The 68,592-nt window shown below is 40.1% G+C and overlaps 13 protein-coding genes and 1 pseudogene across 17 annotated transcripts in view; 7 read left to right on the top strand and 7 right to left on the bottom strand.

The window, feature by feature from the left end:
* Positions 1–11,598: 11,598 nt before the first annotated feature.
* BDBG_16783 lies at positions 11,599–11,687 on the bottom strand (annotated as a pseudogene). Its single transcript has one exon. The product of its transcript is annotated as a tRNA-OTHER (tRNA).
* An 11,209-nt stretch (positions 11,688–22,896) lies between these two features.
* Positions 22,897–25,590, bottom strand: BDBG_03281 (uncharacterized protein). The gene is made up of 3 exons (XM_002626071.2): positions 24,887–25,590; positions 24,255–24,799; positions 22,897–24,180 (listed from the first exon to the last, which is right to left on the bottom strand). Exons 1-3 carry the CDS (start codon positions 25,001–25,003, stop codon positions 23,460–23,462), a joined length of 1,383 nt encoding a protein of 460 aa, XP_002626117.1. The 5' UTR covers positions 25,004–25,590; the 3' UTR covers positions 22,897–23,459.
* Positions 25,591–25,744: 154 nt separating this feature from the next.
* Positions 25,745–27,782, bottom strand: BDBG_03283 (mitochondria fission 1 protein). The gene is made up of 4 exons (XM_002626073.2): positions 27,438–27,782; positions 27,344–27,362; positions 27,110–27,203; positions 25,745–26,980 (listed from the first exon to the last, which is right to left on the bottom strand). The coding sequence occupies exons 1-4, from the start codon at positions 27,454–27,456 to the stop codon at positions 26,651–26,653; spliced, it is 462 nt and encodes a 153-aa protein (XP_002626119.1). The 5' UTR covers positions 27,457–27,782; the 3' UTR covers positions 25,745–26,650.
* BDBG_03284 (kinetochore protein spc24) lies at positions 27,724–29,087 on the top strand. The gene is made up of 3 exons (XM_002626074.2): positions 27,724–27,873; positions 27,962–28,359; positions 28,557–29,087. The coding sequence occupies exons 1-3, from the start codon at positions 27,847–27,849 to the stop codon at positions 28,732–28,734; spliced, it is 603 nt and encodes a 200-aa protein (XP_002626120.1). The 5' UTR covers positions 27,724–27,846; the 3' UTR covers positions 28,735–29,087.
* On the bottom strand, positions 29,027–32,299 carry BDBG_03285 (uncharacterized protein). The gene has a single exon (XM_031721179.1). It carries the CDS (start codon positions 30,919–30,921, stop codon positions 29,479–29,481), a length of 1,443 nt encoding a protein of 480 aa, XP_031577636.1. The 5' UTR covers positions 30,922–32,299; the 3' UTR covers positions 29,027–29,478.
* Positions 32,300–32,859: 560 nt separating this feature from the next.
* On the top strand, positions 32,860–34,684 carry BDBG_03286 (uncharacterized protein). Its single transcript, XM_031721180.1, has 2 exons — positions 32,860–34,420; positions 34,664–34,684. Exon 1 carries the CDS (start codon positions 32,890–32,892, stop codon positions 33,364–33,366), a length of 477 nt encoding a protein of 158 aa, XP_031577637.1. The 5' UTR covers positions 32,860–32,889; the 3' UTR covers positions 33,367–34,420; positions 34,664–34,684.
* BDBG_03287 (aminotransferase) lies at positions 32,875–36,097 on the bottom strand. The gene is made up of 4 exons (XM_031721181.1): positions 35,490–36,097; positions 35,231–35,396; positions 34,491–35,082; positions 32,875–34,367 (listed from the first exon to the last, which is right to left on the bottom strand). Exons 2-4 carry the CDS (start codon positions 35,313–35,315, stop codon positions 33,659–33,661), a joined length of 1,386 nt encoding a protein of 461 aa, XP_031577638.1. The 5' UTR covers positions 35,316–35,396; positions 35,490–36,097; the 3' UTR covers positions 32,875–33,658.
* Positions 36,098–36,159: 62 nt separating this feature from the next.
* On the bottom strand, positions 36,160–42,919 carry BDBG_03288 (GYF domain-containing protein). Its single transcript, XM_002626078.2, has 4 exons — positions 42,373–42,919; positions 41,727–42,165; positions 37,762–41,665; positions 36,160–37,665 (listed from the first exon to the last, which is right to left on the bottom strand). The coding sequence occupies exons 1-4, from the start codon at positions 42,465–42,467 to the stop codon at positions 37,343–37,345; spliced, it is 4,761 nt and encodes a 1,586-aa protein (XP_002626124.1). The 5' UTR covers positions 42,468–42,919; the 3' UTR covers positions 36,160–37,342.
* Positions 42,920–42,984: 65 nt separating this feature from the next.
* Positions 42,985–45,457, top strand: BDBG_03290. Of its 2 annotated transcripts, XM_031721182.1 has the most exons (2): positions 42,985–43,783; positions 43,831–45,457. In XM_031721182.1, the coding sequence occupies exon 2, from the start codon at positions 44,354–44,356 to the stop codon at positions 45,158–45,160; it is 807 nt and encodes a 268-aa protein (XP_031577639.1). In that variant the 5' UTR covers positions 42,985–43,783; positions 43,831–44,353; the 3' UTR covers positions 45,161–45,457. The 2 variants fall into 2 exon arrangements, with proteins under 2 accessions (XP_031577639.1, XP_002626126.1); XM_002626080.2 differs by having other exon boundaries at positions 43,582–45,371.
* Positions 45,458–46,679: 1,222 nt separating this feature from the next.
* Positions 46,680–46,862, top strand: BDBG_16784 (uncharacterized protein; the record flags this gene model as incomplete). The annotated part of the gene is made up of 1 exon (XM_031724666.1): positions 46,680–46,862. The coding sequence occupies one exon, from the start codon at positions 46,680–46,682 to the stop codon at positions 46,860–46,862; it is 183 nt and encodes a 60-aa protein (XP_031577640.1).
* Positions 46,863–49,919: 3,057 nt separating this feature from the next.
* Positions 49,920–50,468, top strand: BDBG_03291 (uncharacterized protein; the record flags this gene model as incomplete). The annotated part of the gene is made up of 1 exon (XM_002626081.2): positions 49,920–50,468. The coding sequence occupies exon 1, from the start codon at positions 50,031–50,033 to the stop codon at positions 50,466–50,468; it is 438 nt and encodes a 145-aa protein (XP_002626127.1). The 5' UTR covers positions 49,920–50,030.
* A 404-nt stretch (positions 50,469–50,872) lies between these two features.
* Positions 50,873–53,816, top strand: BDBG_03292 (alcohol dehydrogenase). Of its 3 annotated transcripts, none has more exons than XM_002626082.2 (5): positions 50,873–51,182; positions 51,264–52,237; positions 52,352–52,742; positions 52,856–53,693; positions 53,766–53,816. In XM_002626082.2, the coding sequence occupies exons 2-3, from the start codon at positions 51,431–51,433 to the stop codon at positions 52,643–52,645; spliced, it is 1,101 nt and encodes a 366-aa protein (XP_002626128.1). In that variant the 5' UTR covers positions 50,873–51,182; positions 51,264–51,430; the 3' UTR covers positions 52,646–52,742; positions 52,856–53,693; positions 53,766–53,816. The 3 variants fall into 3 exon arrangements, with proteins under 3 accessions (XP_002626128.1, XP_031577642.1, XP_031577641.1); XM_031721184.1 differs by having other exon boundaries at positions 50,873–51,155; XM_031721183.1 differs by having other exon boundaries at positions 50,873–51,186; positions 52,352–53,693.
* A 1,397-nt stretch (positions 53,817–55,213) lies between these two features.
* BDBG_16785 (uncharacterized protein) lies at positions 55,214–56,376 on the bottom strand. Its single transcript, XM_031724667.1, has one exon. It carries the CDS (start codon positions 55,861–55,863, stop codon positions 55,516–55,518), a length of 348 nt encoding a protein of 115 aa, XP_031577643.1. The 5' UTR covers positions 55,864–56,376; the 3' UTR covers positions 55,214–55,515.
* A 7,632-nt stretch (positions 56,377–64,008) lies between these two features.
* BDBG_03293 (transcriptional regulator Medusa) overlaps positions 64,009–68,592 on the top strand; it is a 7,477-nt gene continuing 2,893 nt past the window's right edge. Inside the window, exons 1-5 of the mRNA XM_002626083.2 lie at positions 64,009–65,603; positions 65,928–66,021; positions 66,099–66,668; positions 66,865–67,030; positions 67,291–68,592. The exon at positions 67,291–68,592 is cut by the window's right edge and continues 209 nt beyond it. Coding sequence (XP_002626129.1) covers positions 66,618–66,668; positions 66,865–67,030; positions 67,291–68,592 — 1,519 coding nt within the window. The 5' untranslated portion in view covers positions 64,009–65,603; positions 65,928–66,021; positions 66,099–66,617. The remainder of the gene's footprint in view (positions 65,604–65,927; positions 66,022–66,098; positions 66,669–66,864; positions 67,031–67,290) is intronic.

A 68,592-nucleotide genomic window follows, 5' to 3' on the forward strand; every position in this document is an offset into this window, starting at 1 on the left:
CAGTAAGATATTATTTATAAAAATATTGAAAATTTAGAAAAGAATTTTAATTCTTGAGAAGTTCTTCAATTAATATATAGATATTATTAGAAATACTCTCTCTCTATTATCTGAGTAAAAATACTTTATGAATAAATGAGAATACTTGCAGTTTATAAAAATAAAAGCTGTTATAAAAAAAGAGAAGAGAAAATAAAGTTCTATAAATAGATTTAAAATATTTATACTATACTAGAGAGATTTATTTATACTATAAATAATCTTATAGAATAGTTAGATTACTCTAGTAAATAAAAAATAATTATAAATTATAAATCTGAATCTTTCTATATAATTATAAAGAGTTATTATAGACTATAAATATCTTAATTCTATAATTTTATAGAGTTAATAAAAGAATGAAAAATTTCTTATAACTTTATAGTATTAAAGAATAATAATTTATAAAAATAAATAAAAAATTAATTTATAAATACTTCTCTTTAATAAGAGTAATCTTATAAAAAGTAATTTATCTATAAAATAAATCTGTATAATAATTATATAAGAATCTTATAAAAAAATAATTAAAGATTAACTGAAACTCTTTAAATTAAAAGATATAGAATAAATCTGTATAATAATTAGACTGGCCGCTGAGACCATGAATTTCACGTTTGATTTCATTTGATCTGGTCCCATACATTTCTTGGCGTGAATCCCGCTGGGACTGGCTATCAAAAAAACATGTAAAGTGACTATATATCAGATCTTAAAATGGAACCATGACTTGAAAAAAATGAGAAAGTGATCTCATTTGGTCCTATTTAGTCCCATTCTTGACATAAAGTTACTATTTTTAGACATTTTAAGGTTTTTTTTAGACTATTTTTAATTTTTTAAAAAGTAACACTTTTTGGTAACACTCAAATGAGATTTAAAGTCATTTAAAGCAATAAAAATAATTTAAATTGAGAAGTGAAAATCATGGTCTCATTTGGAAAATGTGACAAGAGTAGACAGTAAGTCCCACTGGAACAGTATGAGACTACTATCTAATGTTAAAACCGTGTAATGAGATCAGTCGAATTGGTAATGGGACTATCAAAAAATCTGGTCCTGGTCCCAGACACGGTCACACGGTCAGTCTAATAATAATTATATAAGAATTTTATAGAAATAATTAAAAGTTAACTAAAACTCTCTGAAATAAAAGATATAAGATAAATCTGTATAATAGTTAGAGAAAGATTTATAAATTATAAAGAATTTCATAGAATAAGAAATTAAGTAATAGACTCTTTTCTCTTTATAGTAATAAGAGATTTTTTCTCACTGAGATTTTTTATAGATATAAAGAGTTTTTACTAAGTATTACTACAGTACTGAGCCTGATTCTATGAAATTACTCAGTAAAAGACTTTATAAATAAAGTCTTAGAGAGAGAAATATATATAAGAAATCTTACTTCTTACAGATTCTTTATCTCTATTTCTATCTCTTATATAATTAATAGAGTTAGCAGCTCTTGACTATACATAACTATCTAGACTGAAGTTCATAAATACTATTTATAACTCAGCTTAAATACTATTTGTGACAGGCTGCGTCTGATCATTATATAGACTATTTCTTTACACTTCATAGATTCCGCTGAAAGCTCTGATTCTCAGTCATTCTCAATCATCAATTCTCAGCTGAAAAACTCACAGAATTTCTATTCTTCTGCTCTGAAGCTTCACTGTGTACACACTGTATATGTGTATAAATATTCACTCTGATTGCTGATTCTTGCATCTTCTCTTTCTTTTCCTTCTTTAATGTTTTTCACTTTATTATATAAGACCTATTTATTATACTGATCTATTCAGTGTAGATCTCTTACACTTGAAAAATGTTCATCATCTTCTTATTAGAAACAATTATTCATCAAGAAGATATCTGAACATATAACAATGCATAAGAAATAGAGAAACAATCAAACAGCTAAGCAGACACTGAGTTCTCAGATAGAAGCTTGCTTATCAGTTACTCTGACTCTGTAACAAGATCTTACAAAGAGAACAAGATCTTACAAAGAGAACAAGATCTTACAAAGAGAACATCAGTGAAAGACTCAAGGGTTCTGATACAGACATATGAGATATTCATATGATTATACACATCTGATGAACAATACAGCTATGTCTATCAATAATATGAAAGAACTCTTGAACATGAGTATAGATGCAGTGCTACAGTGACTCTGAGCAATGTTGAAATTACAACAGCAATAGATAGCTGATATGCATATGACTCAACAATGTCAATATGAGAAAATTCAACAATTATCTTGACTAGAAACCTCTGCACAAACAATCTCAACACTGACAGAATCAAATATGAACACAATATAAATGCTGAAGAAATACTTAGATATCTCTGTATATTTCAATACTTCTGATCTCACTCTCTACTTATTATAAAGATTGAAAATGCTTGTGAAATTAAGTGTAGATAAAGATGTCATCAGTTTACTAACTAATCAAGATTAATATATCAATGAACAGTTAAGAGATCACATGAAACAGAAGTTTCATTCATGAATAAAAGCATGTGAATCAGTGTTATAAACATCTGATAACATTATTAAACATCTTGATATTCTGTTCTGAGACACTGCTATGTAATAGAAAGTATTAGATTGATTACAGAGTGTCTGACAGAGAAACACTTCTCTCATCACATTCATCTCTGACTTTGATATCAAGATTCTAGAAGCAGATGATCAATCTTGAGAGAACTGAATGAAGATTAGTATACTCAAGAAGATATTAACTTTTGAACTCTTACAGACTCTTATAAGTGTAGACAAAGCCTCAACTTATGAAGACTTCTGCATACAACTTCGGACATTGAATAACTATCTTATTAAGCTTAAGAGTATACAGAACAGTAGCAGAAGATGTTACATCTTAATTACTTATACACTCATACTGAAGAATGTCAATGCAGATATCATGAATTGAATGAACTCAAATGTCTATGTATAAGCAAGAGTCTTCACTGTCTGAACAGACTTTTGAGTTTCTGAGATCACTTCTGAAGAAGTCACTGATTAATGTCAATGAGAAGTATACATTAACTGTAACTGATCAGAACACATTGCTTTCAACTGCTGATCAGTCTATATATCTTCTCACTTAAAGAATAAATTAACACCTGTTTATATCAATTATATTGCATTGAAGAAAGATTCAGAAGATAACTATGAGAATGCTCTGATGAAACAGAGAAAAGATTAACTTCTGTTTAAATTCACAAACAGAAGCTTGAAGAGATTAGATAATAATAATTTAAAGAGAAAATAATAATAAACATAATTCTGATATCTACTGTGATCAATAACATATATAATATAAAAGCCATGATAGACAGCAGTTTATATTATTATATAATAATTAAATCTTCAGTTGTAAGATATTACAATCTTCAGTGTATTCTCTTATCAAAATCCTGACTTCTTGCAGAATTTAATGACTCAAAACATGTTTATACTTATTACATAATGAAGTTGAATATAAATATCAGAGAACATCAATATGAAGATACCTATACATATGAAGTTGATAATCTCAATTATAATCTTATGTTAGAACTTATCTGACTATCTGAATAAGACATCTTATTAAATACTTGAAACAGAAGCTTAATATTCTCTAACAATGATAGAATTTATAAAGATGATATTCATAAGACTATGAATCTGACACAGATCTCTGTCAATATCTATGAAATACTCTGAAAAGAAAGTCACTGAAAAGATCACTGATAGCAGAATCATGTGACAATCTATTTCATCAGTCTGACTGATATTAAGAAAGCTCTAGAAAACTTATCTCATACTACAATAACAGATTCTCATATAAAACTCTCTTAATAATATCATGAATATCTAGATATCTTCTGATAAGATAATATTATGAATATACTCTTCTTACAAGACTCAGAAGTAGATCACAGTATCAAGTTAGAAAAGAAGAATGATAAGAACTCTAAGTCATTATAAGACTCTCTTTATAATATGTCTTAAGATGAACTTCTTCTTCTTCAGAAGACACTCAATGATCTGTTAAATAAGAAATTCATATATATTAGTAACTCTTTCACTACAGCTTCTATTCTCTTTGCAAAGAAATTAGATAAAGAACTCTGATTCTGTGTAAACTATTAAGAATTGAACAGATTAATCAAGAAGAACTGCTATTCTTTATCTCTTATTAATAAAACTCTAGCTCACATTGAACAAGCTCAATGGTTTATAAAACTAGATATTATCACTGTGTTTCATAAAATCTTTATTACTGAAGAAGATGAATGATTTACAGTATTCTAAATATATTATAATCTCTTTGAATAAATAGTTACATTCTTTGAACTGATTAATGCTCTCAGTACATTTCAGAAGTATATCAACTGAGCACTCTGAAATTTTCTTAATAAATTTGTATTTACATATCTTGATAACATTCTCATCTTTACTGATAAGTTTAGAAAAGAATATCAAGAATATATGTGAAGAGTATTATAATAATTATAAGAAGCAGAACTATTAATAGATATTAATAAATATAACTTTGAAATTAAGAGTATTAAATATCTAGATTTTATCATAAAAGCTGGTAAGAAAATTTGAATGAATTCTGAAAAAGTCTCTACTATTCTTGAATAAAAAGCTTCATATACTGTGAAAAATATATAAAGCTTTATCAGATTTACTAACTTCTATCAGTGATTTATATGAAACTTCTCAGATATTATAAGATCACTTATAGAATTCATTAAAAAGAACTTAGTATTTTAATGATTAGTGAATACTGAAGCTGTATTCATACAGATGAAGAAGATATTCATTAATATCTCTCTACTAATGTAAGAATAAGTGCTCGCAGGCGATTATTCGGGTGTTTGCAGCTTGGTGTGATATGTACTGTTAACTACTAGAAGTATTTATAATAGGAAGATAAAATATAGAAATCAAATGTATAATAGCATTCAAGCTGAGTTATGAATAGTATTTGTGAACTTCAGTCTATATAGTTGTGTGTAGTCAAGAGCTGCTAGCTCTATTGATTATATGAGAGATAGAAATAGAGATAAAGAATTCATAAGAAGCAGAATTTCTTACATACTCTTTTCTCTCTAAGACTTCATTCATAAAGCCTTTCACTGAGTGACTTCATAGAATCAGCTCAGCACTGCAGTGATACTCACTAAAAACCCTTTATATCTATAAAAAACCTCAGTGAGGAAAAATCCCTTGTTATCATAAAGAGAAAAGAGTCTGTCACTCAGTTTCTTATTTCATGAGATTCTTTATAATTTACAGATTCTTCTCTGACTATTATACAGATTCATCTTATATCTTTCATACAGAAGAGTTCTGATTGACTCTCAATCATTTTTATAAGATTCTTATGTAATCATTACATAGATTTATCTTACAGATGAATTACTCTTTATAAGATTACTCTTATCAAAGAGAAGTATTTATGAGTTAATCTTTCACTCATTCTTATAAATCATTGTTCTTTAATACTGTAGAATTGTGAGGAATTTTTCATTCTTTTATTAACTTTATAGAATTGTAGAATCAATATGTCTGCAGTCTGTAATCACTCTTTATAGTTATATAGAAAGATTCAGATCTGTAATTTATAATCACTCTTATTTATTAGAGTAATCTGACTGTTCTGTAGAATCACTCACAGTGTAAACAAATCTCTCTAGAGTAGTATAAATATCTCAGATCTATTTATAAAATCTTATCTTCTTTTTTCTTTTTCTATAACAGCTCTTATTCTTACAAACTGTGAGTATTCTCATTCATCTGTGAAGTGTTTTTACTCAGATAATAGAGAGAGAGTGTTTCTGATAATATCTGCATATTGATTCAAGAACTTCTCAAGAATAAAAATTTTTTCAATTTCAATATCTTTATAAACAATGTCTGACTGCTGCTGAGCTTCTTATGAGCATTCTCACAACTTCTCTAATTACTTTTTACTAGTTAATGAAGTAGGAATGCTGCTGTTCATGACTGTGTCTTCATCTCTTTCAGCTCTGTCACTGCACCCGATCTTCAGACCAGCAGTCAACTTCATGCCTTCTTCAGACTAGTCTCTGACTTCAAGTAGTGCAGTCTCTTTCTTTGCTGTAAGTCTTCTTATAAGTAATTTCTTACAGACTTCAGCTGACAGTTCTTACAAAGCTCTCAGTGTTGTCAGTGTCTTCTGTGATTCTGCAGACCTATAATCATCTCTCTTCTATTCACACAATCTCTGACCAGATATATGTGAATATGCCTAGGTTCTCTATCAATGATTCTCACACTGTAGCACATTTTCACAATCTCATTATCAATAAGAGATGAGTCTCTAGATACCTGCAGAATCTGAGTAATTAAGATAATATAAATGTCATGAATTTGTAACAGAAGTTGACCTGAGTAGATGAGTTTTCTCTTCATATCTTAATTATTTCTGAGCTGAATACTTCAGTATAACTGAGAAAGTAGATACAGCTTTATAAGAGATATCTGATCATATACACAGATAGCTAGTTCTTAAGACTCTGCTGCAACTGCATGCACTCTGATGTCTGACTTCTCTGAAGTCTGTGCATTTCTGACAATCTTTATATTAAATATAACAATTATCTGTATCACAGATATAATACTCTCTACTTCTTTAAAGAGAAAAATTGATAGTTATAGAGAGATTGAGTGTTACAGATATTAAGAATATAAGTGTGAGTTTTCTTTATTTTTTCTTTATTAATCTCTAAATTGTGTTTACAGCTCTGTTTGTTTTCTTGTTTTTTAACTTTAATAAGAGTATGATTTCTTCTTTTCTTATATATATCACAGACTGTTCATCTCAGTAGAAACTCATTATCTTATAGACTAGAGCTTGTAAATAACAGTGTTAATATCTTTATCATAATCAGATTCTTAGTGAAGATCATGTTATTCTGACTTATTAGAATTTATAATATAAAAGTCATATCTCAGCTTCTACAGATATCTTATCTGTCTGAATAATTCTTAAATAAACTTATTTATCTTATCAGAATATTCTTATTACTGAATCTTGAATCAGAACTCATAATCTTACTTCTCTGAGTTAATAATCTCTTTAATCTAATATTCTCTTTCACTCTTTAGTACTTTACAGATAGAGTGATAAGTTACAGAATTCTCTTCTAAGAATTTCTTATATTTATAAAATAAAGAGATATGAAAAACATTGTATATCTGTAACTTAGATAACAGTTTCAATCTATAGAACTATAAACTAACTTTCTTTATAATCTTATAAGACTCTGTCTGTAAGAGATTCAGCTTCTTACTAGATCTCTATATAATAATGTTTTCTAGACTCAGTCAGACTCTATCATCTTTCTTAAAACTCTTTATAATATACTTGAAGTTATAGTATCTCTTCTGATACTCTTGAGTCTTTCTCAAGAATTCATGAGCTTTCTTCTGAATATTCTGAATTCTCTCAGCCTGTTCACAGGCATCATCACACTCTATAGTGTACTCTTATAAGTTTATCAAGATTATTCACAGATGAGTCTCAGTAAGTATCTCAAAGAGAGTTTTATCTGTACTGATATACTTTAAGTTATTATATATAAACTCTGTAAGTAATAATCAATACACTCAGTTATTCTGATTATAATTGACAAAGCACTGCAGATACTGTTTTAATATACTTATCAGATATTCTATCTGATTATCTATTTGTTAATAAAAAGTCATACTTAGATCTCATAAGATCTTCAGTATAGTTATTAGATCAGATTAGAACTCTTCTATGAAGATTAATTCTTTATCTGAGATAATATTTACAGATAACTCATACAATCAGATCACATTGCAGATAAAGATATAAATTAAATTCTTTAACTTCAAGTTCTTACAGATAAGTATAAAGTGTATTATCTTAATAAAGTAATTTACTATCATCAGCACACTGTCAAAGCAGGTATTATATATGTTCTTACTTTCAGAGAGACTCACAAGAGTATTCATTTCTAGCTATTTTCAAGATTCTCACAGAATGAGTAGAGGAGTAAGTTCTTTATATAATCTGAATTATACTACTCACAAACTCTGATAAATAGTACAAGAATTTACTATCTTCTTCACAAGTTCTTATATCTTCAGTCAGAAGTATTTTCTTATAAGTAACTTATAAGTTCTAGTATCTATAAAATAATTTGTTAGAGAAGAGTCATGATACCTTTTAATAAGTTCTATATATAGAAACTTATTCATAGATATATAAATTCAGCTCTCTCTTTATAAGAGATTATTTAAGTCTCTTTAATTCTTTATTTCTGCAGAATTAGTCTCTGCTGTGAGCAGTTTCTGAATATACTGAGTATATTCATTCTTTAGTTATAGTTCAGATAATCTGAATAGAAGATCTTATAAAGACTTATACTCTGTTTCTTCTTATATCAGGTCTTTCACAGTACTTCTCAAAGCCTGCAAACTCTTCAGATTATAGATACTCTCTTCAAGAATTCCTCACAGAGATTCTCAGAGTGTTGACTCTCAGTATTGTAGAGAGTAGTTGTACAGACTTCTTCTCTCTCTCTTCTCTCTTCTCTTATAAAGAATTAAGAGACTCTTCAGTCAATCTCTTTATAACACTCAGTTTAAGTATTCTGTGAAGCTTTTCTGTCTTCTCTAGTCTCTCTATATCTGTTATTCTAGTCTTCTTAACATAGTCTGATCTGTAAGAGAGTCTGTCTGCTGAGTTCTTAGTTCTCTTAATATATTCTATCTTGAATCAGAACTCACTCAGTCTCTGAGCTCAGTAAATCTACTGCTATAAGAGTTTCTTAATTAAAGTAAACTATTATAAGCTATTATAATCAGTTCTAATAATAATCACTATTACAAGATTCTCAAAGTAGTGATATTAGTAATAAAAGAATTTCACTATTATAAGAAGCTTCTGATTATAAATGTTATAGTTAATCTCTGTGAGTTGTATCTTCTGTAAGAAAAAGATCACTGAAACTCAGTTCTCATTTAACTGTAGTTATAAGACTATTTCTGAAATTATAAAGAAGAAGATATCTGTCTTTAATCTGATTAAGAGTAAGAAATCAAAGTGAAATAGTATCACTGTGTCTATGAATATCTGTTTTAATCTTATAAAGATCTTATAAGCTTCTAAAATAAGAAAGTTCTTACAGTTCTTTCTTCTTAATAATCTTTTCATTCTCTATTTATAGAATAACTTCTTCTTATTTTCACTCTTCAGCATGTCTATAAGAACTAAGAAGATTCTTATAAATACAAAGATAAATTATCTATAGAAATTCACAAAGCTCAGAAAGATCTGAATCTTATAAATACTAGTTAACTTCAGTTATAATAGAATAGTCTCAATCTGTGAAGATTTCATCTAAATATCATCTGCAGTGATTATATATTCTAGGAAATTAATCTGATAAGTACTGAAGTTATACTTTATAAGCTTAATATACAGTTCTGTCTTATCTAAGATCTTCAACATACTTTGCATATACTCAGTGTGTTCTTTCTTCTTCATAAAGTACATTATCACATTATTCAGATATATTACTATAAAGATATTCAGATATATGTGAAGTATTTTATTAATAAAAGACTGAAATACTATAGAGATATTAATCAGACTAAAAGACATTACTAGATATTCAAATAATCTCAGTGCAGTTCTAAAGACAGTCTTTTATTCATTCTCAGACTGTATTCACAGCTGTGTATATATATTAATTATATTCAGTTATATGAATATGACAGCTTCTGTGAGACAGTTAATCATATTCTTAATCAGAGACAGAGAATAGCAGCTCTTTATTATCTTGAAGTTCAGATCATGATAGTTTACACATAATCTGAGATCTTTATTCTTCTTTTTTATAAATATTGTAGAGACTTCTGCAGAGATCTGTGAAGATTGAATAAAGTTATTCTTTAAATTCTTCTTTACATAGACTCACAAGATCTCTGTCTTATAATGAGAGAGCTTATAGATTGATTCTCAGAAGAGTTTCTACTCTTCTATCAAATCTATTATCAGATTCTTCTTATAATAAGAAGAAAGCTCAGCTGTCTTTACTGAGCTGAACATCTCTGCAAGATCTCAGTATTTATCTGATATCTGAAGCTCAGTTTCTATAACTGTAAGATTCTCAGACACTTGTAAAGTTATTATATAGATGAGCTTGTCTTCTCTAATTAACTCTGCAGTATTAACTGATTCTATCTCTGTGAGTAAGTCTATTAACACTGATCAGAAGTATAAACCTGACTTATAAACAGCTATGTATGAATTATGTCTTTGAAGTTATACAAGTCTCAAATACATGTTATTCATGATGTCTGTGATAATTACAGTTTCTGTAAATCTTCTTCAGATTTCAGAGAGATCTTGTAATTCAAAGATAACTCTTATAAGTCTCTCAGTTCTCAGATCTGAGTTCTTATACTATGCTTATTATAAGAGCAGATTCTCAGTTTTCATCTTTCAGCTCATTTACTCTGCAAGCTTTAGAGACATCACAGTAACCTGAGATTCTGAGTTTATCAATACTTTTTATACTTGTAGAACAGCAGTACTGTGACATAATCTCTCTCTATAAGTAAGCATTTTCATCAGAAGAGCAACAGATTCAGATGTCAGCTTTAAGACTCTTAAGAAGGCTGTTACTGACTCTGTCTGTAACTTCTTAAATTTCTATTTTAATTTATCTGAACAGTTTATCTGAAGATGTTCTGATTTAGAACAGATGAAGCAGAGTTTCTTTTTCTTAATCTTTCTATTATACACTCTGTTTATAGAAGCTTATGAAGCTCTCTCTCTCTACTCAGCAGTCAGATATAAATCTCTCTATATCTTATCATCTTTTTCTGATAAATCTGTTCTCTGTTATTCTGATTCTTATAGAGCTGATCAGTGATTCACTCTCTACAGATCTGTGACTCTCACAGTGATCTGTAAGTAATGAATAAGAGTCATCAGTTTCTTCAGAGTCAAGAGCTTAGAGTCTTACTTAATAAGCTTGTTCTGTATATCTTTATTCAGTCTCTTTATAAATATCATCATTCAGGTCTTGTTTCAGAGCTCTATTGTTACAGAACTTAATTCATATCACAATTTCATAAAGTGCTGTGAGTAGTCTTCATCAGATTTCTCACCTCTTTTTCTAATATTAATAATTACAGCTCAGATATTCTCTGTTCAGCTTATAAAGTCTCTCAACTTATTCTTTAGATAGGTCTTGATTATTATTATTATTATTATTATTCTTTCATTATACTCATATGCAAGTGGAGCTTATGATGAGTTCTTGCGTGATGTTAAATACAGGTCAAGTGTTAATTATACAGGAGGAAATACAGGTGTTGAGACCACGTCAAGATAACAAGAACATAGGAAAATACAAAGGAGTGACAATTAGATACATGCGATAATAACTTCCCAGCCCAGGAACATAGAGCGATTCATTGAAGCGATTTGTACACCTCTGTATTTATTAGGAACCTGAGGTGCTTGAGTTCCGGATTTAATGTATCCCCTGCGGGTTTCGAACCCACGCGCCTTGGTTTCCCACGCCAAGGCGCTACCGGGTGGCCGCATTAACCATTCGGCCACCGGGGCAGATAGGTCTTGAGAACAGATCAGTGAAATCTCTTATAATTATTCTCTAGATAGTTCAGCCAGTTCTTGACTTCAGTGTAATAGAGGCCTGTTATTACATAGATAACAGCTTCTTCATCTTTCATATCACACAGCTGAGCTTGTGAGTCAATTTCAAATACAAACTTGTAAAAGCTTTTATAGATTGTGATTTGATAAGTGATCTTAAGTAATTATAGCTTAAGAAAGTTTCTTTTTGATTTACAGATGTCTCTGAAGATCATGTCTAGAGACTCAGTTTAAAAGTGTTTACAAATAGTAAGTATTTCTTGTAGAAAAATAACTTAGTTCTGCAGAAGATGCTCAAGAATGTTCTTCACTGAGATTGATTTATTTATGAGTTCAGAGAATTCCTCTATCACAGATGCAGAGAATAATGTTTCATGAGTAATTAATAAGTTCTCTGAGACTTCTTTCATGAGAATTATTCATGATTCAGATAGCTACTTCTAAGTGTCTGTAGTAGAGTTTGCAGAGATTAAAGCATGTAAGTTTCTAGTTCTTTCAGTTATAATAGATGATTACTGACTGACTGAGCTTGAAATGTAAGAATAAGTGCTCATAGACAATTATTCAGATGTTTGCAGCTTGATGTAATATGTACTGTTAACTACTAGAAGTATTTACAGTAGAAAGATAAAATATAGAGATTAAATATATAATAGCATTCAAGCTGAGTTATGAATAGTATTCATAAACTCCAGTCTATATAGTTGTGTGTAGTCAAGGGCCGCTAGCCCTATTGGTTACACGAGAGATAGAAATAGAGGTAAAGAATCCGCAAGGAGCGGGATTTCTTACAACTAATAATATTTAACTCTGATTATAAAACAGTTATTAAAGCTGACTTCTCTGACTATATTATAGAAAGAGCTATATTATAATATAATAATGAAGATGTTTTATAATCATATATCTTCATGTCTAAGAAACTGAGTTCTGCTGAATACAACTATAAAATCTATGATAAGAAACTTCTTACAATTATACACTGTCTAGAAGAATAAGACTCTAAACTCTGAAGTATCTCTGAATTTGAGATAATCACAGATTATAAGAATCTCAAGTACTTTACAACTATCTATAAACTCACTGAATAATAGATATAATAATCTGAGTTTTTAAACTGTTTTCATTTTATAATACACTATCATTTCAGCAGTCAGAACTTAATAACAGATGCTCTCTTATAATAAGAGTAAGATATACCTTTTAATATAACAGACATCTGTTAAATAAACTGAGAACATTAGCTTCTAGATCTGAAGATATTAGTTAATTAAGATAAAATAACTCATGACACTATATACACTTCTCTGATTAGAACACTCTCTCTCTGAACTATCACTGACACTGATACTGATACTAACACTGATACTGACACTGATATCTCAACTTCTTCTGAATCTACACTGAATGAATTATAATATATAACAGCTTAAACTGATAAACTTCTTCAAGTACTTACTGAAGCAGTATATTAAGAAGTACTCTGATTCTTCTCAGAACTATATATAAGAATTAACATCTCAGAATGCTTAATTAATAATAATAATACTTTACAGTTCTGTGAATAATATTAGATCTCTTACTCTGAATTCTTATATATTCAAATAATATAAGAAATGCATGATTTATATATAACTGATCACTTAGATTATAAATAATTATATTAAATAATCTCTTGAGAGTTCTATTAATCTGAGATATTAAATAGTATCAGATATTTTATTTGAAACTGTAACTATTATTCTATCATCATCTTATAAAAGAACTGTAGAAAAGATCTACTAAAATTACTTAATATTTCTAATAAAATCTGATAAGATATAGTAATTAACTTCACTGTTAATCTCTCTAAGAGTAAGAATTATAAGAATATTCTGATTATTATAAATCAATTAAGTAAAGATATAATATTAAAATCTTATAATAAGATAAATACTGAATAAGTTACTGAAGCTTTTCTATGAAGTTTATTCTATTAGATATATAAATTACTGAGATCTATAGTATCAGATTAAGACTGTTAATTTATAAGTACTCTCTGAATAAGAATTTATCAAGTTCTCAAGATTATATACTATTTATTAACTATTTATCACTCTGAGATCAATGATATATCAGAATGAATAATTCAGATTATAAAGAATTATCTTTATAAATTCTGTAATCACTTATAAGATAATTAATATAATCTTCTTCTATATACAGAGATTACTATCAACAGCTGAGATACTGTCTTAATAGATATAAGTTTATTCTTTCTTATACACAGTTATTATATAAAAGTATTAAATCTTCTAGAAATTATATATTTCATACTAAATCTCTATAGTTCAATTCAGATCACTGATAATATAGTAATAAAGCTTTAAAATATCTATGACTGAGCAGAGATCTTCATAACAACTGTGAAATAAGACTAAAAGAATTAAATTAATATTCTCTGAGATTCTGCTGAGTAATATAAGATAGAAGACTTAATATAATTGAATCTTAAGAATATACAGATTATATATTTATCTTATACACTGAATTACTGTTATATTAAGTATAAAGTGATAGAAGTTCTAGATAGTTATAACTACTATCTTAACATATTATCAGAGATTTATAATGTCTTTTATATAAGCTTACTTCACTATACTATTACTGATCTGTTCTCTTCTCAACTGATTTCTGACTGACAGCTGTCAGAGATTATAGAAGAAGATAATGAACTTGAATAAGAGATTAAAGATATTCTTGATAAGAGACTCTGTGTCACACCCCCGGCCGCGCCAAGGCCCCGCTGCGGTTTCACACGGCTCATCGCTTCCATGCGGATGATTTCATTCTGTCCGAACCGGTTTCCAACCACTCTATAACATTATTCAGATATATCATAGAAAGATCTGATTAATGAATATAAAAACCTCACTTCTATATGAGGTCAGCAGATTACTCTTCCTTAACAGTGAGACACTGCTGAGATATTACTCTGACTACTCTCAGTTATAGAATGAGAGAAGAGTATTCACTCATTGTCTATATAGAATAGCTAGATGCTGACTTCTCATTAAAGAAGTCAGCAATTCATTTTTCTTCTACTAGAAAATATACAAGAGTTACTGTGTTTCTCATATAATCTTCTTAGTATACTAAGTACTATATCTGTAATATTCTCATAATAACCCTGTAGTCTACAAGCTCACTATTTAAGCAAGATAGTCAAGCTTATTTATACAGCTTCTTAAACAACTATCTCTATATAATATCACTGACTAGTCATCACTTCAGTTCTATTATATTACAATTTAAATTACTTAATCTGATTATAAGTTTGAATCAGTCAAGCTCTAACAGATCAATATGATCTCATATACTCACACTGAGACTGACTCAATCTCACTCTCTGAGAGAAACTCTACATCATTCTCTAGAGTGTGTACATCTTTATCTCAGTAGAAATCTGAGATTTCTGAACCTGCTACATACTTTGACATGAGTTCTTCAACTGTTTTATCACTGCTGCAGTCTCTACACATCTACATCTATTATGAAGATAGAGAGATTAAGATCAGAGATTCTCTGAGATATAAGAAAAATACATTATCTGAATTTCACAGCTTTATTCATACTCTTGAATGAAAATTTCATCTTAATCTAAGCCAGTATAATACTCATGAGATATAAGTAATATATATCATTAACCTTCTTGAAGATATCTCTGTGATTACTTGAATTATTAAGAAAAGAGAGCTTGAGTGTACTGATACTATAATAACTTAAGAAGAATTCAAGAACTTTCTACTGAATTAAATTAAAGATTACTGTAATCACAGCTTCACAGCAGTATAGCAGTTTAACTTATTATATTAATAAGATAATAAGAATTCTTCTGATTTCAATATAAGATTTGAAGAATATTGAGAGAAATTAACTGATGATTTGAATTAATTAAAAATATAGCTTTATCTCACAAAGCTGACTTATAAGATGCAGATAATAATATTATAATATCAGAGTTTATTAATTAATTACACTGAGCTTGTCAATCTGACTTTCTGAATCTATTTAAATAATCAATTCTCTGAGAAAAAGGTCAATAAGATCTCTTCTAAGTAATTAATAACAGAATTTAAATAGCACTGTGATGATTTCAGTGTAGAGAAAGTAAAGAAGAATTTCAAGTATTTTGATTCTTCACTCACTGTGAAGAAATGTTAAAAAAGATTTGACAAAGATCTCTGTTTCAACTGCAGAGCTGATAATCACTATGTCAGTGATTATAAGAAGCTGAAGAAGAGAAGAAACTGAGAAGATATCTTCTCAAAGTTAATTTCTCTTCTGATAAATGTATCTGCAGAAGATAAAGAAGAGAAAGAAATAAAGAATTAATAATTCTTATATCTCTGAGTTCATGTTATAATTATAATATACATCTCAAATGAGAAGATATCAGTGAGATATCTACTTGACTTCAGAGTGAATACTAACTTTATATTCTATTTCTTTTCTTTGATGAAGAATTGAAAGAAGATAGATCTGTTAAATTATATGAAATTTACTGATGAAATAAAATATCACTGTTTTAACATAATTCAAGTGAAGTGTGTGATCACAGACTTAGAAGAAATCTTTAAGAAAAGCAGTCTGCTTCTTCACACAGTGAATATCATAGATAAGAATATCATTCTAGATCTTCTATAATTGAGAGAAAACAATTCTCTCATTAACTGAGTTACTCAGATGTGACAATATCATCTCACTGATGAAGAGACAGTAATAGAGAAATCTGAAAAGTTTCATTGAAAGAATCTTGAGAAAAAGACAGAGTTAATATACTGTATAACAGATAATTGAGACTTGAGAATAGATAAAGAAGTCATTACTCTTACTGTAAGATTAGCAGCAGTATTCATTATTAAAGACAGATGTATATAATATCTCTTTACAGATTTTAAGAATATCTTTTCAGAAAGAGAAGTAGTGAAGTGTTCTGATATCAAGATATAATATAAGATTTGTCTTGAAAATAGTGTAATGACACTGTACAGATCTCTTTATAACTTATCTGTAAAGAAATTGAATGTTCTGTACAAATATCTTAAAGAAGTGCAATCAAAGAACTGAATATATTTATCAAAGAGTTCAGCAGAGATGTCTATACTCTTTATACTTAAGAAGAATAATAGATTACATCTATGTGTAGACTACAGAGATCTTAATAAGATAACAGTTAAGAATTACTATTTATTACTGTTAATTGATGAGATGATTGATTAATTATCTGAAGCAAAGATGTTCTCAAAGATTGATATATAAGATATCTATCATAGAATCAGAGTTAACAAAGATGATGTTTGAAAAACAGCTTTTTATATCAAGTATAATAATTTTGAATATCTTGTTTTATCTTTTAATCTTTGTAACACTTCAGTCATCTTTCAGATCTATATAAATGAGACACTGCAGAGTCTTATTAACATCTTCTGTATAATATATCTGAATAACATTTTAATCTTCTTGAAATCAGAGAAAGAACATGATATCTATGTTTAAGAAGTATTAAGTCACTTGAGACAGCATCAACTCTATATAAACACTGAAAAATACTTGTTCTATATACAGGAGATTGATTTCTTAGATTATATTATTGAGATAAACAGCATTTCAATGAATAGAAGCTGAGTCTCTGTCATTAAGAACTGATCAGTGCTGTGAATGTACTGTGAGATGTAGATATATCTAGAATTTATGAATTTCTACAGATAATTCATCTATATCTATTCACAGATTACTGTTTCTCTTATAGATCTGTTAAAGAGAAGTGTGAAAGACAGAAAAATAAGACTGTTTATTCTCATTTAAGACACTGTACAGATGTTTGTAAAATTGAAACAAGCTTTTATAGATGTCACAATGCTGAATCACTTTAATCTTAACTTATTCAGTCAGTGTGAGACTGATGTATCTGAGAATGAGATCTGTGAAATCTTTTCACAGTTAACACTGAAGATCTTTCAATGTTGAAAGAATCAGAGAATAATCACTTCTGAGAAAACAGATAATGAATTGTCTGTGAGAGAAGACTTTTTCACAAAGTCTATAAAATGCTGTGAATAAAGATTAGTAATCTTCTTCTTCAAGAAGTTATTACTCATGCAGAGAAGATATAATACTTATAATTAGAAGATGTTAGTAATTGTCAAATTCTTTAAGATCTGATGATATTATCTTCAGAGTAGTAAGTACTCAGTGTAAGTTCTCACTGATCATGCAAATCTGTATTACTTCTTGACAATAAAGAGCTTGACAGAATATCAAGTCAGGTGAGCAGAGCTGCTTTCAGAGTATGATTTCTATATCTGATATTATTCAGATTAGCTTAACTCTGCTGACACACTGTTTAGATAATCTGATTATAATATTATTAATATAGAGAAGAATTCTATAAAAGAATCTCTATTATTACTGCAGAAGAAGCTGACTGCAGAGAATTGAGATTCTCTGAAGCTCAGAAATAGTACTAGTAAGACAGCTGTGTGACTCAGTATAGAAGATGAAAGAAAACCTGAATCTCTGCAGAGAACTGACACTGAAGATTATAAGCTTCTTATATTATATCTTACTATCATTGAATTGATAAAGAATGAAACAGTCTACAATCTTTCAACTTAACTACTTTTGAAATTTATTGATAAGTTATAGAAGAAGAATATCTCTACTATAGCTTGAATTCAGAAGTTAAAGAAGAAAGAATCTGATTTAAACTTGAAAGAGACAGACTCTGAGTAGAACAGTACTGCTAAGAAATCAAGTCACTGATAACTAGAAGAATGTGAACTTCTACTACTGAATAATTCAGTCTTCATTTCTTATAGCAGAGTGATGTATCAGAAGTTATTAAGAATTTATTATAATAATTCTCATACAGAGCACTTCAGGCTAGAGAAGACTGAGAAGCTTTTAAAATATAAATATATTTAAGACAAGCTCTGAACAGATGTCAAAGAGTATATCAAGACTTATAATATCTGTTAAAGAATAAAGATTCTGTAGTATAAGTAATACAGTGAGTTAATATCACTGTCTATTTTAAAGAACTTATAATAGAATCTATTAATGAATTTCATAGTTGATCTGCTGAAGTTAATAAGAGTTAAAGAATATGACTCAATTTTAATTATTATTAACTGTTTTATAAAGATAATCAAATATATCTCTACTTATAAAAAGATTAAAGCCTCTGAATTAGCTGACCTGTTTTTAGATATTATTATTTATGATTACAGTACTCTGAAATTATTAATAACAGATTAAGAATGTCTCTTCATCAGTAAATACTGATTAGCTTTTTACTATCATCTTATAATAAGACATCTTCTCAGTACTGTATTTCATTCACAGATAGATGATCAGACTGAATATTAGAATCAGACACTAGAACAGTATCTTTAAACATTCTATTTATATTATCAGAATAATTGACTCAAACATCTTCTAATCACTGAATTTATATATAATAATACAAAGAATGTAATCTTAAAGATATCTCTCTTCTATACTTATTATAAATATAATTCTTTGTTACTCAGTGACATTGCAGATGACATTTTAAAGAAAGAGATAGATAGTTAGAATATTAAACAGATACAGAGAACAGAGTATCTCTCAGTGTCAGAAGTAAAAGTGAGATTGAAACTTTTAAATAAAATTCATGAGAAGATGATGAAAAGCATCTACTATGCTCAGAAGTAACAGATAAAATACTATAATTGAAAACATCTTTCAATGAAGTTCTTGATAGAGGATCAAGTACTACTTTTAGTAAAGAATATTAAGATAATAAGACTGTGTAAGAAGCTCAGTGAGTAGTGACTAGAATCTTTTCTAGTAACAAGAGTGATGAGTAAATAGATATATAAGTTGAAATTACTCACAGAATTAAAATCAATTTATTCTATTTTTCACATTTTCTATTTAAAGTTCTATAAGTAATATCTCAGAGCAGAGCTGTCTCAGCTGAATAATATTAAGATTGAGAGTGATACTGAATATCTTATGAAGAAAATATTGAATAAGTGAATATATTATAGCAAGCTTCAATATCTTATTAAATGAGAAGATTATTCATTATCAGAGAATTTGTAAAAATCACTTAAGTATTTAAAAAATACTGAGAAAGAGATTGTAAGCTATGAGATGACTAGTAGAGACTATTCTATTATATATCAGAGATGTTGAGTAAGAAATACTGCTTGAAACTTCTTATTTTTTCTTAAATAATTTTTTTAGAGATAATCTCATAGTGATGAGCTGATATCTTATAAGCTCTGTAGCACTCTTCTTCTATTTTCTCTTAAAGAGTTTTTTAGAAGTTTAATAAGACTATACAAGTGTAAAATTTCTGAAGCAGTTAGAGAAAAGAGATATTTGAAATTAATAAAAAGATTAATATTATCAACTCACAGACTACTGCTATTCTAATGAGATCACAGTCTGCTGAAAAAGTAAAAAGAGAGAATCTCAGAGTCTACTCATTAACAATTATATTCTTATTAAACTTATTCTTTATCATTGAAGTCTTCAGCACTGATATCTTTGTCTGCTGAGAAGTTAGCACTGCAGCATTATAAAGAAGCATGCTGCAGAAGAGTATACATACTGTAGAAGAGTATAAGAGATACTGAAATTATCAACTTATTAACTTACAAAGTATCTCAGTTATCTATTTCAACTGAAGTGAGATTCTCTTTAATCAGTGATTAATCTTCACAGTACTTTTAACAGCAGTGCTGACTGACTTCTTCTTAAGATTAGCTATTCTAAGATGTTTTTTCATCTCAGAGATTCATGCTTTTATCTTCTTTTATAGATAAGTAAGAGAGATCTTCTCAGTCTTGATAGAATCTGTCAATACTTAAAGCTCTGAGATTCTCACTCTATACTGCTTAAGTATCTGAGCTTTTTATCAGAGTCAATATAACATCTTTCTGTGAGATAATACTTATAGAGAGATAGAAGTCATTATTATAAATATAATAGAAATAACAGAAGTGAGAGAAGAGATAGATATATAAAATCTCTCTCTTCTTCAGCTGTTTAATACAGTGTAGATAAATAATAGTACTGATCAGAGACTGCACTGAAGTCTTCTTACAGAGAGAAGATAAAGAAATCACAGAACTCTGTGAACTTAACTTAGCAGTATTCTAAGCAGGGCTCAGACATATCATAGAAGAGAAACTATAGATTAAGCTTCTTAAAGCTGCTGTCTCTGAAATCAAGCTCTTTCTAAGATTCTCTCTGAATAATTACACAGGGTTATATGTCACTGTGTTGATTGAAGAGAGGAGTGATATTGTAATGATAGTGAAGAGAGCAGAGAACAGACTGAACATAGATAAACTGACTGATAGAAGAGATGACATCTCACTGCAAGGTGCAGCTACTACTGCCACAGCTGTAAGAGATGTAGAAGAGAGAGAAGATGTGATAATAAGAGCAGTGCTTTCACAGCTTATTAATATCACTGTCTCTATCTTCAATCTAACTTTCTTGACAGTTATGAAGGCTGCAGCTGCATTACAAAGATATTTAATTACTAGAAAATGTCAGAATAAGTTCTTTATTATCTTTTAAGAATAATACTCTTATACACTCACTGTTGCAATTGAGAAAGAGAGAAAGAAAAATATGTTATAAAAAGAGAAAATCTTTTTAAAAAATTCTATTACTACTATTAGCTTTGTCTCTAAAATATATCACTTTTACAGAGAATTTTATATATAGAATAAAATATGATGAGAGATCTATAAGCTACTTATTAACTACATTTTTCACATCTTAAATTAATATATAAGAAACTCACTTATCACATGTTTAATTTAAATAAAGATGAGAAAAGAAAGATCTACACAGTTAGCAGAAAAACTCATCTATTTCTTTATATTATATACAGTATATGTACTGTTAATTAGTTAATAACTGTTGTTATATAACAAAGATAACTTTTAATTCAGTAATCTTAAGAGTATCAGAACTATGCTCTTAAAGAGAAGAGTATTATTATACTCTCAGCTATATCAAGACTCTGCTACAGTTTTACACAGCTTATTGCTTTTATACAGATAATTTCATTCTATCTGAACTAGTTTTCAATCACTCTATAATATCATTTGAATATATTATAGAAAGATTTGATTGATGAATATAAGAACTTTACTTCTATATAAGATTAGCAGATTACTCTTTCTTAACAGTGAGATACTGCTAAGATATTACTTCAGCTACTCTTATTTATAAAATGAGAGAAGAGTATTCACTCATTATCTATATAGAATAGCTAGATGCTGACTTCTTATCAAAGAAGTCAGTGATTTATTTTTCTTCTACTAGAATATATACAAGAGTTACTGTGTTTCTCATACAATCTTCTTAGTATACTAAGTATCATATCTGTGATATTCTTGTAATAACTCTGTAGTCTATGAGCTCACTATTCAAGCAAGATAGTCAAGCTCACTTATATAGCTTCTTAAACAACTATCTTTACATAATGCTGCTGACTAGTCACTGCTTCAGTTTTATCATATTACACTCTGCAGCTGCAGCTGATAATATCTTATAAAATAAATTAACTATAATTATCTGATCTAAACTCTGAGTTCTGTATTATCTGAAACTGTGATTCTTAACTGATAAGAACTACACATGATCAGAGAAGAAGAGAATTAAAGTGACAGACTATACTTAATCATTATATAGACTATTTCTTTACACTTCATAGATTCTGCTGAAAGCTTCAATTCTCAGTCATTCTTAATTGCTAATTCTTGACTGAAAAACTCACTGAATTTCTATTCTTCTGCTCTGAAGCTTCATTACATATATACTATATACACATATAAATATTCACTCTGATCACTGATTCTCACATCTTCTCTTTCTTTTCCTTCTTTAACATTTTTCACTTTGTTATATAAGACCTATTTATTATACCGATCTATTCGGCGTAGGCCTCTTACACTATTATATATTTAATCTCTATATTTTATCTTTCTACCGTGAATACTTCTAGTAGTTATCAGTATATATCACACCAAGCTGCAAACACCTGAATAATCGCCTGTGAGCACTTATTCTTACATAACTGTAAAGTTTGATCCTAGTCTCAGACACGGTTACACGGTCAGTCTAAGTATATAACTGTTATTATATTTGATTGTAAACAAGCAAAATAATGAGAAGATGATTAACTCACTTATATGTCTCACTTATAGATGCTAAGAAACTTCTACTTGTATAAGAAGAGAGAGAAGAGAAAAAGTGAGACCTGCACATTCTTTTTATTAACTGTCAAACAAATCAACATAAAAAACAACAATGACAATAAAAATTTATATTCCATTAAAACAGAAAGATGAATACAAAAACAGGTGGACTGAAGAAGAGGGGAAAAAATATGGCAGAGGATGCGTGGGGGTTGATGTTCAAGGTATCATATCATATTCATGATCCCCATCTCAAAACTGAGATATCCACTACTAGGTCACGTGTTACGAAGTGGGTATTAATTCAGTTGGATTCTTTCGGCTGCCACAAGGCCCGGTGTGACAATAGTAGAGCAAGGCCCATGTATAAGTCACCTCCTTGCAATTGTCGTGGCCGAAGAGAGAGGAGTTTTCAATGTGAGAAGGTGGAATTTAAGGGTACGGTAGTAGTAGGAACCGAGGATGGGTGACTTTAATCATCATTATTATAGAGCCAATTCCAAAGCCACCCACCAAAGTTGTTGGGTTCTGGGTGATCATGCCCGGGGCGTGAACGGAGCCTCTCAGTTTCGTGGGACAGTGCATTGGCACCGTCGCGATTCGTAGAGGAACGCGGGGACCGTGACCTATTGCCATTCCCCGAACTTGATCGACGAGGCGGACTGTCTGAAATAATAAACGGGTCCGCCATGCTTCCTATACCACGAGGGGCGGAGGCAGATCGAGGCGGGGGCGTTTGGTCGGACGCTGGGCCGGGCCCTGAGTCCCGATGCTGTTCCCCGTTCGGCGTTGGAGGTGCGCGACGCCCAATCCTGGCTCTACAATGAGGGCAAGTATTATGGTCGTCCAGCCAAGGGGATATGCATGTAGCGTGGAACCAGTGTTTGCATGGCAGCACCGTGACTCTAGAATCTAGATCGACAGTTTCCATGCAGATGCCGCAGGTTTCCGTGCCGTCGAAACGATCAAGGGCCCCGTCCGTTTCTTGTAACGTTTCTTTTAATGTCTGGGTTTTGAGGAGTGCGAGCTGTTCGGGGGTTACCGGTTGGTCTGCATTCTCATCTAGGGTTCCACCGCCGGCGGCAATGTTTTGAAGTAGTGACAGCATCAACGATTGTATCGCTGTTACTTCCCTGTCCGCCCCATCGTCCAACCGGTTTCCATGTTGGTGTCCAGCGAATTGTCCGAGGACTCTAGTTAACAGCCAACTTGGTTAGTTTATAAACCCTGGGCGGTTATTGCTGGGTGGAGATGTTGGGGAACTGACTCTTGTAAATGAGCAAAAGGATCCGTATCCTCTCGGGCGTTGTATGCATTTCGCGGTGTCAGACGCCAACTGACTCTTAGCATGTTTCCGTCTCCGTTGATATTTAAGCCTAGATCATCATGGCCATGACGGGTATGCGGTTCATGGAGGTCAGGCATAGCAAATGGCGAACGCAGGCCAGGGGGACCGGGTGTCCGTGCGACCCGGGCATGGCGGTTTTCTGTAAGGGCGTGCAGTAGAGCCGTGGTGTTGCGAAGAAGCGCGAAGGGGTCGTTGTGGATATCATGTTGGGGTCGTTCGTGAGGGGAAGAACCCCTGGGCGGCCGGAAAGAAGTACTTGCGAAGGAAAATCTCCCATCGCCCGAGCGAAAGCTCCGAAACGTTGTACCACCGCCTGGGATCTCGAGGTGTTCAGTTCGGATGTCTGGTCGCCAACCATGGTCATCTATGGAAGGGAAGGGCGATGTTGAGCGGGAATGGTAGCGGCCAGGAGGGTTGTCTACCCGAGGAAGTTGGAGATCTGGTGGAGGGTTATCGGTTTCCACCTAGCAGAGATAGCTAGTTAGCAGTTTCTATCGACTGATAGGCGTGCTGTAAGGGAATAGACGAAGCTGCATCAGAAGCGTGCTTACGATTTCGACAAAGTCGGACTCGCAGATAGGACACAGTAATGGGCTCTCTGCTTCCCTTGCCCATACACTCTGGCACTGGTAACAGTACAACCTCTCTGGCCTCGGTTCGTCAGCCATGGCTGAGTGGAAGGGACAGAAGTTATCTGCCGGAAAATATCACGTATTTATCGATCAACTCTTCTGTCAAAAGATAAGACGAAGAGGGATTGAAAATAGCATTTACGGCGAGAAGTCGGGTAAAGGGAGTGGCGCAGGCCCCAAGTTTATTGGGCTGCTGGTCGTATATGGCAAAAGGAGTATTTCACTTGCACTTTCGGAGAGAGCGTGATGTAGAAAGCCAGTTATGCGCGGAGTGCGATATAGATACAACCAACGAAGATAGCAAGGAGTTGGCGTGGGTTAGCTGGAACGAAAAGATTATTACTACGTTTGTTGGCTTTGTTGGCCGAACGAGAAGGTGAACGGCCACCTCACCTGAGGAGTAGCCAACTGGATGGAAATCAAAGGCGTAGTCGTAGAATTTGGGTGAATCAGATAGACAAAATGGAACCTGGCGGATTTGAAGGTCTGACAATGGTGGTTGACACGACCAGGCGAAGTGCAGCTGGGTGCCGTGGTGAAGCTGCGAGTTGTTCGTTCTTTGAGTGGTTGAACGTCGGATTTTGGCGATGACGTTGTTTTGCTTAGTGATCATTAACTTAATCTGTGGCGGGGGAGCCTCGGACTTGTATCCAGCTGCTTTTTTGGCAAACCTCCCCTGGCTACCCCATCTATATACCCAGGTATCTTCTCCCTTGTTGCCATAACTGCTACCAACATAGGATCAGTTTGCTCTATATCTACATCCTTATTACTATAGCTAACTTTGACCAATACCAGTTCCTTTGTTCCTCCTCAACCTTGCCGGTTGCAAAAGAGCCTCCCCTGGACCTCATTTCAGATTCTGCTGAATTCTTATTTAGCCGTTATCTCTATCAGACCGGCTGCGTCTAATTTCTATGGCTCGTGAAAGTCGACAGGATAGAGTCAAGAATCCAATATTCATTCTTGCTTAACTCGCTGACCCCGGTCCGAACTGATCATCTAACCGCCGCGCCTTATATTGGTCCAGGGCTGCTCACCTATTTTGTTCTTCAATTTTTATTCTTTTGTTGTCCTTTCAGTTTCTCTTATATTCTTTTTCCTTTCAGACGTTTGCAAGTCTCCGTCAATCTGTCGTACTGTCACGCCCCTTTCTCCCATGCTTACGCATGTGCTAGCACACCCACATAGCGGAGATGGGGATGTATTATATTAATGTGCCGAAACTCAGGAAAAGGGATGTTCGCCATAAATAACAAACGCCTATGCCAAAATTACTATGTATGCATCCTATTTATATAGATATCCGGTCTTGGAGCCACGAGGATATGGTTTAAAATAACACAATACTGTAAAAAAAAGGAAAAACTTCATGGGGGTAAATGAAAAATAGCTTGACCGGGCAGGGAAAAAAAAAAAAAAAAAAAAAAAAAATGATAGGAGTAACGGCAGGTCACGATGACATTTCCGTAGCCCATCAATAGAAAGGATGACTGGAACCACCACCACCACCAACACCCCTTGTTCTAAACGCCTCCCGTATGCTACCGTCCATCATTTCCATCTTGAGTGGGACATCGTAGCAACATAAAACCTTTCCTCCGCCCACGAACCAAACATAAGGAAGAGAGGGGAAAATATATGGATATAATCCCGCACCCTACAATAACCTCCCTCTTCACCTCACCGCCTCTTCGCCCCCTTCATAATAAGTCCCCCGACCACGCCAGCCGCCAGAGCCACACCTCCCAATATCGCAACCCCAACCAACCCTTCCTTCGCAACCTTATCATCAATCAGCGTTCGCAAACTGGCCGCCTGCAGGTTCCCAGGTTCGTGGTCGAGAAGGAGATCGTTGTATCTGCGCGCCTCGCCGTAGTTGCCGAGCTTGTAGTTGCCGAGGGCGAGGTAGTAGAGACATTCGCGCCGTCGTTCGTGAGCAGATTTGAATATTTCAGAGAGGAGGCGCACGCCTTCTTGTTGTTCTTGGCGGACGTTGGATTTTATGAGGCCCTGTAGATTTTGTTTGCGGGGAGGGGGGTGATTGTTAGTCGTTTGTGTCGTTTGCGAGGGGGTTGGGCGTAAGAGATTGATTGGGAAGAGCGAATAATAATAAATAAGAGGAATGAATGTTTTATATACCCAAGCATAATTGAATTTAGTCTGCACGCCGACATATTCTCCTTCCTTTTCGTATTGGGCTCTCAGGACCTGGAGCTCTGCGGGCTTCAGCGGGCTGCGGGATAGGTAAACGTGGTATCAGTTATCTCGCTTCTTTCTCTGAAACAGGCAGCGAAATTATTCTGCAAGTGGAGGTCTTCGTTTATAGAATCTCATAATGTGAGGATGTATAGGCAAAAAAGATATGGAACTGACCTCTCCGCATCCGCCGCATCTAGATTCAGATATACGTATTAGCAACATGCGGAGCGGAAAACTAGGGGATAGGCAGGTGCGGAGCAAACCATACACGGAAGATTCGAACCCATAGAGGTTTACTGATATGTGATATGAAGTTTTTTTCTGCTCTCTGTAGCAAAAGTGTATATTGACAGCAGCTCAGGATACATTAAAGAGCGGTGCAGTGGCGTGGTTCGTGTCTCAAACACAGCGGTCTGGAGTTAGATATCCGGTTTCTCTGCTCTGTTTGCGCGGGCGGAGTTTTGGAGCAAACGACAGCCGCCGACGGTAACTAGCGCCAAGTCAGTCATGTGGCAGTTACTCCCCGCAACAACGGCAGAACGTCAACAAACACAGCCACATCTGACCTCATCACCATTAACTAGTTATCAATCCATCCCTTTCGCCAACCTGCGCATTTACGTATCTCTCAGAAAGACAGCGTCGATTTCAACCTCTACACAGCTCATGCCGCAAAGATGCTCCTCGAAGAAGACCCAGCAACAGTACGTTCCCCTCAGCTCTCAAACCCATCCTGACCAACCCCAATAACTGACGAATGCCAAAAAAAAAAAAAAAAAAAAAAAACCACAGCTAATCCATCACACAATCGGCAACTTTAACATCCAACCCGACAAACTCGCCCTAACCCGCATAACCGACTCCCTCTCCTCCCTCCAACAATCGCGCGACCTGCGCACCCGCGAAGCAGAAATCTCCCTCCGCAAACTCGCCCGCAACCTCAACACCCTCAGCGCCCAGCACGCAGACAATGTCTCCTCGCACGACCCCGCCCGCCACGCTGCGTCCATAGTCGAGCTTGATACGAAGAAGTTTCGCATTGCGAAGGCGGCGTCGGAGCTAGAGATTGAGAGTGAGCGGCTGGAGGGGGAGTTGGAGATGTTGAAGGCGCGGTTGGCGGAGTTGGATGCGCAAGGTCTCGAGGGGGATGAGATAGCGAGGAGGGAGAGGGAGTTGGATGATTCGACGATGTATGTCTTGCTTTTGTTCTTCTTCTTTTTCTTTCTTTCTTTCTTTCTTTCTTTTTTTTCTTCCCCCTTACTCTCTCCCGACTACCTACTCGCCTATTACCCTTGGGATAACCGGCATTGTTCTTATTTTTTTTCTTTTCTTTTTGGGAATAAAAGAAACTAACCCAAATGCCAATCACCCGCTACGCTATATTTAGTCTCCGCCTCAAAATCTACCGCTCACTCGGAATCGATGTCGAGTCCGATGAAGCGGGCAACTACAACAAAGCAATTATCCGAAACAGCCGCAAGGGTGACGTCCACGTGGTTAATATCGATCCGAAATTCTCCCGGTTTTTCTATGCAAATTATTTCTGGCAGACGATGCAGGGGTGATTGATCGGCTCTTGATTTCTTTCCTTTTTTATTTCAAATGTATAACGTGCTTTCTTTCCTTGGGTGTGTTTGATGGCGTTTGGGCTATAACTCATACATAATGTTTTGGTGTTTGGGTTCTCGGTGATTACAGGCGTGGGAAATGGAGAGTGGTTGGTTATGGGTAGTATTGAATATGTTTGGCGTACGCTATCCTTGTTGATGGCCCTTCGGTGATATCTGAAATGATGAGATTCCTTATTCCTTAGCCCAACGCTTATTGCTTCATTTTATCAAAATTCAGTCGTTGAATAAAAATAAAATAAAATAAAATAAAATAAAAAATCGAATATGGTCTCGGACACCTTTTTTCCTAAGGCATCTTTGTCTATGCATTTATTATTGCCATCATAATAATGAAGGATGATTGTGATAGAGGCCTACAGTATGATTCAATGTCCTTGGAAGAGAATGATATTCGCTGGTCAATTAAGGTTTCGGGAGCTAGGGTGCGGCCCAGCCAGTTAGTTACCTATTTAGGTAGTCGCGGTCGGTTAGAAGACGCTCTACATAGAAGTTGATCCAAAATAAGAATATCATTGCGTTCACTAGTTAAAATGAAACGTTGAAATTATTCTATATAGTTGCAGACTGCTGCGATGCAGATGGGAAGCCGTTCAGATCAGGGCAGAGTAGAATCGAGGCAGGGAGGGAGAGAGGGAAGAGGAAAGAGAAAAAAAGAAAAGGAACTCTCGAAGATATCACTCAAAAGCTATTCCTCCTCATCGAACCTGTTGTCTCACTTCTAAACATCCTTATACCTGGTGGCGCATCGCCCTTTTTAAAAACTTCATTACCCCTAGGCGGCGTCACCACCATCTGTTGATCTTCCATGACCCGTACTCGAACCGCTGGAGAAATGCCAAACCTCCTCCAACGGTCGAGCGCCAGCGCCTTCTCTTCGTCTTCGGGGGCCATTCGTTTCTTCTTCTCACCTTCACCTTCACCTTGACCAGGCCCCCAGCGTATTTTCAAATAGCGGTTAAGTGTCTGGGCAAACACGACCAGCGCAATGCTAACCCATGAGATCCACTGGCCGATTTCCTTGGGCTGTTCATTGCTGGGAAGCTTTACCATCCGATACTCGCACATGACAACGTTGACGATGAAGGCGGCGAAATGGGCAAGCATAACAAATAAGTGAAAGTTCGTAAATGCTACGGCCCAGCGAGACCATGGCCTCTGTGGTTGAGGCTGTCCGGATACGGGTAGCCAGGATAGCGATGAGGACGGTGATGATGGCAATGGCTGGATCGATACAGACACATCTTTGGATTTGTCGGTTGTAGTGTTCTGCCGACCGTGAACACATGTGCCCACCCAACGAAGACCGACTATGTCTGATGCTGAGCTGGCTGTTGCAAAGTGGATATTCGTATTTTTATTCCGCCACACTGTGCGAAATAATATCTCAACAACAATCCAGGTAAAGATATATATGATTGTTGCTGGAAGGAAGACCGACGTGATATCCCTCGGACGGTTTATATAGTTCGGCCGGGCCACGACGTCATGTTTTGGACGGAAAATCCGAGCTTCAGGCGGGCAAGCGTACAGACAGTCGGCAGTAGGACTGGGGAATAAAGAACCATCGAATGAAGCCGCATCACTGCGCGAAATGCACTCTGGGGTGATGAATCCCGCCCCATTTACATACATGCACGATGCAGTAAATATCGCACCCAACACCAAAAGCATGCCCCACATTATCACAATCCACCGCTTCCTTTTCTCCGCATATATCAATGTCGACGACCAATTCAATAACGGAGCAGTGAGCATCGCGCCAGATGAGGTTACCGCGAAAATTCCATAGATGTCCAGGTCTATGGCTTTTCGGGCGGGGCTGGCCAGCAAGAGGCCGTGGAGAGCTGCTGCTCCACTATACGACATTGCACTGGCGAGGGCGCCGAAGACCAACCATTTTTGTCGACGGCAGAGGACGGCGAATACCAAAAGCAGATAGAACAGTATTCGTTGCAGGAGGTTATATGGTCCGCTTATGGGGAAAACGCAGAGGACGTCGGGTCCATATCCACCGTATACATTGAGATCCTCCTCGCTAGCTGCGGATACGCGTGTGTTACACAGAATAACTAGGAAGAATAGGCGGGCAGAAGTCATGCTTGCTGGACATAAATATCGCATTCCGCTGAGAACTAAACAAGGGCAAAAGAAATGCAACAAATTAACTTCTATGGGGAGAGGTTCACGAATACACTTCAAAACATCTTAATGTGTATGGAACCCCCCGTCATTATAGATAACTATGGCAGGTTTGTTCCGCAGCAATATTTGATTTGGAACAAGCCAAAGCTCTTGTGCTCTGCGAGAGGAAAATGGCGGCCAGAGATATATCATTGTGGTAGGCCGGCCTTCCAAGGTTGACCACGATCACCCGAAGAAGAAAAGAAGAAAACTTGGTGGTTTAGTCATTAACTATCGGACAAGAAGAAATACGGTCTGCTGCGGAGAGCAGCCGGATTGGTTCAATGAGCTGGGTGGCTGTGGCTGAGTTGAGCGATGTTGCCGTGTTGGATACGATGCTGAGCCAGTGAGGGGAGGGACAAGCGGTGGTTGATGGAAAGGTTAACTAAATAAACTGCGGTTTTCATTCCTCAAATCCTATCGCTTGGATTCTTGCCAATTGTTGATCAAGACGGTGGTTAACTGATTATTAGTTCTTCTATTCGTGAAGCTCAAATAATCCAGGCTGGGGAACGACATAGAATCATCCAACCAACGAAAGACACCAATACAATACTCTATAGAGAACCTCATCTTTGGCACTCCGACGGTTGAAGAACCTTTATTTATCTTCTTTTTGAGGGATTTATGTTTTCATACCAAGTTTGAAACAATAATAAACAATGCAGCCAGAACGGCAACGCCGAATCAACATACGGGGCTTAGCAACCCTGATTGGCGAAGGAAGAGCAGGAATTGCGATCCGCCAGTAGGAGGAACCCATCAGGAAGAAATTTGGTTTCTTCTGTGCCTCTGTCCATACTATTATCGGCTATGGGGGAACTGGCTAAAGCTTTAACAAAACTCGCAGTATATGTCCTATATTTAGATCGGAACTTCAAGCTCAACGAAAGCAGATCTTATACATGCATTATTACTACTGCATCATGGTACATTGTACTGTTACATGGACGGGAGGTCTTGAAGGCGGGAACCTCTGCCAACTTACGGCATAGTTAAACAAATAGTATGGCTTAATTCGGCCTCCTAAATACTTACCTTTGTGTGGGGGGAAGTCAATCAGGGATATGTGTGCCTAAGTCCCACGAGAAGAGATTTTATTTCCCTTGGCGTAAGAGCCGAAAATGCTCGTCGGCGTCCATTCTCTGTCTCGTTCTCTTGCTACAAGAAGCGCATTCCGAAAGTGGCGGATAGCGGAATGAGATGCTACCGAGAGGATGAAAAACCTAGGAGAGGAGGATCCGTCCCGGCCTGCATCTAAATTTCCCTAAGTCTCTCAAGTATTAATGAAAGGAAAAAAGGGATTACTTGAGGCAGGCAGCAGAGATAGATGGAGGCTAGATTGTCGAAGGATGCCTAGACATAAATAAATAAATAGAGACTGTCAGCTATCGACCTGAGTTGGTAAACGAAATCAACAGCCCTGTTTACTCCAAAACAACGTTCAACGAAGAGTAGAGTCGGATTCAGGAGCACGAGATACCATACAGAACCATCCACCTCAATATCCTGACACGCTATTCACCGGCAACAATGGCCGTAATCACGATCGATATAATTTCAGATGTGATATGTCCCTGGGTGAGTGAAAAACCCCTTACAACAAAAGTTACTATAGTGCCTACCGAATAACCAAACAATTTTTGTTTAGTGCTTCATCGGCTACCGCGACCTCCAAAAAGCCATCTCCCTCTACCAAAAAACTTACCCGGGAGGCTCGAAGGATGAATTCCAACTATCATGGAAACCCTACTTCATAGACCAAGAACCACCCAAGGAGAGCGTGCTTATACAAGGTAGAGATGCTCCAATATAGCCCACATTCCTTTCCATCACATTTCTCCCTTGAAAATACCTATACCCAATACTTAACTACGGAAAAAAAAAAAAAAAACAAATCCAGACCGCATGCTCCGCAAAATGGGCCCCCAAATGACCGAGGCAGCCCAAACCCGCCTAAAACGCGTCGGGGCAGCGCTGGGTATCAATTTCAAGTTTGGCGGGTCCATGGGCAGCTCGCGGCTTGCGCATGTACTCCTGCACACCACCGCGGCGGAAAAGGGGCTGGTGATGCAGAGTAAAGTTTCGGAGATGTTGTTTCAGTATCAGTTTGAGAGGGAGGAGGATGTTAGTTGTGTCGATACGCTTGTGAGGGCTGCGGTGGAAGTAGGGTTAGGGGAGGGGGAGGTTAGGGAGTGGTTGGCGGGGGAGGGAGCGGGGAGGGGGGTGGTGGAGGTTATTGAGGAGGAGGGGAGGAGGGTTAGGGAGGAAGGGGTGAAGGGGGTGCCGCATTTTGTTATTGGGGGGAGTTATCATGTTGATGGAGCGGTAGATGTTGGGGAATTTTTCGAGAAGGTGGTGGAGGTTAGGGAGGGGAGAGGATGAGAGGGTGGTGGATCGGGGACAGCGGGTGGTACTTGTAGCTCGTCGAGGGAGGGAGGGGGGATGGATACATGTTGAAGAATATCTATCTCTGTGTGTTTTGAAGGGTTGTGTAACACCATGCAAGAGCGGAACTTTCTACGAAGAATCATGATAGATGAACAGAACACTGTCTCTTACATGCAGAAGCAAACTTCCTCTGCTATTTCGAAAATGCATCAAATACCGTCTTCAGAACAGGATATATATAAACTAAACCCTCCTCACTTCTCACCTCCGTCCAGACGTACCGCATTCAGTCATTCGACACATCCGTAATCCCCAACTCAGCATACGCCTCCCCTCTTCCAACCCTCTCCACCAACGCCTTGAACGCATTCCCAGCCCACCTAAAGTCCTCCAGATCCAGATAAGTCTGCGCACTCAGTCGTGTCCACAACCAGCCACCATGCGGGAATGTCGGCGCGGCAGAGTTATACTCATAAATAAACTTCTCGTGTATCCATTTAGCAACAGCCATTGCATCTCTGCCCTTGATAATGGGATACGGAGATTCCTTCTCGACATGTCGGCCACTCCCATCATCAACCGCGAGGGGTAAACGGACGTTGGCGAATGCACATTGGCGGATCTTACTGGCGCCTACCACCTTGGGATCGACGCCAGGTTCGCTCATGACGTCTGTGCCGAGTATCTCAGCCACGAGATTGCCGCCCTCGTGCGCCAATTGCTGACAATACGACATGATCTTTTCCTCGCCGCCGCAGACCTCTTCGCGGAATTTAACAGCGGCGGGGATACAGTTGTATGGCGAATCATCGTTCGTGGCCACAAACTCAAACTGGAACTCAAAGGCGGATTTGCCGGCTACTCTTGGGATTGGGAGATCTACCTCCATGTTGACGGGGACGAAACCATGCGAGGTGGGGAGCGTTGTGCGAATTAGGTGCTGGTTGCGGATAGGGACATGGAAGACTGCGCAACCGCGGGGGACGTAGAGCCATCTAAAAGAAGTGTTAGAGGTGTGTTGTATAGGGCAATGGGAGAATAGATTTTGGTGAGATTATATCCACTCAAAGAAAACAAACATCCATGCGTGTTGGAATCGGAGGGAAGGTGGTACATACTTATGACAGTTGCTCACAAAAAAGTCAGGCTGCAACGCTCCCAAATCAAGAGGAATTTGGCCAATTCCATGTGCGCCATCCACGCAGCTCATAATACCTTCCTTCCTGCACTCCGCTATGAGGTCCTCGAATGGGAATCGCACGCCCGGGTTGCTAACGATAGTATCGAACAGGGCAACGCGAACATTCAACCCTTCACTCCTCGCCTTCTTAACCACCTCGATAAAACCCTTCATAATCTCCTCGTGGGTAGTGGGAAATGAATAGGTGACCTTGCGCCCTTGCACAGGCGTAGTTTCCATCAACGATGAAATAGTCTTCTCGCATGCAGCGTATGTAGTGGCAAAGTAAACAATGACGTCCCCCGGTGCGTATACCAGGTTCCGAAGGGCGATATTCACTCCCGTCGTGGCATTTTTGGTGAAAACGACTTCGTTCATGGGGACGTTGAGAAGCCTTGCCACCTCCTTTCTAGCCGCATCGACGTATTTCGGTTGCAGGTAACGGATGAACAAGTCCGGCTTGGATTCAAGCTCGTCTTGGAATTTCCGGGCCTCAGCCTGGACTACCGCGGGAAAACTTCCATATGATCCTGTTGGGATTTTTTTGGTTAGTCAACGGCTATCTACTATATGGACTCTCAGCGATATCAAAATGCTAACGTGACGGATTGATTGGCACAGGCAGCGCGCAGTTCCGGATAACACACGACTGAGGTACAGGTATCGCTATTAACTTACCGTGGTTCAAATTCTTATATTTTGGATCGAAGAGGAAATGTTTGAGCATCGGAGGCCCAAAGGGGGTTAATTTGTCAGAGGCCATGGTTGATCCGATGTCGAAATCTCCGTCTTCCTAAAGATATATGTATACCTCTGTAGATATAGGTTTATCTGATCAATGTTCCTTCACGTACACAGTGGCTCCCAGACCGAGCGAAAGTGTTAGCCATGTCCTTCAAGATAAACCATTTAAAACCATACAGATTGATGCCCATACCTGGCGCGAGTGAGAAGTCTTTTCACCAAACAAGGACACGTATGATACGGTGTTTGCTTCCTCGCCTTCTGATTATACTCAACAAGATAGGCTCAATTGACCCTTTTTGTTTTTTTTTTTTTTTTTTTTTTTTAAAAAAAAAAAAAAAAGGAGGAAGATGCTCGTTCCCCAAAACCCTCCTCTCTAATGAATTGACGTTTATTATATATTTCCCGCAACAGCAATGACACACTCAAAAAGGCCCCAAACCCCCCACCACGCGCCCTGTGACTCCGTGACTCCGTGACAATTTAGACTGACAGACTCCCGAGCACCAAAACTCTACTCGGGGAATTGATTCCTAGCGACGATGATGCCTTGGCGGGGTGCCGTACCACCGCTACCTGTCACGATATTGCAGGTCTAGGCTAGGCTAGTTTTTACGCCGAGCACGGGGCTTACTATGCGTAGTGGGCGAATTAGGGTTGGATAAAAAAAGACCTTTCAACCTTGTTGCATCGGAGGACGGGTATAGACGGACATTCTCTTGAAGTTGTGAGCCATGTGCAGTTGGGGAAATTCTGAGTTTTGCCAGACCCCAGATGTTTTTTGGCGGTGCCTTTTTATAACCTTAAACCTTAAATCTGGCCGGGTTTCTGGACCTGGATGAATGTCTCAGACGGACGTCATGCCGAGTTTAGGTTTCGCGCGCATACTAACTTGTAGTGATGTATGTAGGAAGAGAGATATTGCGTGATACCTACCGACATTTGGTGAGCACGGTATTATTGCAATGGTAGAGAAGTTGTTATGTCAATTTCAGCTTCTAACATTACTAGATGTGCTGGTTAGTCCTCTATACTGTGAGATTGAAAATATTTTTCTAATACATGCAACGTTAATTCCTTACAGCTCATTGGTTTCTTATGGATGTAACGAACACCTGCTAAATAAAAACCACTGTTAGAAAAACCCATCATACTCAAGAAGCATTCATCAATACCTCGTAACTCTACTTAAAAATCAAAACAAAGCGACATCCCCCGGAGAGCGCGCGAGGGATTCGATTGCGAGAGCGGCTAGAGAAGGAACATTAGGTAATAGGAACAGCAACTGTTAAAAAAGAAAAAGAACTATCTCACACAACGCCGTGAGGTGTTGTTGCTTGTGGCTGCAGATAACCCTCGTGTGTTACCTACCGCGCAAGGGAGGAGGAACATGAGCAAGGCGAATAGTTTGGATAAAGAAGTGTACGGGAACAGAGTGATTACAAAAGAGAGACATAGTAGCGTGAAGACATTTCAAAACTTCGAAGGAACTCGAAAGGTAAGGAAGACGGTACAGGGGAGTTTAGAGTACTCTGATAGTGGGTGGTGTTGTGAAAAAGAAAAGGGGGAGAAAGGGAGATACATTTAAGGAACCGTTTTGATCGTAACAACCTAGCTGGGAAGTGTATCGGGTTTATTAGTTGTCGCTAGCTGACCGGCGATGAGAATTATCGCAAAAGTTAAGAAGCTTAAAAAAAAATAGAGGAGCTTAAGTATGAGGCTGCAAGGGGAGGAGAGGGCTATAATGCGGATACAGTACGCAAGAGGAACGCTCAGAAAGAACCACTGCACCTAACAAACACACGCAAACACACATCCTCCCCCCCTCCCCCCCTCCCCTCTCCGCTACCCTAAAAGACTCTTGCAAACAAAGCCCAAGCAACTTCCCTTCCAGTTGCTTTATGCATGGCAACACGTTCCCCATCCTATCGTATCCTGTCGTTATCCTATCAATTTCACACCACAACACAAACCCGCTCACATCTTAATAAGTAAAACATCTTAATAAGTAAAAACGCTGTAGCAAACACAAGACACAAACCAAATCTACCGCTTCCCTTTCTTCTTCGCCGCCACAACCTTAAACGGCGCATTACTCGTGTCCTCGCGATGGGCAGCAGATTGGCTTCCCTTCTTCGCAACTTCGTTCCAGCCGTCAGAGCCATTGGAGTCTGGCACGGTGCCGAACCCATTGCTGCCGGCATTCAGGGATGCGGGGTCGACGACGCCCTTATCAGCCAGTTTGCGGCGACGGACGAATTCTTCGGCGAAGCGGCGACCGTCGAGCGTTTGTGAGTTAGCGTAGACTGAGTCGGAGATAATTTCTGTCTCAGGGGGGAGGAGAAGGAGTTGTTGGACGAAATCGTCGACTGGAGAGTTTGAATTTTCTGTTAGTCTGCTTATGGGATATATTTTCGGCGAACAATAAGGTTCTAGTGTGAAAAGGGCAGGAAATATAGACGTACCATTGATAGAGCTATTCAGCCCCTTGCCCAAGGCATTCTTAGCCCATTTCATAAGCTCCTCAACTGGCTTATTTGTATTGGTAACCTGAGCCGAACCCAGCGCGGATGGTCTTGTGAGGACGGTTGGTCTCGGTTTTGCTGCCGCCGCGGGGGCCACAGGAATGGTTCTTAGCCCAGCCGGTGCGGTAGGTGGAGGTTTTGCCTTTCCACCAGCTCCAACTGTTGTCCAAGCTCCTGCGGGCGCTGTTGGTGATGCAACCTTGCTTGCAAGATCGGCATAGCGCTTACCCGCAGAAGCGACTGGTGAGCTTACAGCAGCAGCAGCCTGAGGATTGTTTACTACAGTCAGACGCTGTTTGCGAGCCTCCTCCTCCTTCTGGATTTGGGCTAGCGTCTTCTTGGGCGCAGAAACGGTTGCACTAGGTTGTGGTTTTCCGCCTCCAGGCTGCTTCGCCCATACCGAACCAGCGGCGGATGGAGGTGTGGCGGGAGACCCACTACTCGCCCAGTTCGCAGTTGATGGTAGCCCTGGAGCTGGAGCCGGGGGTTGATTTGCACGTTCCTGTTCTGCAAGTGCACGTCTGGCAGCAGCTGCAGCCTCCTCCAGTTTAGCGGCTTTGCGAGCTTCGGCTTCTTGGATTTCCTTCAAAGAAGGTCCTCTTGGTGCCTCGATGGTTTCCTTTGCCCACGGAGCGATTGACGTGGTTGGGGTCTCAATTGGTGTCTGGTTCTGCGATCTGGAACTTGCTGCTAGAGTATCTGCAACATTTTGTCGATTGCGTTGTGCAGCAGGAGCCGGGAGGGGGGACTGTGATGGTGGTGGCGGGAAAGGTTGAGGCATACCGCTATCTACTTTAACCCACGGGGACTCCGTTTGAACGGTTGGAGTCTGTGTTTGCTGTTGCTGCTGATGCTGTCGCTGTCGCTGAGCAGATGCTGCCTTTTGTACCTGTTGAGAGAGAGAGAGGGGTTCTTGCCCTCGTTGCTGAGTGTGTTCCTGTTTCGGGGGTTGTTGCATTCCTGGTTTGGAAATGTCATCATGGCGCTCAAATTCGTCTCCAGCTGGCATTGTCGGGGGATGTGTCGGCAGCCCTTCAGTCCTTCTAACAATGTCATCATCTGTTTGCCGTCTTAGCGCATGAAACTGCCGCAAACGTTCATCGCGGGCTTGTTGGTCAAACATAGAATCTCCCTTGGCTTTGTCAAATTGCTCTTGTTCCTGCTGTAAACGAGCTCTATCTTGGAGCATGGTTGCAACTTGCTGAGACTGCGCGACATTTTCTTGTTGCCTTGCCCCAAAAGAAGGGCCGGTATTGAAGGGGAACTGAGACTGGCGATTGATGTTCAAACGATCAACCAAACTTGGGAGCTCTTCCTGGCCAGCCATCATATCCTGTGGAAGCATCTGAGGCGGCACGTTGGGCATGTTCGGTTGTCGCATAGCGGGTTCGAAATAACCAGGGACGGCTTGAGGTGGTTGGATGGGCCCTTGGATAGGAGATGGCTGGTACCCTCCTGGTGAGGTGATGCTGCCAAAACTTGGCTGGCTGTGGAGGCTGTGGGCGCTGGAGTGGTGTTGTAGCTGGGGATGCATGGTAGTATGAGGAGTATTCTGCATGGCCATCTGCTTCATAAGGACTTGTTGCTGGGCAAGATGTTCTTTCTGCCTTGCCATCAAATACTGTTCCTCCTGCTTTCTCCTTTCCAGCGCATTTTGCTGGTCAGCGGTAAGAGTTGTGCCAAAACTGGGGAAGCTGGTAGGGAACGGAGGCTGCGCGACACCAGATTGAGATGCCGATGCACCCCAAGGACCAGTTTGATTGGAAGGGGGGCCGTGAGCAACTCCGATCTGGGGTACAAGGAAAGGCTCTCGAGAGTTGCCTATACGCCGAACAAGTTGAGCAAGTGGTTCATACTCCGCATCCTCTAACTTCTTCACTTGAAGTTCTGCGGTAAAGAAACCTGCTTTGAACCAATCGTGCATCTCGAGTCCAGACCACGGCCCTTGGGTGTTGCCTTGGGGGTCGCGATAGATCCAGCGCATGCGATCTGGCATCACCATTTGTCGCTGTTGCGATGTTGGAAGCTGGGTGTTTGATGAACTCGCACTGGAATGGCTTTGACCAGGCTGGGAAGTGCCGTCCGCAGAGGATTGGGAAGGTGGAATTGAACTTTGTGCGGTGGTGGATGGTGCAGGGGGCTGGGAAGATGGAACCGAAATGGGTTGACTTCCCGGGCCAGGTTTATCGCCGGATAAAAAGGCCTCTCTTCCAAGGTCAATGCCACCAAGGGGAGAGAAGAGACCGCCAGAACGAGTAGCTTGGTCAGTGTCTCTCCTCGTAATGCCAGTGTCAAAGGGGCTGGTACTGGAAACATTCCTGTTATCACCCTGCTGCCTCATCGAACTTTCAATTCCAGTGGAATCCGGGCGTGCTTGTTCACCACGCATTTGGTCCTGCATTGCGGGAGGAAATAGAGATCCCATTTTACTTGTGCGACTAGCACTAGGAAGGCTAGTATGTGATCCAAAAAAGCCACCTCCACCAAGAGTCGCCAGGCTAGGGGACTGCAAATCTGCCATTGATCCAAAAATAGGATCGCCGAATCCGGACCCAAAGCCAGTTCGCTCCCGGGTGGGAGTACCAGAAGCTGCGCTAGTAGGCCAGCCGCCAGCAGACCCGAGTGATGACATGCCACCTAGACCGGTCAAATTTGGGAAACCCCGGCCTGCACCGACGCTCGAGGTTTGGCTACGATCACCCGCTGATGCGTCTACCGTCGACCCACCTCGACGGATAGAACCAAACCCACTCATTCCAGGATCTTCAGGGATGTCACTCAGGCCTGGCAGATGGGCATGTTGGATATCAGAACCGTCTGTGTCGATGTCGTCAGTATCGGCCCTCTCGCCATGTGGACTTTGGTAGGGGTTCGTATTGGTTGGGCTCATTGGCTCGTGGGCATGGTGATTGGGAGTCTGAGCTGGTTGGCTTTGCTGGTTTACGATGTCTCGGAAAGTGGGTCCACTCGATGCCATTCCGAAGGAGAGGCCAAACTGATCGATCCCTGGCGCAGAAGTTGAAGTCGCTGGAGCATCAAGGTCCTGGCCACCAAGCGCCGCACTTCCGCTCCGTGGTTCATCACCAAATGGGTTAGTCTCACTGCGAGCCGGACGTGTCTTTATGCCTTCTCCCCACGGTGGTTGCTGCTGTTGTGGTGGTGGCGGACTCGAATCCTCAACTTCAGGGAGGCGATCCAGGGCAGATAAAGACGATTTCTCTTTAATACTCGATCCAATATCTTCTGAGCTATCCTTAGACAACAGACCCTTGAACCGACTTTCCCCCCGCAGGCTACCGAAGCCGGACTTTTTGTCACTAGCTCCGGCACTGCCGCTCATCGGCCCCAGGGAAAAGTTGCCAAATGCGCCCATTGGCGAAAATGCTGAACCGTGGGATGAGGATGGCCATGGGGAAGTTGAGGCATTTGAACTTGTGCCGATAGGGCCCGTGGTGCTACGCTTCAAGGTGCCAAACGGAGAGCTTATACCAAGGTCAGCATCGCGACCACTGTTTTCCTTATCCCTCTCGTCTAGTTTTGCTTCTGCTTCTCGGAAATCGGTCTTTCGGCGAAGCAGCGAGGGTGGTGGGGTTGATATAGTTATATCGTCCCGGAAGAAACGAGAAGTACCCGTGGGGGACATGGGATTTCCTGAAGAATCTCCAGTGCCACGGCGTCGCGGGACAGTTCGCGCAGATCCAGGAGATGACGTGTTGAAGGATCCAAGATGGGACTGGGAATGGGACACGGATCCCTTACGGGCGATATTGACGGCACCGGAGGCATCCTTTGATCCGCTCTGAGGAGGGGGTTTCAGCGGGGAGTTGACAGAGCCAGAAAATAACTAGCAAAGAAAATTCTAGTGAGCATTTGTACAGGCATTCGATCACCGGGTTACAACATACATCTTTTTCTTCATCGTTCATTTCAGTCAATGCCAAGGGCTGAACCTGTCCGCTATGATCCCAGCAAACCTCAGGACCAGTGGTTCCGTCATTCATGTCCTCCCGTTTAGTCCAACTACCATTAACGGACGTGGGGATTTCATCGCGGGGATTCCAGTCGGCCATAAAATAATCGGATATATGTTTCCCCCAGCTCCCTGGGTCCTGTTGACTCTTGTAGAGATTTAGAAGTTGGTCCTTGGAGTACCTGCTATCATTGGGGTTGCTACGCGGGGAGCTGGGCTGATAATTAGAACTAAGGTGGGGGGGAATATAGGCTGCAACGGGAGGGGTAGAGGTAGAGGACGTGGTTTGCGCGGTCTCTCGGGTGTGAGAATTGTTAGTTGCAAGGGACGGACGGCGGAAGGTTTGGGTAGCTCCGTTCATACGGGTGCGAGACCTAGCACGAAAAAAAAAAAAAAGAAAAATATATGAAATTAGCTCCCTTGTCCCCACGACAAGACACACAAACTAGTAGACACGACGGGTGATAATCTATGATGCCAGCTCCTCGAGTAAAAGAGAGAGGGACAACTAGGTGCCAGAATAACAGCTAGGGATCAAACAAATAGAGAAGGAAAAAGCAATGAAAAGGGCAATGTTTTACCATTCCCCACCGCCGATTCCGTCTTTTCTTAAACCAGAATCATGGGCGTTACCAGCTGCCGCAGAGGCAAAACTCGATGGAAGAGGTGAAGGCATGATGTACTAGCTAACTCTGGGATATTGGTTATCCACAGACGTCTACAAAAGACGTGTAGACAGCAATGGAGAATTTGGGATTTTGGGGGTGTGTGTGTCGCGGTTACCGGCGAAGAACAAATTAAAAAAATAAGGCGAGCTGTCAGACGACGAGCACGGGGGGTAAAGAGAAGTTAAAAACGATGGTTCAAGATGTAAGAGGAAGAAGAGCTTGCTGGAGGTAATACGTGGCGTAGCTTCGTGTGTACAAGGCGCTGGAGATGAAGACGGGTGGTTTGGGACGCGGGCGGAAATCGAGCAGAGTGGACGTTGGAAGTTCTTCGTTTCGGGCGATGAGTGAGGCGGTGGTGGTGGAGAGGGAGAAAAAAAGGGCCGGTCAGGCCAATCGCAGGCGGCGCGTGGCAGTATTGCCGAACCTAACTACAGCCACGCCAATTCTGCCCTGCGTAAAAATTCTAAAGGCTAGGAGGCGTTAGTTAAATAACTTAACCCAACCATTATTATTAAACCCCATATTTACATAAGTTACTACGTCGACGAACTTACCACTACAGAGTTGCTAAAAGTTACTGCTTACGGATTGCAACGCTCTTGACTTCAACTGTGCAGAGGATTTATGCTAACAGGCGAAATGAGGAATATACCAGGATAATGCCTCCTCTTTTGACTTGAAATAAATAAGCAGGAAAATCCTTCCGCACAGCACAGATTACTAACTATCCCCATTACATAGTTGCAAACATGAAAAACATTCGAGAAAGTCGTGCCAAAGAAACGAAATGAAATGAAATGAAATGAGACGAATGCAATCTATCCGCTGGTTCATGGACAGAAGAGCCAGCATTTCCAAGCACCAAGGACTGCAGCTTTCAGGAATTCAAAATTCCAGGCCCTTGAGCTTCGGGCGTAGAATGAGAGGGAGCATGTTTTTTTCCATACCTCTTATTACTCGCAACCTTTTCGGGTTTTCTGCTCCATTCCAAGGACAGCATCTCCAAGGCTGCCCATTCTAGGCATTTGAATATCTCGCTTCGAAATTGTCTCTTGAACCTTGTTGGGAGTAGGATATCAGGGTAGTGCGTGGTATGCCGTGTTGCCACGCACCCGCCATCCAAATATTTCTGGCTAATATCAACATCCTCCAGGAGAAATTCATCTCCTCTTCTATGTTTTGCCAGGTACTCCGGCTCTGTATACTGAAAATTAGATGACTACCCCCACCTGTATAGCTGCGAAGGACTGCTATTTTTCAAACTGCCTGTCAGACCATCTCAAGGTTGTTAAACAGTTTTGTTGCGTGGCCCAATTACTCTATAGTCAGTCCCACGCACCCATCCCCCTTGCCTACTCTAACTGTAGATAGACACAGACTCCCGGGTGATATAGGCAGTTATCCCTCCAGAAGGACGATACAGCCTCAATGCCTCCCGCTAAACATGGTCAAACATCATCATCGCAAACCTTCGTGACGTTGCATCGAATCAGCAGCATGTTTGCCTGGTTTCCTGAGCAGCTCCCTAGCTATCCCATATAAAAAACATAGCTATCTGTTGGCATGTTTGCCAATGCTCAACACATATTCTTTTCGATATACTCTCAATATTCTACTATGCTCCATGTTTCCCAATCTTTCTCAGGCTCGGTGTCGAGAAAATGGCGGCAGACAGTTACATGGTATTAAGCAAACACTGTTATGTTTAGCTGTTACTTGAAGGCAAATGTCTCAATGGCTATATATGCTTATAGCTCCCATCTACGCCCTTTCTTGTATGAATTTTCTGATTTGTTTTTCTTTATGCATCCTCATTGTTCAACAATGCCTGCCGTTGCTCCCTAAAACCTCCGACTGTGAATTTAGTCTGTCATCGTGCTGAAAATAACACACCATGCCCTTCCGTTTCGAGCGTGAACACGAAAGACAGTATGGTCGGTTTTCACTACGTCGTCCAAATCCAGCCGATAGGGCGTCTCAATCTAGACATTCTAATCCATCGACTACTAGTCCCACCCGGGACAACGATTCGAGTTGGTTTATCACCGAAGTTGAATCTGATGAATGTGAAACTCATCAAGAAGAACACTTTTCTTGGGTCCTGTCTGCGAGATGCAGTCAGGAGCGCTTCTCCTTTGATTCGCTCACAGAGGATCTTCCAGATTCGAGTTCCTGCACTTGTTTGATATGCTCCCCCATTCGACGCCCAAATTCAGGAAATCATATACGGGGAGACGAATGCATTCAAAACCCACAAGCTCATGATCGTGATCCTCATGGTGGCTCCCGTCGTCGATGCCGACATGAAGATCCCCGCCGAACCATGAACCCACTCCCATCAGACTTCTCTGATAACGATAACCCTGATATCACAACCACCACTGATGACGAAATCCCAGACAGCGACGACGCGATGTTGAACCTCGATAATGCCACTACTAGCCCTTCCCGTAATACCCCGGGCGAAAATACACATCGCAGAAACGATAACTACCTCTCCTTCGTAGATGGTATCTTGCAGCGTGAGTTTGCCGATGAGGCACTGGTCGCTGAATACATGGCTCGGCATCGGCGACAACGAGGACAACCACGACGGGGTCGACAGATGGATCAAAGTCCTAGTGGAAACGGTGATGGTAACTCTCGTGCTAGAGATGGATCTAGCGAGTCTATGAAGAGGCTGTATCAGTATCGAGAATAGGTTTTTTTTTTTTTTCCCCTTGCTCTGCTTTGCTCTCCTTGTCTTTTTGTCAGATTTCCTCTCGTAATCTTGCTATCTCCAGACCACTAGCCACCTGGCCCTTTTCGAAGTCCGACTGCGTTCAGGTAAAATTGTAAGAAAATAATAAAGAAATGGAAAGCAAAGCCCATTCTCTTGCCTACTTAAATACTTCATCCTATCTCAACATAAGCATCTCACCTATCCGTTTTCATTCTAAACAAGGTATACGAGCTCTGCACGTAACTACTAATCCCTCCACCCTTAGGCCAAACAGATTCTCCTTAAAATCTGCACCCTAGTAAAAATTATACGTCTCCATATACTCAACCCGGTGGATAGCAGCAAAAAGAAAACGGAATAACGCACGCAAAGTAGGGGAGGTACAGTAGATAAAGGACCTGAAACTGAAGCCCAGCTTCATTTTATACCATCTAGATTCAACTGCCTCGTCTCCCTGCTAATTCCGTTTGCGATGGGCTTCCGCTAGACGTACGTGGACAGATTATGTATATCTTAGTTTAGGGCACCACAGCTGTATTGGGTCCGCGTCACCGCATAAGAACGTGCTCAGGAAACATCAAAATATTTTCATTCTCTGGATGCAAACGGGCTCCCCCCTCCCTCAACGCGTTGGAAACCGCACACTGTACCTCGTGCCCACATACATGTTAACCATGTCCGGGGGGTGAAATGTCGATAGCAGGAGGCAACTGGGATTCATTGCCTAGGTCTCGAGTGTGTCTACTGCGCAGAGGGAAAAATGGAAGTATGTACGAGAGGGGTTAGTTATGGGAATGTCTGACACTAAATATAACTTTCACTCCTTATCCTCAGATAACTAGAACACCTCTCATCTTTAGCAAGAGTTAAATGACGCGGTATGATGATTTAAACCGGCGGTTCAGGCGTCAATGTCGCTGAGATCCAGCCGCGACAGAGCGAGCATATTGGAGTATTTAGATAACAGATATTTAATGCTTCCCCTGTCCTAGCCTTAACTACCCTTCTAGGGCATTTGTTGAACAACATTGAACCTTCCTGCAGAACATGCAGAACATGCACAAAAAGCAAAAATAGCCATCGCCATCCCGTTTGCCTAAAATATCCCCATGTCAAAATAAACTTTCGACTTCCAACTCGCAGCATTTGCTGATGACAAATCCATCTGCCCGACCTTCCTATGTTATGTATGTGATGTTATGTTATGTTGGCGGCAAATCGGCAGCATCGATGCACCGCAGCCCGGGGATAAAAGGCGGAGTTGAAAGCCGCCGGCCTCAAATATTGTGGCGGACATATTACTTGTGAAAACAGAATTTTCCCAGCCCCCCCTGAAAATTAGTAGCAAAACACCACCAAAAAATCAAAATATCCACATTTCTCTAGAATCATTCAATATCATTCAATACACATCTTTTTCAATCAAATATCATTCAAATACGCGTCTTTCTTATCTTTATCATCAAATTCACATATATCAATCAACTCTTTTTTCAATATGCCTCACAACACCCGTCATTCTGCTGCTTCACAAGCCTGTACAAAGACTTCTACCCTGTGTCTCAGTCTCCTCAAACTACCTGTTCCAGAAGTTCTGGATAATGGAGAGGATTCAGTCAATGATGAGATGAAGAAGCAGGTGAATGAGAAGAATATAGAGACTCAGTCTGAGAATTCTTGATATCTACAAATCTCTACACCTGAGCCTGACATCTCATACAGATTGTATGAATAAGTGATTATCAATAAGATAAAGAATTCTGTCAAGATCAAATACTGAACTGTCTCAGTAAATGATTCAACTATCAGCTTCTTTCATATTCAATATACTGTAGAAAAGATGACTGAGAAGTATATTATAAAACAGATCTGTAAGAAGATGAAAGTTATAGATTATACAGCTGTTATTATATCATATAAATGTGAATTTCAGATTAACAAAATCATCATTGAGAAGAAGAAGAATTGAAAGAAGATAATTGATCTTTTAAAGAAGTTATATAAGAAGAAGATGAGTGATCTTATCATTGAAGTCATCTCTTCTTTCAATCTTCTTAATATCTTAATATTATTTTTAAATACATCTGTAATACACAGTTCTGCAGCTTTTATTAAAGTATCAGATTTATAATTAGCAACTCAGACATTGACATTAAAAAGAGCTCTTGATATCAAAGAAGAAATAATCTTATCATTCTACAATTCTTATCACTGTTCTGTTAAATTCTCTTGAATTCATGAAATATCTGATAATGAAAAGTCATCTACACATTCAAGAATCACAGCTATTAGTCAATAACTGAAGAAGATTTGAAATTGATAATTAAAGAAATAAGATTCTTTGTAGATTGAACATGAGATAACTGCTCAGTAATATTATCAAAAGATGAATTATTATAACTTTGAGCAGAGTACTTGCTGAATAGTATATAATAATACTCATATTCAACTTCTGAGTAGTGAGATTGTAAGTTGAATAGATAATATTAAATGTGATAAAGCAATAGTTGAGACTTCTTTAAGAAAGATGATAAAATGATTAATAAGTAGAAAGAAGAAGAAGAATTAGAAGAATAAATCTATAACTTCTATATTCAATTCTTCTATACAGACTTCTCAATTATCAGTAGTTATATTTTCTTCTTGAGCTTCAGCAGCTTCAACTTCATTAAATATGACATTTTCAAGTGAGATAATCAATGTGATGATGATGAAATATATAATGAAAGAAATAGAAGAACTGAATTCATAACTATATTATTATTCACATTCAGATCTGCTATTAAATCTTTCATTAAATTCTTCATTGAATTCACTGTTGAATTCTTTATCAAATTCTTCATTGAATCTGCTGTTAAATTCTTCATTGAATTTACTATCAAATTCTTTATTAAATCTGCTATTGAACTCTTCATTGATTTCACTGTTAACTTCATCAAATTTATCTTCAATTCAAAGCAGTTCAATATCTCAATTTAATGAATAAGCAGATTTATTCTTTGATGAATACTTTAAATAATTGACAATCTGAAGACCTAATAAAGCTTCTAATTTATTAGATATCAAGTTTATTCTTTAGAAGAAAGAATTTGAATTGAATTATCTACAGATGTTGACAAGAGAACAGTTACTTAATATAAATATTGAGAAGAATATATTTTAAATTATAAGAGATAAATTAAAAAGTTCATTATAGCAGACAAGATTGCAGAAATTTAAATCATCTCTATTAACTGCTTATAGTGATGAGAGTAGATCTCATACTGCTTTAATCTCTAAATCTGTATTATAGTTGAATAAATTGTAATCTGAATCTTTCTGATTATTATAATACTATTCTATATAAGCAGATCTGAAATATTCTTTTATATCTTTTTCTTCTATAAAGTTCTCAACTGTATAATATAAAAAAGCTTTAAAATCTTTATTAAACTGAGTATCTAACTGATCTCTATATCTTCTAATTTATTTCTTCAATGTGTGAAAAGACTTCTCTATAGAATTATAGTCAGATGAATATAATAATAAGAATAATAGTTTAATATCTACATCTCTGCAAAGATTCTTCAATTCTTGAGATTGATGAGTATTATAATTATTCATCACTAAGTAGTGATAATCTTATTAATATTTAAGCAGTATCTGAATATATACAAACTTATTAAACCTCTCTGTATTATAGAATCTCTGATATATATCATAATTAATATATTCACTAACAGTTATTACAGATAAGATTGATTATCTTCAAGATTATTTATAGAGTCTTCTAATATGATAAGAGAATTCTCTGTTTAATTATTTATATTGTTGATTCACTGTATATTTATTTACAGTACTCTTATTCAAAAAGATCAGTTGATCAGAGAGATACTGAGTGAGTTAAATATATTATTCAGCTTGAAGTTCTTTATTATATTAAGTGACTATGAGTTCAATCTATATTATAGAACTAATGAATTAGTAGGTTCTATATATTAAATAATATTTAATTATAATATTAATCATCTTCTTTTATATTAAATTCAGTTTCTTCAATACTCTAGATATTAACTGTGAGTGAATATTAATGTCAAATTCATTCTTCACAAAGCAGACAGTCTTATCATGATATGCAGTTGAATATATCTTGAAAAAATTCTTTAATTCTGACAAGATATCTGATGTGATCTTTGACTTTACACTGTGTATTGAATGAGATCCTCTAGCAGTTTCAAAGCAGTGAAGATTTCATTGAATTCAATATACAGTAGTCAGATAACAATCAATACTTCACATGATCTTAGCAGATATATAATCATTCTTAAGAAGGTGTACAATCTCATTGATGATGAAATCACAGAGTTGAGGTGGCATATTGATGATAAAGGTAAGAAAGACGCGTATTTGGATGATATTTGATTGAAAAAGACATGTATTGAATGATATTGAATGATTCTAGAGAAACATGAATATTTTGATTTTTTGGTGGTGTTTTGCTACTAATTTTCAGGGGGGGCTGGGAAAATTCTGTTTTCGCAAGTAATATGTCCGCCACAATACCTGCCTCACATGTTACTCTAACTTCGTATTTGATATTTAGATGACAGCCCGAGGATTTTTGGTCGCTGCAACCACCATCCTCATATACTGTTCACTTACCCCAGTCTTCCAATTCCGCAATCTTGTGATACATACTGCAGCTTCATCAAGACACTTTGCTGTGAAATATTCAGTCCATTAAACTCAATTGCATAATCGCCGTATCCCTCAGTTCCTCTTCCACCGCTGCAGACTCGAATACTCCTTCCAACCCCTACAAAAAAGACAGACTAAAAAGAAAAGAAAAGAAAAGAAAACACCAATCAAAATGTCCGCGATCAAGGAACCCGGCGTCTTCGGCCCCGTCATCGCCCTCAATCTCTGGACCTTCGTCATGGAAGGCTGGATGTACGCCAAACGCATCCCAGCCATCGCCAAATACAAAATCGCCATGGACCCGAACGCGCCCAAGGAGCAATTCTCCGCCAAATTTCCGCCCTCCGTCCGCTGGGTCGCGGACAACTACAACCACCTCATGGAGCAGCCGACGCAGTTCTACGCCGTCACCCTGGCGATTGCGTTCATGCATGAGCGCAAGGGGAGCAAGATGGACGTCGCCCTGGCGTGGTCTTATGTCGGGCTACGGGTTATTCATAGTTTGGTGCAGGTGTCGAAGAACAATATCACAACGCGGTTCCTGGTCTTTCTTTCGTCGTCGTTTGTGCTGCTGGGGCTGACTGCCAATGCGGCGAAGCTGGTGTTTTAAAATTTCTGAGCGGGTCTGGGCTGTGGAAATTGTATGTTTTTTTTGTGCGAAATTGATATATTTATGTATACAAAGGATAGAGGTAGTTAAATGACAACCAATCACTACAGAGACCTGTTGAGACATGATCTGGTTGTCACAAAAGTGTACAGTAGTAAATCGTCACAGGGAGCTTTTACTCCAAGCCAATGTTAAGATGAAGGGATGCATGATGCTATTACTGAAATCAGCAGCACTCATCAAAAATCACTAAATCTTTTGGATCCCAACAACAGTTTCAATAAGGCTGAGTTTAAACATAGTACAGTGTGCATTTGAGTTCGAGAGAAAAGTTGATGCCGAACTAGCAAACAAAAGTCACTGGGAAAAGTAAATCTACCAACGTAAGCTTTTGGGATGAACTTATGTAAAATTGAAAGGAGGGCGATTTGCGCATGCGAATGAAACCGCACCTCCTCCAACTCTTCAACCATTGAATTCCAAATCGATCGATGTTGAACAATTGGGGAAAATATGCAGTTGGATTCCCCCTGCATTGTGTCATTGCCGAGGGAGCAGGAATGCCCGGTTAAACTCTCGGGTAAACAAACATCTTAAATACCCCCCCAATTCTGTCGGCAAGACATACATGATCATTGATCGGGGCCAACGCCAGCAAACTTGAAGAATAATGAATATCATTATTAGGTATCAACATAACATCTTGCCTTGAGGGTTGGTTTGTACAGACATACGTCTATTCTCTACCCTAATTTATAATACCATACCGCTGTGTCACTGACCCAGTTCTTCCAGGGCAATTGGAATTCGAATCACGAGGAAGGGAATTTAAAATCCTCTTTCGTCCCAAGTAGATAATAGCCCCATTGGATATAATTGATTGCTATATCGAGAAGAAGGACTATCATTCCATCCAAATCTCAACCCCCCTCAAAAACGGCCAATTGACCTTAAAACCAACCATGCAAGCGGTCACCATTGACTTCATCGACGGCAAGCCCGGCAAGCCGGGCCAAGTTTACTACCCCCTCTCACTCAACAAAGTCCCCATCCCAACTCCACAAGGCAGCGAGCTCCTCATAAAGCTGACCGCCGCGGCCCTTAACCACCGAGACCTCTTCATCCGCCAACACCTATACCCAGGCGTAACAGCCGGCGTTCCCCTCCTAGCCGACGGCGTCGGCACCGTCGTCTCCGCAGGCCCAGCCGTAAAGGAGCCACACGCATGGCTCCAAAAGCGCGTGATCCTGAACCCGGGGACCGGGTGGCAGGATTCCGAGGAAGGGCCCGAGTCCCCCACCGGCTACGCGATCATGGGCGGCACGAAACTTAACAGCAGGGGCACCCTGCAGGAATATGTCACCATTGACGTGGGCGAGGTTGAAGAGGCGCCTGCGCACCTGACGGATGTGGAGGCGGCGGCGCTGCCGCTGACGGGTCTGACGGCGTGGCGGGCCCTGGTGACCAAAGCCGGGGCGAAGAATTCGAGTCAGGGCGCTGCGATCCTGATTACGGGGATTGGGGGCGGGGTTGCGCTGATGGCGCTGAGGTTTGCTGTGGCGAGAGGTGTGCATGTGGTTGTGACAAGCTCGAGTGAAGAGAAGTTGAGGCTGGCTGTTGGGCTGGGGGCGAAGGGGGGCGTGAATTATAAGGAGCGGGAGTGGGAGAAGAAGGCGTTGAAATTGTTGCCTGCTGGGAAGAGGAATTATGATGCGATTATTGATGGGGCTGGAGGGGATTCGATTGAGAAAGGGGTGAAGTTGCTCAAGGTACGTGACTGGATGTTATTTTTGTATTTGAATAGATATCTTGATCCCCTGGAGCGCCGTCTGTCTGTTCAATACACTATTTGTCTGGCAAGTTCGCTAATCCACCCATCACAGGCCGGCGGCATCCTCTCCGTATACGGAATGACAGTATCACCCAAAATGCCCTTCACCACGCCCACCTTCCTTAAGAACATCGATGTCAAAGGCTCAACCATGGGCTCCCGGAAAGAGTTCAGTGACATGGTCCGTTTCGTCAACGAGCACAAGATAAAGCCTATTATTTCCCGTGTAGTGCAGGGGATCGATAATATTAAGGCCATTGATGGATTATTCGATGACATGAAGAATGGCACCCAGTTTGGCAAGTTGGTCATTGAGATTGCGAATAGCGGCGATAGTAAGTTGTAACCAATTAAAGATTTACAAAACATTTCTCCTTCAAGAGGGTATATTTCGTTTACTTGATTCATTAATTAGCCCCCTGAATGGCTAGACACGATAGACGGTAAGCCATGAAATTCTTATTTCAATTTCAGCTTCTAAAATTATTTTTCAATTTCCTAAGTTTGTAGATTTGGAATAGTTATATATTCAGCTAGCTAAATTGGTTATGAACAGTATAAATGCTATGTTAGGCAGTGTGATATTGTGAGAGTAGGGTCGCACTTACAGAGAAGATCGTACGGAAGTGGTCGTTCGTTCCGAAACATCAGTATCATTCAAACACAGGCATAACCGCTCGTTATGGTAATGGAGAATCAAATGCATCCATTCCCTGCAGAGCAGACCTGCCTGCCCGGATACTCAGTCTTATCCCAAGAGGCTGCATGGCATGCATGCTGTAGCCAAACAACGGACTGCCTTTGACTGGGTACTCACACACACTCCAAACCCAGTCCATTGAATCCACCATCGATGATTGTCCATTTCGTCCCCTTTACAGCCTTAACACACACGAGAGACTGAATAGGCATCGCGGACCGCAGTGACCTGTTTGGCGATAAGAGGCACCAATAATTTCGTGCTAATAGCTGGATAGTCATCGTCCTCATCGTCCTCATCGGTATACTTCATTTGCTGAAGGAGGAAATGAAGGGGGAAAGCACTTTATATCCAGGAGATAAAACCACCTCCATTTCATGGATTTGTCATTTATCCTTTACGTAACATCATTCCGCAGCGGATGAGAATGTACTTCTATTAATGCATAGAGCTCGCTAAGGAGACGTGGGTATATAGGGAGTTATCTGGAGAGAAGGAGGAGCAGGAAAGCTCACAAATATCACGGGTGTGAAAATATAGAATTGTGCTATTTTAGCGCCTAATATCTATGAGCCTTCCGGCTTAACATATAGCAGTTAGAGGTGATGAATTCCATCCATGCTAGAAAAACGAGCTGTTGTAGCTCCTGCCTGCATAGGGGAGGTAGGAGGCGATACTTTGGCATAACTTTCAGGTAAGGGATTTGGAGCGTATTGTAATAATATCATATATTTGGTATATTTCGCTGATAAAAATGTGAGAGCAGGAGATTTGATTCCCCGTCATGCAAGGGAAAAAAAAGGGGACATTTCACAAGAGTAGTAAGGAAAAGGCGCTTCCCATACAACGGTATGGGATAATCAATTTCATCGCGCTGTCAAAAGAGAAAAAGGTGGAAGATATGAATGGTTTGATTTTGCGCATCATTCATCCATGGAAATTTAATGAAGGTCATGGAAAGTCACTGATTTGAATCGGAAACTGTCCGACGTAGTGTCCGCGTACAATTGAACTGTGCTTGATTTCGAGAAGGAAAGGGAGAGTGTTCGCGAATCTCCTTTGCTTCTAGACCAGCGCAGAAATCGAGTAGTGGCAAAGATTCAAAATGCAGGTCGCCAGGACGAGCAATAATCGAGCCGGGCAGGTTCAATTATTTCCATGACGTTTGCATATGCCAGGTTTAACACGTTTGGAATAGATTTTTCCAGAAGACGGGCTATCAAGCCTTGATCGCCAAAAGAACAAGAACAAAAACTGAAGCAGCTATTATCACATCGTCAGCCCTTTGAGTTCAACCAAGCCGGTATGTAAGCTGCGGAGAAAACCAGCAGACAATCTCCAACCTTAGAGCGTGGTTCTAAGGAAATAAAGACTAGGTATGGATGGCTCTGACTCATTAAGGGCTAGAGACGACAAGGGGTCATACATTGAGGAAGATAGTTATCTCCTCTGGACTGGTAAGAGCCCAATTATGTCAACGACTGTAACCCGGGTTAATAAGAGGTTCCTTGATACCGCACTCTCACTGGCGCAATCACATATTGCTCATGTTGTACATGTACAGTACATACAAGTGATTGTAAACCCGCCCTAGTGCCTCTTGGGAAGATGTTAGAAATGTAACCCCGCAATTTGACAGATTTGGAAACAAAATATACTCGCAGGCCTAGCCCAAAGTAAAATGAAGCTGAGCTCACCGGCCTTCCTTCAGATCTCGCCCGATCTCGTATAACGCCATCTCTCTCACCTATCCGTCTGCATTCACTTCATGACACTAGAGATTGAACAGGGAAATCACGCTTCGAGTCGTTTTAACTTGGGACAAAGTTCGATTCCGCCAGATCGAAGGCCCTGATTGACAAGATAAGGTAGCTAAACCTGCAGCAGTTTGTTTCCTGCTTCTGCCACGTCACAGCAGACCATCTCAACCTTGCCTTAACTACCATAAATCGAGCAATCAATCAATTCCGTCATCACCGATTCGAGCTCTAGCGCTACTGTGCCCTGATGCATCTTCCATGCACGCGCTCATGTCGCCCACGCTGGTGGGGTGGGTTGGTTTGGGATCTGGTGCTATGAATAGAAACATGCCCAGGCGCCAATTTAGCGGCTCTTCTTTGCTCTTTCGCCCAAGCTGCCGGCACTCACCACACAAACAACATGGGGTAGTATTATTCTGACACAATGGGGGATTTTATCCTCTTTCCTTTCTCTATTTCTTCACTCCGTGCTTTAATATCTGTAAATCTTATTGTTGTTTTATGACCTTTTTCTTTTTCTTTTTCTTTTTCTTTCTTTTTGGCTTATTTTCTGTGATACCCGTTGTGGTGAGTCCACAAATTAGAATGCGATAACGAGATGCGCTGCGAGCGGAGTTTGTCTGAGAGTTGTAGGTTCTGTTCAAGCCCTGATTGGCTTACGTTCCATTTTCTATTTCTGTCTCTTCAGCAGACTTTTACTGGAAAAGAACCAATACCCTCGGGACCTCGTGGGGCTCAAACGGTGCTGCAAAACTTCTATAGTGAGACACTGACATGGAACCTGGGCTGCGTAGCTCCCGTCTCAGCCAGGGGGCTCGCGCGTTCCGCACGCCGGCTCTGTCGTCGGCAAAAGCCGAGGAAACCGACGAGTACTTCAGCTTTCCCCAGTCTTACTGACTGTGGGCAGGGATGGTTCTGCCTACTGTTGCCATATATTGGCGCATTAAGCTGAGAGCGGCCATGTCTCACGGAGCATTTGATACGCGGAAGGGAGGGTGACCATTTCTTGGGAACTACCGAGTGAGATAAGAGTAGTCTGTTTCTTATTCCTATCTCCGTCAGCTGGCTCACCAATACAAAATTTTTGGATCTCAGCCAGCACATAAGCCTACCACCTCGGATAGCTTTGGGTGTGTTCTTTCCCCCATTTTCTGGGGTATTCTGTGCCTCTCCGCGCTTGAAAGAATGGCGGATGATGCCAATGATGCCAGGAAACCTCGTTCAAAGGGTTGGTGGTGGGGATCATGGGGTTCATGCATCAGTATCGGGATTCTGGAAGTCTCTTCGGCATCATTCTTTCTCCTTCCTACCTACACTTCCGCTATGGAATATTTTGCGTGAATATCCCGAACCTAGAAACAGTGAAAATAGAGATTCAAAGGCGGTAAATCCTCCTGTTCTCGCATGTGCAAGTTTCCTACATGGAAAAACCTTATCCGGACTGGCATGAATATGAAAATCGCTACACACTGCACGCTACTTGCTTTTAAGCTTTCCCTTCCGCCTGATTCGTCCACGAAGAAGATCCTCACTGAAGGCCCTGACGGTCCAGTTCCAATCCTTCAATGCTTTTGTTTCAGTTTCAGTTTCAGTTTCTATTTATATCTCTATCAGTTGTTGCCGGAGAAATACCGTATCTCAACCATCCCTTCAGAGATAGCTGGAGTTATTGCTAATATGCTCGGTAATTATTAGTTCTCGTCAATCACTCCCATTAGACCCACCATTATTGTGTTTCCTCCTAGCTCAAGGAGCCATAGACAAAAGTCCTTGAGAGATGCCCAAGCCGAAATTTCTATTCTGCGACCCAGCAGCAACTAAGCTAAGTGAAGCTATCCTATCCGATGTAGAGCTGTACTCGGGTGGTTAAGCTCCTTGGCTGTGCTGCGCGTGCATGAGCCGCTCTATGTGTCTCAGAAGATCCTACGGGGATCGGACTGCATCATCACGGACGATTAGACTGACTGGTTTACATGCATGTCCGTCATCGGCAGAAATCCTATACCGGTTTTTCCTTATCCGAGGGGAAAGCTAGCAAAGGACGGCTTTGGTGTGCTGCGAGATCCTTTAATTACCCCTTTTCTCCTCTGGGCTCCTATCAATTGCCTGCCACCTCCAGTCATATTAGTGAATGATTTGTTCTTCCACCACGCTCCCCATCCAGCGGTGAGGAGTATAAGACAAAGCCCCGTCGGGCGCTTGAAGATGATCGCCAGCAACCACCTTGGCTGGACACATAGCTTATCTAAATATAGTTCATGTTGATCTCAGCATGATATTCCCCCCTGTGGCGCTGCGTCCAACAACAATCCTTCTGCCTCCTTTACCGCCAATCTTCCTGGAGAAATCATCCGAGCTATCCTACACCATACTAGGGAGAATCGTATGTCATATGTACTGCCCCCTGGCTTTGCTCAAAAACATCACGGCTCAAACCTTCAAGCCACTAGTTCCAAGGGAGTTCGGCTTGCCCCTTACCCCCTTACCCCTTGTCTCTTCATTCACGTCCCCAGAACAAACCCGTGGAGCTTTGATGCCTATTTCCTACGTGGCAGAGGCTGATGAAACGCCCCTGAGTAACTAACTCCAACTCCTACCCGCTGTGGGTGGATTCCCCCTACAGCAAAGCTTATACACGCCCAATCGCCAATCCGTATATCTGCATATTCATGGGGAAAGCACTTCTCGAGGAAGAAATGGGCGGGTTGGGAGAACACTCAGAGTGTATGAGTGTGGGGGGGGGGGGGGGGGGATGAGCGGTGGCTAACTTAGATTCCCACAGAACCCATGATGATTTCAACGCAAGGGCCAGCATATTCTTCAACTAGCTAAACCACTAACTTACTACTTACTATGCGTACATAACGAGTCTTCTGTACGGAGTATCGTCTGAAAAGTTTATGATAAGAGAGACATCATATGCACAATGGGATAATTTTAGAATCCTCCCTTCTTCCACTTAGGCTACGGCAAGTAAATAATAAATTATTACAAGAGAACGAACGTGCGATAATCTGTACGGAGTACTTGTCTCCCTCTTTGCTGCCTGTGGCGTTCCAGCTTAGTTACTGGTTGTGTTGGAGCCAGCCATTGGGCCATGAGTGAGTTGAGAGCGTGGGGTTTTTGGGTTTGGGTTTGGGCGTTGCGACCTATGCATCATATGATGAGTCTCTCTCATCCGCACGCTGTGCTATTTACATACGGAGTATATATTTGCTCCTTGTTATGGCTTCATGAGGGTCTCGTGCATTGATTGTGGCTTCTGGGCGGTGAGTGGAGGCGTTTACATAGCAAGATGTTTAAAATACATACAAAAATTCTTTTGACTCCATTTCATGATGTCCTCAGGGGTTATTGTATCGAAAACTCTAAACCCTTTTTTTTTTTTTTTTTTTTTAAGAAAAAGAAAAAGAAGAAAAAAACAACTCTTGCCTGAGTTTGATCACAGCTCGTCCTTAGCACATGTAACAGGAAGGTTGAAAGTTCCCCAATCCAATTCGTTCTGGGTAGAAATTGTCTAGAGAAGACATACATCCCGTAACATGCGTACGGTTTAACTAGGAGGTATGATAGGATAGGCCTCCTAATTAGCTCCTTTCTATCGCCCTGGGAAGCTCCGACTGATGATGATGCTCTGACGCGGCTAGGAGAGCTCCGCCACGAATTACAGTACATATTCACCCCCTTTTATCGCTGCATGGAATAATAACAGGGAGGGAAAGATTTGAGTGAGCTCTACGCAGTAGTATGGTATGTACATGTACAGTACATGTACGTACATAGCCCTTCAGCTCTTCTCCGTGTTTACTGTACAGTAGCCCCCTATAAGAATAATTCTACAATGTCATGCAGAGAATACACAGTACGGAGTAGATATGGGGCATTGGACAGGGGGCATTGGCGTTGGCTTCTTTCCAGAAAGCACTTGCATGAAGGTTCCCCACCAAACTATCAAATTCCAACTAGTTACTCCTACATACAAACCCAGGCTAGTTAGCGGGACAAAGCCAGCTAAAGGATGATGGCAAAGACGGCCGGGGGGAAAGGAGGAGGAGGACAAGTCAAAGAGAAGAAAAGAACATGGAAACCAGCATCCCGTCGATTTCCGTCTATTGTGGAGAAGAAGTTCTAGCCGCATGAAAAATAAAAATAAAAATAAAAATAAAAAATAAAAAATATTAGGAAGCCATGGCTGGGGAAGATAACACAGCAGCCATTGCCTGAAGAAATTCTTCCGATGTACAGAGGTAGTGATAGTCGTTGATATCATACCTATATCATATATTCTTTTACCCGTCAGCGCCTTCACACCAGCAATCAAAAAATTAGTCTTCCAGAGCAATTCCTGTTCTGCACCCCTCCCTGCGGGCTAGCCAGAGTATCTAGGTAAGGGCATACATAACATACTTTACACAAACCCAAACCCATAAGTTAACTCAACGACGTATCCCACGAGTTCGGATAGTGGCCCCGGAAAACAGTTAGATTTATGCACCTTTTCTGTGGTCTCTGGTTGGTTGGAGGCTTGAGCGCCGCGGGGGAAAAAAAAAAATAAATAAATAAAAAAAGGAAAGAAAAGAAAAGAAAAGCAAAATAATAAAAAAGAAAAGGGCTAATTAAACTTTGTCTATATTTAGAAACTAGCTAATCCAAAAAAGCCAAAACCAACACACACAAAACAAGCTTTCCACCAGCCGAAGCTTTTTCCCTCGGGTTGGGGTTGGTTGATAAAGGGGTGATTGGGAGATGCTTTCATGTCCACCAGGTTCTCATTATTATTATTAATTATTCTTCCAGCGTACTCCGTAGAGTTGGTTGGTGGCTGCGAACGTGATATGTCGGCCACTTCTTGGTCAGACGGGTCATACATAGATAGTTCTATTATTTATCATTATCAACTACTTAGGAAGCAAGCTCTGCGTCCAGCAGTAACTCGTAAGTTAACAGCCACGGCGTGAGGATGTTGTTTCCTCTTGTTTTTATTTAAATTTTTTTTTTGAAAGTGGATATAATCCCCTTGGATTTGGTATGGTATGGTAATACAGAGCAAGAGAATTTTTTTTTTTTTTTTTTTTTAAATTGAGCCGTTCCATTGTTGAATTCGTTGAGATGGAGATAAAAGTCAAAATATCCATGAGTTGTCATCTTGATGATGGATAATGTATGTATACAGCCATTGGCTTGCTTTGTTCATTCATTCCATGGACGCCCCCTCTGATCAAGAGGGGGGAATTTGATGGAGTAGATAGGTAGATAAAACAGACTGACTCTTCAACTCAACTCTTTTCTGGATTGACTAGGTAGATGTGCATATATTTTGCAGATTGAGGGAGGAGGAGAGAGGAATAACTCCCCTCCTCGTCTGATGGTTGTTGGTTATCCTATCAAAATTTTCGCCATCTGTTTTCTTTTCTTCTTCTTGCTTCTACATTTGAGCCACCAGCCGGCCAGGCAAACTTTGTTGCCGTCGCCAATAATGTCAATGTCAATGCCATTCAAAGTTCTGTAAAACCCTCTCTTTCCCTCGGTTTCCAATAAATATCTCGCATCGTATTCTCATTCTCATTTCTCATTATCATTATCATTAGTTATCCAGATTCTCGGTTCCAACCGGATTCCTCTCTCTCCAACGCCGAAGAATGTCCACTACTCCTCAAAAAGCTAGCAGTTAACCTTTTTGTTGCGAAGATAGTAGGATAGTTGTTAAAGAGCACCGAGGTACAGAATTCTACTTCCCGTTAAAGAGTACAGTTATTAGTGAGTTTCATCATCGTGAGAAAAGGAACCATCCGCGCCCTCCCCCCGGGGCACGCTCGCCCCCTAAGTTCTACTAACTGACTCGCGAAGACAAAAGCTCGCGCGTCTGGACCTATTATTGGCTCACGGTCCATGGATCGATGTTGTCGATCTTGAGGAATATTCTTCTTGCCTTCGCTCGCTTCCCCCCACCGCATCCGTGGTTTGGTTGCGTCTCAACCACCACGCTTATGATCACCACAATGTACTTTGTATCTTTTGTATGAGCTCACCATATAAAAGATACCTTATGAAACGAATTAATATCTTGAACACAAGATCTGATATGAGTAAGATATTATTGAGCAGAGGTTAATAGTAGTTATCAAAGAAGTTACATTTTACTACTAACTTGAAAATCACTAGTAAATTTGCTACTAAATTATGGCTATTATAAAATAATTTATTTCTTTTTGAAATTTTTTTTTTTAGAATAATATATTCTTTGTAGCTATTAGAAAATACTTAATATCTTTAAAATATTCTACTCATTCCTGATGATGTGTTGAAGATGTATGTATTGACAGGTACCTTTTTATGAGATACCCATACAAAAGGTAGGTAACCTACCTATTTTGAACAAGCGATCCCCTATTCACTATTTGCCGATGAAGGTGGGGGGGGATCTAACATCCAAAGAGGAGAGAGATCTTCTTCATTCTTCCCTCTAGAGTCTCTACTGTGTCGTGTGTGCATTGTATGTTAAAAATCAATAAAAATAAATGATATCTTAGGAAAAGAAAGTTTGTTTTGCATACGCTACCCTGTAGCTCGCACGTCGCCTTGTGCTATGTATGTATGCGACTGGCCAGTTGCATGTTCAAATTGTGGCCTGGTTGTGACATTCCTCTCGAGGGGTTCTCTGTTCCCCGATCTGATCTGATACTCGTCAACAAAATTTTGAAAATAAAAATAAAAAAAATTAACAAATAAACCCCCCCAGATTGTATCATGATAGTTTTTCTCCCCGACCAACCGACCGGCCAACCAACCAGTAGGTAGACTTAGTAGTACGGAGTAGTAGTGACCAAGTTCAACCCAGCTCAGATCATGATCCCATCGCCTGACTGATTGGATCAGCCAGGGGGACCAAGCCCGGCCGCCCATGCATTCCGTTTTATTCTTAGCGGTTTTTCTGGCTCCTGTTGTTCCACAGCATGAGGTTTTGACAGTCTATAAATAGAAACCCAAAAAAACCTCTCAATGGTTGGTGGAAAAAGGCGCGCTGGAACTTCTCGTATTTTACGCCGTATTATTCTGTGGGAAAAAGTTTCGAGCCTGTTGTTCCATGGGCTGATTGGTTCGGTTGGAGGTTGCGCCCGTTCGAGTTTAACGAAAAAATGCTCTCTTTTTCCTCCTTTCCCTTTTCCGGGATGGGATATGGGGAATGGGGTTTTGTATCCAAATTGTTTTTTCTTGGTGTCATTCAAAGGTAAAGAAAGGGGGGTTGGTTGGGTAGTTGTTGGAAACACCGAAAATGAAACATCATTCACACCATTTTAAACGCCTAACTAGTTACTGCAAAATTCCTTCTAGCGACTTTTTTTTTTTTTTTTTTCGGCACAGCCTCGCTCACCTTTGCGGGCGGTCAAGCTGTGCGAGATGTGGCAGGAGGGAGGGAATAGTATTTAGCTGGCGGCGGCGGGGATCGGTACGGTACGGAACTAAACAGGAAAAGGTCATTGGCATATATCATTGGTTTTTGGGAAGATGGATTATTCCCTTTTCCTGAAGTTCTTCGCTGCTCGTTTGGAAGAAGAAAATGATGAAAAAGGATGGGGAAGAGTAGGTACACGATGTAATAAGTGGACGGATAAGCAAGGAAGATTCTTAACCATGCGTTCAAGAATGTTACGGTTACAAGACGGAGGTCAATGATGATGACATCTTGCAGGCTTTTTGCTTGAGTATTATTTCCCCTTCCCGCCCTTTCTTCTTCTCCTTCCCTCTCTCTCTCTCTCTCTTATCTTAGAGCAGCTTATGTATGATTGTGGCCACAGCACCATTCCGGAACTTCTTCTTCCAAGTGGGAGTGTGGTGTAGCGGCGGAAAAAAAAAAGAATGGATGACAGGCCAGGAGGAGGATGGTGATTGCAAAGAAACCCGTGGGATACAGACGGTATTGACGTGGTATCTGTATGTATGAATGTACCGCCAAAACGTATAGATTACACCGGATGGACTTGGCGTTAACGCCACTCGTGTGGAGAGGAGACGGAAGTTTATTAGTGGACGACGGACTGCGCAAAATACGATATCATGATCAGAGATCTCATCGTGGGTACGGTATTTCCCCGTGAACTGGTTTTCTGGTTTTGACTTCACTCTGAAAGGGCTCCTTTGTGTGCAAAGTGAATAATAGTAATAATGTTAAGGGTGTATTCGCTGCATTTTATTATTATTGTTTGCAGTTCGAGAACCCATCCGAATACGTGCGTGATGTGTCTGATGAATTCAGTGATTTTTGCCGGACAGGTCAGAGCCATCGGGCACGGTGCTTTTTCCAATATGCCCCAGATAGGAGGCCAGATAGGAGAAGCCCTTTCAACAGGCCTATGATCCCATCAGATAGTTAATAATAGACCAATAATGCGTATGAAGGATGGAAAAGAGCATGTGTGTAGTAGTTTGAGCAATTTTTCAATACTTATGCTTATCATTATTATCAAACTGTATATTTTGTGTTGTGCATACCATACCGAGGAAGAAGGCAGTTTTAACCGTAACGACCCTAGAGTTTAACTGGGATGGCGCCTGAGCACTGCCTAGCCATTAGTTAAAGCGGCGCCTGAGCAACCCCGCTAGTCCATTCCCCGCCTGCAAACCCCTAGCGAGCTACAAAGATAAACCCCCTCCCTAACTTTGATAGAAGACGCCCACCCCGGATCGGAGTGCTCGGCCCAACTAATGATTAATATTGTAAGCTGCATTCGGATAAGTTAGTTTAACTCGACTAAGCTCATTCAGTCATAAGTTATCACCAGGCTGCCCTTCCCAAGGTCTGGTTAAAACTCAATAATAATACAATACTATGCACTACTTGCCGGGACCGACCCTTGTCCTCGAACTGCTCGCTTGGTTTGGGGGGGGGGGGGGGGGGTTCCCCAACCGGGGAAAAAAACAACTGGGATTTCCGGGAAAGGGCCCGCTGCCCAGGGCCCACTCCGGAAAAGGGCCCGCTGCCCAGTGCCCACTCAGCGCCAGTCCGGCTTTAGCGTGAGTGAGTGAGTTGAGTGAGTGATGAGTGTGTACAGCGTATGTAAGTGTGTTGTAGGGGTTTCTTACCCGTGGTGTAGTGGGGGGGGCCCTGGGCGGCGGCGGCGGTGGTGGTGGTGGTGGTGGTGGTGATGGTGGTGGTTGATGGTGATGGTGGTGATGATGATGATGATGATGATGATGAATGCCATGGTATGGTATGGTATGTGGTATGTATGGGTCACAGGTTGGTTGCCATCCCATCCCCTCCCCTCCCCCCCCCCCACTGGGCCACCACTGGCTGGGCCACTGCCACCACTGCCACCACTGATATGGCCATTATTCCCCCACCAACCAACCATCCGTTCTCGTCCGTCTCTCCCTCCAAACTGGCCGGCTTTTTTTAGCCCTTGCGCCGTCCGCCGCTGGTCTGCTTCTGCCGCTTGCTTCTGTTTCTTACTTCTTTCTTTTTCTTCTTCTTATTCTTATTCTTCTTCTTCTTCTTCTTCTACTTTTTACCTCTCTCCTCTCTCTCCTCTCTCTCCTCTTCTTAGCTCTGGTTCTCCTCCTCTGGTCCTTATCTTCCCCTTCCCTCCCCTCTTGTTCCACCCACCATCTAAATGACGACGTGAATTTTATAATAATTATTTTTTCCTTTCCTGTTTTCATTTTCGTTGCACACCCAACGCTCGCTCTGGGTTCAACGGAATTACGCTCGCTACCTTTTCTTGTGTCCTCATTGTTCCTTTTACTTTGTTCGAAATTAATTTTTTTAAAAAAAGAGTGAGAAAAGAAGTTGGAAGACGAAGAGGAAAAAAAAGAGGAAACTCGACCTTATTAAAACGAACTGGATACAACAACTACGACTACATAGCACGACAAAATCAACATCAACCGCAACCGCAACGACAATAACAACAACCCCTCACTGCTCAAGTTTCTTTCGTTCGGACTCGATCGGCTTCGCCTGTCTGACTGCCATCTTGGAGTGTCGTTGGACAACATATCTCTCGCTCTGTGTGCCCGCTGTATCACTGAACGTCGTGTGCGAAAACGCCCCCCCCCCCCCCGGCGGCGGAAGCAATACGGGCCATACCGTCAAACCACTTCTTGCGCCTAGATTATTTACCGGAAGCTGAGGGCAAGAAGGAAGAAGTTAGTGCTGAGACGACCAAAGCAGAAGCAGAAGCAGAAGCGAAAAGAAAAAAAGAAGATCAACAGAGCCCTATCTGACAGCTGCATACGACACCGGAATCTCTAACAGCGCCAAAGCAACAGTTCTTGTCCGTCATCGACTTCCGTCTCACCAAGCCATCAGCTCCTCCTTAGGTTCTATTGGCTCTCATTATCCAGTTCCCTCTTCTTAAGGCTATCATAGAAACTTGCCGTGTCGGTCGTTTGCCTGTGGACTCTAACGGGAAGCAGGAGACGCAATTATCCCCCCCTCCCCACCTCATCCGACGCCAAAGAAGAGAAATTAAATTTAACTATTCTACCCGCCTGGATTCTCTCTCATAGAGGAATAATCGATCGTTCTCCGCCAATCATCCATCAAAAATCTATTACAACCAGGAAAACCTCCCTCTCCCGCGTCGGTTCTGCATCGTTTTCTTCGGCAAGGTCATTCTATCCGTTTTATATATACGCCATTCAAAACTATTGACAATCTCAATCCCCGTACCAAAATCAACTTGCGGTCACATGATACCAGTATTTTAAACGCTGCAGTTTAGTGATATTATTATTATCTCCATCAGTCTCCTCCGGCATATACTGGACGACTAGTTTGCTACTGTCTTGGAAAGAAGGAAGAGCAGGGATCCCTGCTCCCTTTGTTTGTGAATTCTGTTGAGGTTAGTAGTGGTCATATTTTTGGTTTGATGTCTTGATGATTTTATGTGACTATTATGTTTTATTGTTTTTTTTATTTTAATATGAATGGCTCCAGGCGAGCGCTTACGCACTGGTTCCCGCCTGGTGTCATTATCCGCCTAATCTTATGGTTCTTTCTCCGCCTGTCCTTTTGTTTATTCTTTTTTGTGTTCAATTATTTCATTACCATTATCGGTTTACCGTGCAAAGTCATTTCCAGTACCCACGGTTCCACTCCAATGTGTTTGACGGATTTATTTTTTTGTTCCTAAAGAGCTAATTTTTTTTCATTTCCGTGATTCTAGCACCTATATCACCGCCAATTTTGCCGTCTCTTTGAAAATCTGAAAGATTTTACCCTTGTAGCGGCACCGTTTTTATTCGTTCTTTAGTCACTCGGTGAGATTCTTTCTGGCAGGTGCAATAGGGCCGGCGCTTCTGTTTGGGAATGAGTCCCATGCTAATGAATGAAGTAGTTCATCGCGCCAATTGTTCTCTTTCTCAACTATCGTTCAGCTTGCTTCAGCTTCCCGAAACTCGAACCAGCTAAGAGTGTTAAGAAACAGTCGGTAGTCTCCACGGACGGCTACGTTGTTAGCTCAAATCTACCGGACCACCTTATACCAAACGTACCAAAAAGACCATCAATATTCGTTCTGTCTCATCACTCTAGCTCGCCCATTGTCCACATCTCTTGCACTTAAATATCTGAGGAATACAAATTTACAAATTCCTCAAGGTTCTTTCGCTAAAGTTCGTGAGCCTGTGGCAAGCACTGGGCTGCGTCTCACATTTTAGAACCCACGGTTCTATATGCTGACTCGGAGTCTTTGTTTTACTTATTTTTTTGAGGTTGACTAGCACTCCTCATCTCGTCGCTCGTTTTTTGTCTCGGAGAACCGCCTGAGGATCTCCACCATTATTTCTTTTACCGTCCTTTTTTGAGATTTTTGAATCTCGTCCACTCGCTTATTTAAACAGTTTTCCCGCGTTGCATGTATTGCAACACCGTCACCCTGGCGTTCCCAAAGAGTCACTCTGCTCAAGTAAGTCTATGTCTCCCATGTTCTTCGTTTTCCATCTGTGTTTGATTCTTCTTCTATCGTACATTTTACCCACGCATATTCGTCATTCGCTCCGCGCGCGTACCTGCTCCAACGGAACATCTGACACCCGTTCTCACACTCGTTTCCCTCTTGTGTTACCATTTGCTAACTTTTCTCTGTTTCCGCCCATGATTAGCTGGATCTGGATTTCCAGACTCCATTGATCCTAGACGAATCTTTCGACTTTTCCGATCCTGAGGAATCGAGATTCGCTGGAGCCTTTTCAGACGGGCTTCTAGCCAAGTCTGGGGGATTATTTTCCATGTCAGCTTACGAGAAATCACCACAAGCCGATTTCCTTGGTGAGTGCAATGATGTTTTTATGTTACCCCCCGTTTTCATCCTTAGGTGGCCTATGTATGGTCCATCCCCTTGCCAAGACAGATTTTGGCTATGGAAATCATTTTTGCACGGAAAAGAAGACAAAAAACATGAATTTTTATTTCGGCTATGTACCAATCACACTGCGGTATTTTCAGATTAGGAAAAAGGGGGTCACACATGGTATGGATTTATTTTAAACTGACGGCTGTATTGTTTTTTTTTTTTTTCGGTTTGCCAGATTATGATGCCACGCGGGCACTCCATGACACGGCTGGATTCTCCGCTTATGCTCAGCCACCCTACGTAACACATCTGTTTCCCTCCGCCCTGGAAAGCCACACCATCCCGGACGACGATAGTGTACATTACGTGACCAATGAAGGATACTCCGGATCTCATTCCTTTGACTTGCCCCGCTCTCCTGTTTTGGACTTGGGTTCCCGTCAGCTGCCGGAAGTCGCATCGTACACTCCACTTACTGGCCATGAAGGATCAAAGCTCTCTGTCTATCTCCAGTGCCCGTACGACTTCCTCTCACCTGCTGCTCCGACTTCTGTCTCGTTTCTCTTTGGGTCGGAACGGTGCGAATGTGTCGTTACTTCATTAGGCTTCCTTAAATCCAACTTTCAGTATGTGTTGTCTGTTGACGTGCCGCCCTTTGCAGCTACAGGTTGTCCTTCACTCACAGTCCCTCTACAAATGATTATGGAAGAGAGCGAGGGCCAAGGCGCCCAAGCCGTCCATGTTGGTGTTTTTACTTACGACCATAATCCTCAGTCTGCGGTCTCCCCTGCCGGGACATCGCGGAAGAGACGACTCTCTGACGCCTCAGACGAAACATCAAGATCTGCCCGATCAGCGCCCGTGAAGCAGCTGCGGATTAAGGAGCCTACAAATACATTCACATACAGCGAAAGCCTCTCGGGATCCCCATATTCTCCTTATCTTCCAACTCCAACGACAGCAAATGTCTATCCAGCTCAATACCATCCAGTGTCTCCTCGGCCATCTCTGCTACAATACCCTGGAACTACAGGTACATCGCAGCCCATGATCAAAGCTCCGTCTCCTCTAGCATCATCATGGAGCCCTTCGTTCGCTACGGTCAATATATCTGCTCGCAGCCCTGGGCTGTCCATGACCCCTAATTCTCATTCCTCTTCGATGCCGTCTCCTGTCAAAACTATGAATCCGATTCTCATTCGGACCTCTACCATTCAGCATTTGGCAGGCGCAGGCCCAAATCAAGCATTCAACCCCTACGCCATGTATCCTTCCAAAGCTGTTCTGAAGATCGACGGCGATCTGGATTCCATGACAGAGAATTGGTCGCCAGAAGAGCGCACCTCCAAGAGAAGATTGGTTCATTTCACTAGACGCCAGAGTGGTAGCATTATCCATGCTGATTTCAAGGCGGTCGCACCGGCCGATCGCGCCCCTAATAGCATCTGCATTAGCTGCATCTATTGGGATGGCAAGAATGAGTGCTATGTGACCAGCGTAGACACCATCTACCTTCTTGAATCGCTTGTTGGAGTCA

This window comes from Blastomyces gilchristii (assembly GCF_000003855.2).
Source record: "Blastomyces gilchristii SLH14081 genomic scaffold supercont1.5, whole genome shotgun sequence".
Classification (NCBI taxonomy): domain Eukaryota; kingdom Fungi; phylum Ascomycota; class Eurotiomycetes; order Onygenales; family Ajellomycetaceae; genus Blastomyces; species Blastomyces gilchristii.

Coding starts and splice junctions, on each gene's coding strand:
- BDBG_03281 (XM_002626071.2), bottom strand. CDS start 25,003: ATGGCTGACGAACCGAGGCCAGAGAGGTTGTACTGTTACCAGTGCCAG. Junction 24,800..24,886: donor AGTCCGACTTTGTCGAAATC/GTAAGCACGCTT, acceptor TATCTCTGCTAG/GTGGAAACCGATAACCCTCC. Junction 24,181..24,254: donor CCTTTTGCTCATTTACAAGA/GTCAGTTCCCCA, acceptor GCTGTTAACTAG/AGTCCTCGGACAATTCGCTG.
- BDBG_03283 (XM_002626073.2), bottom strand. Junction 26,981..27,109: donor CTAAATTCAATTATGCTTGG/GTATATAAAACA, acceptor CAAAATCTACAG/GGCCTCATAAAATCCAACGT.
- BDBG_03284 (XM_002626074.2), top strand. CDS start 27,847: ATGCTCCTCGAAGAAGACCCAGCAACA. Junction 27,874..27,961: donor TCGAAGAAGACCCAGCAACA/GTACGTTCCCCT, acceptor AAAAAACCACAG/CTAATCCATCACACAATCGG. Junction 28,360..28,556: donor GAGTTGGATGATTCGACGAT/GTATGTCTTGCT, acceptor CGCTATATTTAG/TCTCCGCCTCAAAATCTACC.
- BDBG_03285 (XM_031721179.1), bottom strand. CDS start 30,921: ATGCGATATTTATGTCCAGCAAGCATGACTTCTGCCCGCCTATTCTTC.
- BDBG_03286 (XM_031721180.1), top strand. CDS start 32,890: ATGCTCCGCAAAATGGGCCCCCAAATGACCGAGGCAGCCCAAACCCGC.
- BDBG_03287 (XM_031721181.1), bottom strand. CDS start 35,315: ATGGCCTCTGACAAATTAACCCCCTTTGGGCCTCCGATGCTCAAACAT. Junction 35,083..35,230: donor ATATAAGAATTTGAACCACG/GTAAGTTAATAG, acceptor AAATCCCAACAG/GATCATATGGAAGTTTTCCC. Junction 34,368..34,490: donor TTTGTGAGCAACTGTCATAA/GTATGTACCACC, acceptor CACTTCTTTTAG/ATGGCTCTACGTCCCCCGCG.
- BDBG_03288 (XM_002626078.2), bottom strand. CDS start 42,467: ATGCCTTCACCTCTTCCATCGAGTTTTGCCTCTGCGGCAGCTGGTAAC. Junction 42,166..42,372: donor GGAATCGGCGGTGGGGAATG/GTAAAACATTGC, acceptor TTTTCGTGCTAG/GTCTCGCACCCGTATGAACG. Junction 41,666..41,726: donor TGAACGATGAAGAAAAAGAT/GTATGTTGTAAC, acceptor TTTCTTTGCTAG/TTATTTTCTGGCTCTGTCAA.
- BDBG_03290 (XM_031721182.1), top strand. CDS start 44,354: ATGCCCTTCCGTTTCGAGCGTGAACACGAAAGACAGTATGGTCGGTTT.
- BDBG_03292 (XM_031721183.1), top strand. CDS start 51,431: ATGCAAGCGGTCACCATTGACTTCATCGACGGCAAGCCCGGCAAGCCG. Junction 52,238..52,351: donor AAGGGGTGAAGTTGCTCAAG/GTACGTGACTGG, acceptor CACCCATCACAG/GCCGGCGGCATCCTCTCCGT.
- BDBG_16785 (XM_031724667.1), bottom strand. CDS start 55,863: ATGTGCTGGCTGAGATCCAAAAATTTTGTATTGGTGAGCCAGCTGACG.